The following is a 72,089-nucleotide window of genomic DNA, read 5'->3' on the forward strand; positions in this document are numbered from 1 at the left end:
TTCCTTTCTCAATAAGCCTTGCATGGGTACCTTATCAAATACCTTGCTGAAATCCATATACACTACATCTATGGCTCTACCTTCATCAATGTGTTTAGTCACATACTCAAAAAATTCAATCAGGCTCATAAGGCACGACTTGCCTTAAACAAAGCCATGCTGACTATTCCTAATCCTATTATGCCTCTCCAAATGTTCATAAATCCTGCCTCTCAGGATCTTCTCCATCAACTTACCAACCAGTGAAGTAAGGCTCACTGGTGTATAATTTCCTGGGCTATCTCTATTCCCTTTCTTGAATAAGGGAACAACATCCACAACCCTCCGATCCTCTGGAATCTCTCCCGTCCTTGTTGACGATGCACAGATCATCACCAGAGGCTCAGCGATCTCCTTCCTTGCTTCCCACAGTAGCCTGGGGTACAATCCATCAGGTCCAGGAGACTTATCCAACTTGATGATTTCCAAAAGCTCCAGCACATCCTCTTCCTTAATATCTACGTGCTTAAGCTTTTCAGTCCACTGCAAGTCATCCCTACAATCGCCAAGATCCTTTTCCGTAGTGAATACTGAAGCAACTATTCATTAAGTACCTCTGCTTTCTCTTCCAGTTCCATACCCACTTTTCCACTGTCACACTTGATTGGTCCTATTCTCTCATTCCTTATCCTTTTGCTCTTCACGTACTTGTAGAATGCCTTGGGGTTTTCATAATCCTGTCTGTAAAGTCCTCCTCATGGCCCTTTCTGGCTCTCCTAATTTTATTCTTAAGTTCCATCCTGCTAAACATAAAACCTTCTAGATCTCTTATAATCTTCGAGATCTCTATCATTACCTAATTTTTTGAACCTTTCATAAGCTCTTCTTTTCTTGACTAGATTTACAACAGCCTTTATACACCACATTTCCTGTACCCTACCATCTTTTCTCTGTCTCACTGGAACGTACCTATGCAGAACCCCACGCAAATATCCCCTGAACATTTGCTACATTTCTTCTGTATTTTTCCCTGAGAACATCTGTTTCCAATTTATGCTTCCAAATTCCTGCCTGATAGCCTCATATTTCTCTTTACTCCAATTAAACATTTCAGTAACTTGTCTGTTCCTATCCCTCTCCAATGCTATGGTAAAGGAGATAGAATTGTGATCACTGTCTCCAGAATTCTCTCCCACTGAGAGACCTGACACCTGCCCAGGTTCATTTTACAATACCAGATCAAGTACAGCCTCTCCTCTTGTAGGCTTATCTACATATTATGTCAAGAAACCTTCCTGAACACACCTAACAAACTCCACCCCATCTAAACCCTTCACTCCAGGGAGATGCCAATCAATACCGCAACAACCCTGTTATTAGTACAGCTTTGCAGAATCTGTCTCCCTACCAGCTCCTTGATGTCCCTGTTACTATTGGGTGGTCTATAAAAAACACCCAGTTGAGTTATTGACCCTTTCCTATTCCTAACTTCCGCCCCACAGAGTCTCCGTAGACAACCCCTCTATGACTTCCTCCTTTTCTGCAGCCGTGTTACTATCCCTGATCAACAGTGCCACACCCCCACCTCTTTTACCTCCCTCCTGTCCTTTCTGAAACATCTAAAGCCTGGCACTTGAAGTAGCCATTCCTGGCCCTGCACCATCCAAGTCTCTGTAATGGTCATGACATCGTAGCTCCAAGTGCTGATCCACACTCTAAGCTCATCTGCTTTGTTCGTAGTACTCCTAGCATTAAAATAGACACATCTCAAACCATCAATCTGAGTGTGTCCCTTCTCTGTCATCTGCCTATCCTCCCTTTCGCACTGTCTCCAAGCTTGTTTAAAGATACTGTATCACTTGATGAAAAAGTGAAATAGCTGAACATTTCTGATAATAATTATGCCATATAGAACTATTCTTCTCCCTATGTACAGAGATCAGGTTCTTGCATTTCCAATGCAATATACTCAGCTTAGGACACTAGTCGCACCATACTTAACCATTTGATTCCTGACTTTGTCCGAGGGATGAACAAGATCTGCCTCCACAGCCTCTCCACTAACTGTTCTGACACTCTGGTTCACATCCTGTATCTCTAGTTTGAACCCCACCATGTAGCAATGACAAACCTTCCCACCTGGATAAAAGTCCCCATCCAGATAAGGTGCAAATTGTCTCTCTTGTACAGGTCCCACCCTCCCTGGAAGAAAGCCCAATGATCCAACAATCTTATGCCCTCCCTCCTACACCAACTTCTTAGCTACGAGTTAAACTGTATAAACTTCCTTTTTCTGCCTTCACTAGCACGTGTCTCGGGGAGCAATCCAGAAATCACAACCCTGAACGTCCTGCCCATTAACTTAGCTTCCATCTCCCAGAACTCCCTATGCAGAATCTCATCATTGTCCTACTCATGTCATTGATACCTACATGGATCCTGACCTCTGGCTGTTCACCCTCCCACTTGAGAATGCTGAGGACTCAATCTGAGACATGCTGTTCCCTAGCACTCTGGGGCGGGGGGGGGGGGGGAACATAGCATCTTGGAATCTCATTCTCATCCACAGAACCTCTTTTCTGTTCCCCTAACTAACAAATCCCCTTTCACCACAGCTTGCATTTAGATTGGTCAGGGCATGAAGGGATATGGGGAGAAGGCAGAAGATTGGGGCTGAGAGGAAAATTGGATCAACGATGATGAAATGGTGGGGTGGACTCGATGGATCAATGGGCCTAATTCTGCTCCTATGTCTTGTAGTCTTATTCCCCTTTCCCTTTCGAGCCACTGTTAGAGAAATTACTCAAATAACCACTTGGACATTTTGGACTTTATGCTTGGGGTCATTGTCTACTGGAAAACAAAACTTCCCCAAGTCAAAGTTCTCTTGCAGGCTACATTACATTTTCCTCCAGGATTTTCCTGCATTTTGCTGCATTTCTTTTACTCTCTACCTTCACAAGCCTTCCAGGGCCTGCTACAGAGAAGCATGCTCACACCATGATGTAGCTATCACCATGCTTCATGGTAAGGGTGGTGTGTTTTTCATGATGTGCTGTGTTTGGCTTATGTCAAACATAGCATTTAGTTTGATGGTTGATCAACTTCTGCTTTAAATGTATGCACAGACTTGGCTTCCACCACAGTTTGTTACCACTGGGCTCTATGTTGTGAAGCGGACGTGCTAAACCTTGTCCTATCAAAGGGTCTCAGACCAAAACATCGATTGTACTTTTTTCCATAAATGCAGCCTGGTCTACTGAGTTCCTCAAAAATTTTGTGTGTATTACCTTGATTCCTAGCATCTGCAGATGTTCCATAATAGGATCTTCAGGTGGCCCATTGTCTCAAACCTCAGCCTTTGGTTTCTGGTAGCTTATTCAAGTTCTACAATCAGGATGTAAAAGAAACTTCCATGGTCAGAAAAGAAAACAATTCATACGTAGACCATGAGTTGTCAGAATCCTGGTTTCGAACACAGATTGGCTTTTCAAAAAGATATATGCAGATATAAAAAGAGAAAAGCACATTCATGGAAACTTAACTAAATTATTTAACTTTGTTCCTTCTTTTCAACAGGAAATTGCGATCTAACAGGATAAAATGAACAATAGAGCATCAAGGGTTTTCATTCAAATTGTGTTTGCCAGTGATTCATTAATCAGAAAATCATGCTGATTGAATTCAGAAATGTCCCTTTAGTGTGATTCATCCTCTTAGGGGTGTTGGGGTTTTTTCCAGCAATATTAGGCATTGCTGTATTGTTGTATTATTATTGCTGTGGCAGTAGGTAACATATTCAGAACACTTTTTAAGATTATGTTCCTTGTCATATTTTTGGTGCTGTTCATGGCATCGTATTTATGTAGACGTTTCTGACTTATTATCACATTTGTGGCAATCTCAATGTGAAGTTAAAGAGAATGAAAAGCGAAGCCAGGGCAAAATCCCCACACCCATCAGTATGTTCATCATTATAAAGTAAATATAGAAACTTCGAAAGAATTAACAGAAATCTGTTCAATAAGATCTATAGCAACATTTTCCTGGGTCTTAAAGACAGAAAAGAAATCAAGTCAGAACAGCCTGTTTTCCCATAAGCTTGTATCTAATCGAGACTTTTCTAAGATAAGATCCTCAGAAAAAATAAAGAGCGGACCAGCAGGGAGCAGTATGAAACTGTTCACCACACTCTGGTAGAGACTAACATGTATTTTGAATACATATAAATATCAAGAATTAAGTATTGTTAAGAATCTTCATAAGTTGCAAGTATGTCACTCTACATAGTTCTGAGGGTCATTGACTTATAATGTTCAGTGTCTTTCTTTCTCCACAGATGCTGCCTGATCTGCCGAATATTTCCAAAATATTATTTCATTTCCGATTACAACATTTGTAGTTAACTGAATGGAAATAAGAGAGCCGGGAATTTGAGTCTAACTTCATGTTTACTTTAAGCAAGGTGTGCACATTTCACATGATAGAGTGATGATTCATGCCACCTACGTACTTTTATAGATCACCTGCAATGCATAATGTAAATACTTAAGTAATATTATATATGGTGGCGTAGTGGCATTAGCACTGGACTTTGGAACAAAGGCTCCCAAATTCGAATCCAGCCAGGTTCCTTGCACGCTTTCCATCTGTGCTGGGTTGAGCATCAAGCTAGCAACTCGGCCTCGTAAAAACAGGAAAGCCTGCTAAAAAAAACGCCATCACGACAGTGTCCTAATGACTCCACTCAGAGTTAAGAGATTTCTTTTTCTTCTTCTTCTATATATATGTATAGTATATACAAAGTAAACTATATAATACAAAGACATCCACAGAATAGTAATTTTTTTTTAATTGTCCTATTCAGACCTAAAGATTTAATTGTTGTGGAGGCTTTCCCGACATGGAGGATCACTCTGCTTAGCAGTCGAGACTTGTGGCTGTGGAACAATCTGAGGTTCTGGGGCTTCTGTGGCGATTGTTGGAGTTGATTCTGGGACTACAGCAAGTGGATCTGACAGCTCTGGCCATCTTTCTTCTTTAACAATTGCCTTTGCTCTCCTTAATTGATCATTATGTTTTCTCCAGGTGATATCTGATGCAATCTCCTGACCTGCTGAGATCCTCCAGCTTTTTGTGTGTGTTGCTTTTGTAACGCCATATACCGCCATTTTATGCCATTTTGTAAAATTTTGTAAAGACCATGCTTTATTTTATTAATATAGTTACACTGGTGGGCATTTTATTTTCTGCAGATACTTTCAAAGTGCAAATCTGTATGAAAATGAAGTCTTCCTTTAATTACATTATACAATCAAGTATTTTATTATTTTCATTTGATTAGTGAGTCAGACTTATTTGAATTCACCAATGGTATTTGTCATTAACATTTTGGCCAATAAGATGCCCTAGAAAAGGCCATCTTTTTTCTACAGAGAGTGCAGGATTGAAGAAGTTTTGAGAAAAATGGAGAAAGATGGAAGAATGGAGACAGATAACAAGCATTAGGGAAGAACATGATGAAATGCTTTGAAAAAATTTGGAAAGGACAGATACAGATGTCAGAAAATCCTTATGCCAACTTGGTCTCATAGAGAATGTGTAGATAACTTATAGTTAGCTATTTAGCACATGACCTTTGAGAAAGTACATTGCCTTGGTCTTGGACGGAGCATGGATATTTATTACATTTCACTCAGACTGTTTTTTCAGCAATTGAATGCTTTTGGTACTGTGAGTAAATGAAGTGAAGCAAATTGGATTGATCATGTGACATAAGCACCAACTTTATATGCATGCTATAGACTAATAAATATAATCTGAAGGGCCCTTTTCTTTATTTTGTTTGTTATAGTTTAAAAAATTTTGTCAATATAAATTTCAATCTAAGTTCATACTAGCATGAGTTTAATTACTGCTTTCTGGTGAACACTAATTTTCATGAGTGTGTCAGCTTTCATACAAGTGATAGCCTTATTTTCCCTTAAAGGAACTTTCAAATTTTTATGTTTACCTGAATCATATTTATCCCAGACCAGTTTATTTATTGGAAATGGCCTCCAGGAAGGTTTGCAAAGCTATCCTCTATCCAGGGCAGAAGGTATTGATCAACTTTCAGTACTGGTTTGATGGCGACATTAAAATAAACACAGATCCTGACAAAAATATTCTTCTTCACTATTGAGACCACTGGCATCACCCATGGACTCCATTCAATCTTGGAAATAATTCTTTTAGCCATCATGTGTAAGGTGGCATGACTGCTTGGGTGTGGCATTTTCCTTTAAGAGCATTTTACCTTGAATTTTAATTTTACAATGCTTCCTTGAACACTGCTGTGGCATTATCCATTACCTTTCTTAACTCGCTTTCAGTTGACACTATTGCAGGGGATGTGACATGCAAATGGTGGTTGGATCTCCAATCATGTTATAGTTGTCTCAGTCACTCACAACATCGCAATGCTGGCTATCCTGTTTGTACTACATACAAGCCCAATGTGGCTTTTTTGTTGTTGTATTTCATTGTTACAAATATCATTCCCACAGGAGTCATGACAAAATAAGCCATGGTCAGCATGGTATCCTTAAGAGAAAATCTTGCCTGACAAACCTGTTGGAATTTTTTTAAGAAATAAAAAAAACAGGATAGACAGAGGAGAATCAGTGGATATTGTGAACTTGGATTTTCAGAAGGCCTTTGTCAAGGTGCCACTCATGTGGCTGCTTAACAACTTAAGAGTCCATGGTATTACAGGAAAGATACTAGCATGGATAAAGCAGTGGTAGATTGGCAGGAGGTGATGTGTGGGAATAAAGGGACCCCATTCTGATTGGCTGCCAGTGACTAGTGGTGTTCCACGGGGGTCTGTGTTGGGACCGATTCTTTTTACATTATATGTCAATGATTTGGATGATGGAATTGATGGCTTTATTGCAAAGTTTGTAGAGGAAACAAAGTTAGATGGAGAGGCAAGTAGTTTTGAGGAAGTAAAGAGGCCACAGAAGGACTTAGACAGATTAGGAGAATGGTCAAAGAAGCGTCAAATGGAATACAGTGTCAGGAAGTGTATGGTCATACATTTTGTTGGAAGAAATTAAAGGGTGGACCATTTTCTAAATGGGGAGAACATACATAAAGCTGAGACACAAAGCAGATTGGGATCCTTGTACAAGATTCCTGAAAGGTTAGTTTGCAGGCTGAGTCTGTGGTGAGGAAGGCAAATTTGAGCAATTACGAAGTACTGGTGAGGACTCTCTTGGAATATTGTGAGCACTTTTAGGCCCCTTATCTTAGAAAGGATGTGTTGAAACTGGACAGAGTTCAAAGGATTTTCACAAAAAAAAAATCCAAGGTGGAATGTTTCGCCATATGAAGAACATTTGATGGCTCTGGTCCTGTATTCTCTAGAATTCAGAAGAATGAGGGTAGACCTAATTGAAACCTATCGAATGTTGAAAAGCCTTGATATTGTGGATGTGGAAAGGATCAACACAAACAAAATGCTGCTGGAACACAGCAGTCCAGGCAGCATCTATAGGGAGAAGCGCTGTTGACGTTTCGGGCCGAGAACCTTGAAGGGTCTCAGCCCGAAGCATCGACAGTGCTTCTCCCAATAGATGCTGCCTGGCCTGCTGTGTTTCACCAGCATTTTGTGTGTGTTGTTCGCATTTCCAGCATCTGCAGATTTCCTCGCATGTGGAAAGGATGTTCCCTATAGTAGGAGAGTCTAAGACCAGAGGACACAGCCTCTGAATAGAGGGGTGTCCTTTTGGAAGGGAGATAAGGAGGAACTTTTTTAGATAGAGTGTGGTGTAACTGTAGAATGTGTTACCACAGCCAGCTGTGGAGACCAAATCTTTATAAATATTTAAGGCAATGCTTGATAGATTCTTGATTGGTCAGGGCAAGAAGGAATACGGTGAGATTGGGGTTGAGAGGAAAAAGGGATCAGCCATGATGAAATAGTGGAGCAGATTCGATGGGTGAAATGGTCTAATTCTGCTCCTACATATTATGGACTTAAGAAGTTATATTTTCTACAGTAGAAGATCTTATTTGGATATCTTCAATTTAATATCTTTCAAATGCCATTCAAACACATTTTGAAGAATGGATGAAACAGTCGAAACAGTGTCCAGTTTCATTTTAATTAATTTATCATTCACTTCTGGTGTAAGCCATATTGTTTGTCTATTGTTAGTTTTAACATGGTAAGCGTCAAGTCAGGAGATGGAGCATGGGCCCAAGATTGATTCCATCGAAGTGGAGAGAGTGAGCAGCTTCAAGTTCCTGGGTGTCAAGATCTCTGAGGATCTAACCTGGTCCCAACATATTGATGTAGTCATAAAGAAGGCAAGACAGCGGCTATACTTTATTAGGTGTTTGAAGAGATTTGGCATGCCAACAAATACACTCAAAAACTTCTATAGTTGTACAGTGGAGAGCATTCTGACAGGCTGCATCACTGTCTGGTATGGAGGGGTAACTGCATAGGACCGAAAGAATTTGTAGAAGGTTATAGTCAGCTCCATCTTGGGCACTAGCCTACAAAGTACCCAGGACATCTTCAGGAAGCGGTGTCTCAGAAAGGCAGCATCCATTATTAAGGACCTCCAGCACCCAGGGCATGCCCTTTTCTCACTGTTACCATCAGGTAGGAGATATAGAAGCCTGAAGGCACGCACTCAGCGATTCAGGAACAGCTTCTTCTCATCTGCCATCTAATTCCTAAATGGACATTGAAAGTTTAAACGCTACCTCACTTTTTTAATATACAGTATTTTTGTTTTTGCACATTTAAAAAAAATCTATTCAATATAGGTAATTGTTTTACTTGTCTATTTATTATCATGTTTTATTTAATTTATTATGATTTTTTATCTTTCTCTGCTAGATTATGTATTACATTGAACTGCTGCTAAGTTAACAAATTTCACGTCACATGCCAGTGATAATAAACCTGATTCTGACTCCTGCCGATTAAAGTCCGGAGGAAATCATCAAAGTGGATGCAGAAGGTAAACAACTATTCAGCACCGTCTACCAGTCTCTTGCTCACTGATGCTGGAGAAGGAGTCTGCATATGGCGGTCTCTCACTTCCTCTCACTCCTTGCTCCCAACTGTAGGTTCTTGCTTTCGAATGATCTCTCTGTCCCTTGATCCTGTCAGTAGTTGGGCCCAGAGCAAGGTATAATCAATAGGGATTGTATATTTGGACTCAAATTCAGGTTTATGATGTGTTCTAGTTTCTAGTTCTATTTCTGGTCACTCTTTTTTGTTACTACTTTTTGATGATTTTTGAATCGGGGCAGCCCACAGATAATGAACATTGAGCTGAACTGCATTGAAGTATGTCTTTTGATTTTGTGTTTCATATTCTGTGCTATTATTTTGTTGCAGTTTCTGTGATTGTTCTGCATGTGGTACGTGGGGGGGAGTTTGATGTTAGATGTTTTCTCTTGAATGAGATGGTTCCATTGTTCTTTGTTTCATGACTGTCTGTGGCGAAGACAAATCTCAAGGCTGTATACTGCATACATCAATAATAAATGTACTTTGAATATTTGAATTATCAGATTTTTCATCAACAACAGACAGTTTCTTTTTGAAACTGCAACTTGATGCTCTTTTTCTCTTCTCTGGGCAGTCCATTTATTTTTGTCTGCCCGGCATGCCCTTTGCATGTGTCCTACTGTGAAAATTTGCTGAAAATTCCACTCCTAACCCTGCATTAGTCTGTGTATGTGAGCCCCTGCCACAATGGCAACACAATTTCGTCAGCCAGGCATGTTTCTGTTTCAACGCTCTAATCTTGTTTCCTCTTATTTTCATTCCTGATCGCAACTCAAATGCGTTTTTGTCTGCTGTTTTCATTGATACAGCAATTTCAACTGCTCTTTAAAATGTAAGTTGTGCTCCAATGAGGAGTTGTTTTTGAATGCTTTCATGTAAGATTCCACAAAACAGAATGATCTTTCAATGCATCGTAAAGCCCATCACTTAACTGACAATGCTCTGACCGTCCCTTCAATTCAGCCACGAACGCTGAAAATGACTACCCTCGTTTCAATTCTACTTCTGAAATCTAAAGCATTTGGTTCTAAATGATCCTGCATTACTTTCATGGTATCAGCAAAGCTCACTTCAGCTGGTTTGGTTGGAGCAGTCAAATTTTTAAGAAAGCTGTATGCCTTTAATGCAATGCACTCAGCAAAATTGGCACTCTTCTCATTGGCTATTTCTGTTGCTTTAAAATACTGTCCAATTCACTCCACATACAATATCCAGTTACTCATGTGTAATCAAAGGAAGAAGGCTGGTATATAGCCAGCCATGCCTGCTCTTTTTAAAATAATTATTATCACTGTTTATTCTGAATTCTTTCATTTTTTGCCTCAACCATGTCTGTCTCCTTTTCTGAAGAGCACAGGCTGCACAGGTAATCATCTCGGGTTCATTTTAAAGATACATGGAGGTTGATGAGGGAACCTGGACGGAGGTTTGTTATGGAAAGGGGATGGTGGAAGAAGACGAAGAACAAGAAAAAAAAGGAGAAAGCTGTGCGAGGTCACAGGCGAGAGAAGAAAAAAAATACATCATCACCACTGTTATGTTTTGTAAGTCCAAAACATAAAAAACTAATTGAAAGGAAAACAAGAGAGCTGGGAATGCAAGTCTAACTTTGTTTTTTCTTTAAGCGAGATATGCATATATCACATGGTGGTGTGATGACATATGCAATTTACATACTTTTACAGATAACCAGTAATACATTATGTAAACGTGGGATCTGGTGACTTTTTGATAAACAGGTTCTTTTAGGAGTACAAGAATAAGTGAAAACTTGTTGGTTTGTGATTGTTTATTTGAAGTTTGAACAAAGGAACAGATACAGAGCATACAAAACTGAAACTCAGGAAAAGACAAAGACAAGATGGAGATTGTTTTGCAGAGACTGACACTTTTATACTGAGTTAAGGCAAATTCCTCAGATGAGCATAGGTCCAATTAAAAGACAAACAGTCATAGCATGTGTGTCATTTGTGAACACTTGGGCCAATGGAAAATGAAAAGGTGATAAACCGTTCTTTAACTGTTATACTTCATTGGTCATTGTAAGTTGTCCTGTTACTAGGCTAGGGTTAATCGGAGGGTTGCTGTGTGGTGTGTCTCAGTGGGCTGGAAGGGCCTGTTCCACATTGTATCTCTAAAAAAGTTAAAAAAAAATCTTAATCCACAGAGCAACATGATCATTCAGTCCCCAAACCAACACCTTTTTCATCAATTCTATCTTTTGAGAATATCATCTCCTTCGGTGCCATGCTTATGAATTGTTGTTGTGTTCTCAAAGCATTCATGAACCACCTTGCCACCTTCCTTCTGCAGTGCTCTCTAATCTGCATGGAGGTGAGGAGTTTGTGACAGCTGAGTCCTGATGAATCTCCTCAAAGACCTACCTGAATCATTCTGCTGTACAGTAAAATTTCCTGCCATTGGTATTGTCGATTCCTTGTATCCCACGGTGGTGGGCCTCCTGAGGCCACAAATTACCTCATTCCTGGCCATTCTTATGACACCATTTAGCTGATGTGATGATGTGGCATTTTCCCTGTGATAGAACAACAATTGCAACCCTGGTGCTAATCTTTAATTCACTAGATTGTACTTGTTATAATGCATAAACCCACTAGTAGGTTCAATCACATTTATTATCTCTTCTGAGCAGGCCCAGAGGTTCCCTCTCTGATGACATCTGCCTGACCTAATACTCCTTGGTTCTTTACTGATTATTATAGCTTGGTTTGGATAATTTCAAGCACTATCAAAATGCCCTATTTCTATCGTCTATTATCATGCACTTGATGTAGGGCATGTCCTGGCTGATGGGTACTGCATTTCTGAGGTATCATTCCTTGAAGGTGTCCTGGATACTATGGAAGTTAGTGCCCATATTGGAGCGGACTGTGTTTACAACTCTCTCACCCTATTTTGATCCTGTGCAGTAGGCACACCCATCCCCCGCCCCTATGTGTGGCCAGCTAGAACACTCTCCACGGTACATATATGGAAATTTGTGAGTTTCTTTGGCGACCTATCAAATCTCTTCAAACTCCTAAAGAAATATAGCCACTGTCTTTGTAGCTGCAACAATATGTTGAGCCCAGGATAGATCCTCAGAAATGTTGACATCTAGGAACATGAAATTGCTCACCCTTTCCACTTCTGATTCCTCTATGAGGACTGGTGTGTGTTCCCTCATCTGACCCTTTCTGAAGTCCACAATTAGCTCTTTGGTCTTAGTGATGTTGAATGCAAGGTTGTTGCTGTGACACAACTCAACTAGTTGATATATTTTGCTCCTGTACGCCCGCTGAGCAGAAGGACTGCTGCTGTTCAAACCTGCAACCATCTACTCAAGGAAAATTAGGGACAAGCGTTGAATGCAAGTTTTGCCAGCAAGGCTTCAAACATCAAGAGAAGTGAAGAAATGATTTTTAAAAATGTACACATCACATGTAATTCTCTCATATTTTTGGAGTTTGTTTAATTACTTTTGCCATTTGAGGACTGTTCAACATCAGTGCAGCCAGTCTGTGAACTTGAGTTGTCATGAATTAGCTGCTCTTCAGTTGTATATCTGTTTGGAAGGGGAGACAAAACAGACAGTGATGAATCAAAGATTGGTTTGACTGACTGTATTTAAACACAAAAGGTTTATTTTAGAGAGCGGAGTCAGACTAAATTTTTACCTTAACTGCATTTAATAATAATATTATAATTAACAATAATAATCCTTAACAGTGACAGGGTTCCTCTTATCCTTACCTACCACTCCATGAGTCTCTGCATCCAACACATCATTCTCCACAACTTCCACAATCTCCAAAGGGACACTACCACCAAACACATCTTTACCTCCCCCCACCCTCCAATTTCTTCATGAATCCCTCCTTCTGTGATTTCCTTTCCAATTCGTCACACCCCACTGATCTCTTTCCTGGGACTTAACCCTGCAATCAGCAGGTGTGCTACACCTGTCCATTCACCTCCTTCCTCACCTCCAATCAGGTCTCCAAATAGTCCTTCCAGGTGAGGCAACGTTTCACCTGTGAATCTGTTGGGGTTGTCCGGAGCACCTGATGCAGCTTCCTCTACATTGGCGAGACACGATGTAGATTGGGGAACTGCTTTGTTGAGCACCTCAGCTCCATCACAAAAGTAGAATTTCCTGGTGGCAAACCATTTCAATTCTTATCCACGTTCCTATCCTGACATGATGGTCCATTGCCTCCTCTTCTGCCATGATGAGGCCACTCTCAGGAGCAACACCTCACATTTTGTCTAGGTAGCCTCCAACCATGGACATCAATTTCTACATCTTCTAGCAATTATTTTCCTTTACCTCTTGCCTCTTATTTCCCCACTCTGTCCTTTTACCTCTTCTCCTCACATGCCTATCACCTCCCCCTGGTGCCCCTCCTCCTTCCCTTTTTCCCATGGTCTCCTCTTCTCTCCGCCCCTATTAAATTCCTTTTTCTCCAGCCCTTTGCCTTTTCCCCATCACCTCCCAGCTTCCTACTTCATCCCCTCTGCCCCCACCCTTCTAGCTCCACTTTTGTGTGTATTGCTCTAAATAATAACCTCCCTACATGATACATACCGTAGGTTGCTGTGGCGATAATTCAGGCATTAATCACTGCATATTATCCACGCAGAGTCTACTGAGCAAGCACCTGGCGACCTTTCTGTAGGAACCATCTCACAAGTTAAGGTTCCTTGGTTTCATGCCTTGGAGAATTGGTATATCAGCAAAGACACTTTCAAATTTCTACAAAATGCTCATGGAGAGCATTCTAACTGATTGCATTACCACCTGATATATGGAGGCCTTAAGAATGTTTGAAGTGGCTTCCCCCTCCCCCAACCTGACCCTTAAATCCTCATCCCACACGAGGCAGACACAGAAGCATAATATCTTCTAACTGTTTTGTTAAGTCATTCGGTTTTGTCCTATTGGAGATGTTGCCCCCATTCTGCCCATCCCTCCTCCATCTTCTCTGCCACTGAAAACTAACTTTTTTCCAACTCTGATAACATGCTTGTTCCTCTTTCCAAGGCTGCTGTCTGACCTGCTGAGTGTCCCAACATTTTCTGGTTTTATGTCAGATTTCCGTTGTCTACAGTTTTTTCTTTGATTTTCATATTCATATATATAATCTTTGCCCATTTAGTGGTCTACTATTTTCAATGAGCTCAGCATCTTTAGCACTAATGTTAAATAGTGCAGACAAGCATTTAGTAGTGCTAGAAAGTCGTGATACTAGGCTGCCTGCTGAGGCCTGCACCTTGTTACCAGCCCACGATTTCTGATTTCTGGCAGCGCACAAAAATTACAACACTGTTCTGACAGTACAAATGCCTGTATTGTCATGGCTTACTCATGGATCACAACTTTTGTACAGATATTCAGAGGTTAGGCAATGTAACATCGATAATATGATCATTATCAGTCAACGAGGTGTAAGTTCAGATACTTAGGATCATGGAGGAGGAAGAGTGGATGTGTAAAATGGATGCGTGTTGACTGGTCAAATCTGGAGGAGGGACTTCTCGATTCAAAGGATATCTGAAATTGTACGGAGGTAAATGAACAAGTATAGCAGGTGTTGAAAATTTGGATTGGCATTTTTATGATATCATCTGCATCAGAAATAATCTTAGTCATTTTTAATATTGTCTCTATATTGGCCCCTTGCTATATTCCGTGTACACTCTCAATCCTAACACTATCGTCCCTCTGTACTTTCAGACCTGATGCAGGGTCTCAACCTGAAACACTGACCGTTCCTTTTGCCTTGACAAATGCAATCTGAGCCACTCAGTTCACCATGTGGTTTAGTTTTTTGTCCATATTCCAGCATTTGGACTCTCTTGCATCTCCACCTCCCTATTGAGTCTACTGTTGTCATATAACATCCGGCCATGTTATATAAATGACTAAGTTAATTGAAATATTGTGGAATATTGGTTAATCTACCACAAAGAAATTGTAGCAACATACACAAAATGCTGGAGGAACTCAGCAGGCCTGGTAGCATCTATAGAAAAAAGTGCAGACGATGTGTTTCGGGTTGAAACCCTTTGGCACGACTGACTTACTGCACTTTTTTCCATAGATGCTTCCTGACCTGCTGAGTTCCTCCAGCAATTTGTCTGTGTTGCTTGGATTTCCAGCCTCTGAAGATTTTCTCCTGTTTGTGAGAAAGAAATTGTTGTGTCTGGTAAACTCAATGAAGTTAGAAAAGGGGAAATATGCCAGGTGATTTCTTAGAATGAGTTAGGGAGTATATTTTCACCAAAGCTCTCCATGGCACTGGGATTCTTTGTTTCAGATTTGGAATGGAAATGGATTTTGGAGAGGCTAAAATTGGGAAAGAGAAGAGAGCTTTTGGCCTCAATCCTTCCAGATGAAGGGTCTTAACTCAAAATACTGACTGCCCAATTATCTCTGCAGATGCTGTCTGACCTGCGAGCTCCTTCAGTAGTTTGGTTTTTGGTCCTGATTCCAACATCTGTAGTCTCATGTGTCCCTTGATTTCTATCATTTGAGTTATTGTGGTCTACAATGTTTACTCCACATAATTTCAAAGTATGTCTACTGCATATAACAATGTTTTGAGTAAACAAGGTGAGGAAGCTTATTCTGCTGGGAAATTCATACTCCTCTACTTTTTAGGACAGCTCATAATATATTCCCAAAGCTTTGAAAGAAAGAGAGAATTATTGAAAGCTGGTGAGAGGAATACAATTCATTCACTTTTTAATATATTCATTCAATTGGTATGATCTTTGGAGGCAGAGGAGCATCTAATTGCCCTAGTTGCACTTGAGAACAGGATCATGAGTTGTCGTCTTGAAATGCCAAGGTCCTTGAGGTGTGAGCAGACCCGAAATACTGTTACAGAGAGATTTCCAAGATATATTTCAAAGTTAGGGTGATGTTTGACTTAGAGGGCAGCTTCCAGTGATGGTTCTACAGGCTTATACTGACCTATCTTTCTAGCTGGAAGAGGTCATGGGTCTGGAAGGAGTAAATGGTACAGACTGCTACTAATGTATGTTTTCTTGGTAGAATATCTGTACTTGCTTCCCCCAGACCTGCACTCATGGAGGCAAGGACTCTAAATGCTCTGAGGCTGTGTTGCTAGAGCATGGCTTTAGGGAGGTGGAAGATCCAAACCCTTGCACACTTCATCACCAATTTTGAAGTCCTGAAAGAGCTGAGGTTCTACTCTGGAGTAACCATGAACATACACCAAAAAGTTGAGAGGCATGATCTATATAATTAAAAAATTGGGCTTGACTGCAGCAAAAACTCTAATGATGCAGCACCCTCAAATATTTGGTGATTATAGAGTGGTAGATTAAATGCAGTCAGAACACAAGTGCTCCACAAGCCACAGATTCCTCATACATTCGTCCCCACTGAGGTGCATGTGGAAGAGTAGCTTCCTGATTGATTTGGCTGTACCTTCCTGATGGGATCTTTTCTGTGTTTCCTCCTTTGGCTGGTAGATTGCCAGCCTTGTGCACCATTTCTGCATTCTCTTGTTCCTTCTTCACTCTTGGAAAAATGTCAGCAAAGCTTCCATGTTTGGAGCCCTGGAGTTCTGCTGAAGATTTTAGTGAATGCATATAATTCCATAACAAATCAACCTGTACACATCAGGCAAGGCCAAAGTGTGTAGCAAAAGATTAAATTCAAAGTACTTTACAAGAATACAAAAATCCTTCAAACATGTGCTTATCTTTTGAATGCTGCTACATTTGTGGCTGTATGAGGATGTCTATTGCAGTGAGTAGTAGGTTTATTTTTCTATATTAAATCCATTTTTGAGTAGTGGCCAGTCAGCAAATCGAAGCATAAGAAGACATAGCTCACTCAGGTTCGCAGACTGAGTACAGGAGGCATTGATTCATTGGAATACGCAAATTAAAATTAGGCAGGAGCAAGCAGAGCAACTTGGAGCTGGAACTGAATGAACTCTTGATCATTTGGAAGGCTGAGGTGGTGATAGCGAGGACACATAGAGAGGTATGCACACAAGGTGGAGGACACAGGAGACTGGGTGTTACTCAGGAATGGGAAAGGGGATTAAGCAGCCTGTGAAGAGTACCAATGTGGCCATCTCCCCCAACAACAGGTATACCACTTAGGGTACTGCTGCAGGGGGGAGAGGGTATAACCTAGCAGAGGAAAGTCATAGCCGTCAGATCTCTGGCTCTGTGACTAAGAAAGGAAGTGGAGAGAAGAGGCGAGCTGAGGTGGCAAGGGATTCATTACTTAGGGCAACAGTAAGGAGGTTCTGTAGATGAGACCAAAATTCTTGGATGGTATGTTACCTCTCAGGTGCCAGGTAGGAAGGGTGAGGAGGTTCTGCAAAATGAGTTCATGAAGTTAGGTGCTAAGTAAGACGGCATGATCTTCTGGGTTGTGATCTCACGATCGCTGCCTATGTCATGTGCTAGTGAGGCCAGAAATACGAAGTTCCTACAGTTTAACACATGACTAAGGAGGTGGTGTAGTGGGGTGCGGGGAGAGAGTCAGATTTTTGGGATCGTTGGGCTCTCTTCCAGGGAAGGTGGGACCTGCACAGAAGAGACGGTTTGCACCTGAGCTGAATGGGAAGGGTTACTCGTGCTACAGAAGGGCTGGGGAGGGTGGTTTAAATGAGGGTTGTGTGTGTATGGAACCAGAGTGCCAGAACAGCTAATGGAGACGTTGTAGAGACAGAAGTTGTTAGGACCTCAAACAAGGTCAGGAATTGAAAGGTTGAGCATGGTGCAAACAATCTCCTGAGCTGTGTCTGTTTCAATGCAAGAAAGATGGCAGGAAAGGCAGATGAACTTGGGGCATGGATCATCACAAGGAATTATGATATTGTAGCCATTAGTGAGACTTGTTCGCAGGAAGGGCAGGACTGGCATCAGCTCAATGTTCCAGAGTTCCATTGTTTTAGACGGACAGTGCAGGAGGGATTAAAGGGGGGAGGGGTAGTGTTACTAGTCAGGGAAAATATCAAGGCAGTGCTCAGTCATGACAGACTGGAGAACCCTTCTAGTCAGGCTTTATACTCCATAAGTATCCCATTTGTTCCCATTAGTCCAAACCTGCTATGCACCTTCTTTTTTTCCTTAACCAGGGCCTCACTGTTTAAAACCAAAGTTCCCTAAACTTGTTATCTTTACATTTTATTCTGACAGACACATATATGCTTTGTACTCTCAAAATTTCATTTATGAAGGCCTCTTGCTTTCCAAGTAAACCTTTGCCAGAAAGCAACCTGTTCCAATCCACACTTGCCAGGTCAATTCTGATACCATCAAAATTGAACTTCCTCCAATTTAGAATTTCAGCCCGTAGACCAGATCTATTTGCATATTTACGTTGAAACTAATGGTATTCTGATAACTAAAGCAAAGTGTTCAGTTCATAAACTTCTGATACCTAGCCAGTTTCAGATTCAAATAGCAGATTAAGTATCTCATTGGCACTTCTATGTGCTAATTATGGAAAGACCGGTAGCAGTACGTATTGATTACTGATTAAATAAAGAAAATACTGGGACCAATTCACTGTTACATGGCTTCTGACAATAAGCAAAATTCGTAATTTTGTAAACTGTGAGTTTTAGTTGAAAACCACTTTTTATGGGGTTCTAATGAGAGATCTTTACTTAAAACATTAATTCCACTTATTATTCAATAGATTCTACTTCACCTGCCCAGTGTTTTGATTCTTTTCTGTTTTTGATTGACCGCAATATTCTCAATTCTTTCTTGGACTTTGTGACAGTATGAAGTTCACTGACTGGCTTCAGTAGCATGATTTTATAATGGGAATTAAATTATCCATTAATTATTAAACTGAATTGATGATCATACCAAACACTTAGAACTTCCCTGGCTGATATATTATATTACAATATCCTTTCCGTCTTCTTGTCAGATAATATATGAAACTCTACGGGTTTCATTCGAGTCTCTCAATATGAACTGCAGAAAGCAGGGATGGAATAAAATATATGGTAAGAACCATAATTTGTGATTGAATTTGCTATCAGTAGAGTTATTATTTCAAATTTGAAATTAGCTGGTTCCTAGTTTCCATAAGTTAATTTCTATGCTTTTATTATGAAGGCATTTTATTTCTGAATTATTAAATTATTAAAAATCTCTAAATTAGAGTTGTGATGAAAGAAAGGAATATGTTACCACCTTTACCAATTGAATACTAATCTACCAAAGCATATTTTAATAAAATACTCAATTTCCTGTACACTGATTTCAATAGACTAAGTTACTTTTCGAGGATGTAACCAGGAAGTTAGACAAGGGAGATGTAGTGTACCTCGATTTTCAGAAGGCATTTGATAAGGTCCCACACAGGAGATTGGTGGGTAAAATCAAAGCTCATGGCATTGGGGGGAAGACATTGACATGGATAGAAAACTGGTTGGCAGATAGAAAGCAAAGGGTAGCGGTGAATGGGTGTTTCTCGGAATGGCAGGTGGTGACTAGTGGGGTGCCACAGGGCTCGGTATTGGGACCACAGCTGTTTACGATTTACATCAACGATTTAGATGAAGGCATTGAGAATAACATCAGCAAGTTTGCTGATGATACTAAGCTGGGTGGCAGTGTGACATGTGATGAGGATGTTTGGAGAATTCAGGGTGACTTGGATAGGCTGGGTGAGTGGGCAGATACTTGGCAGATGACGTTTAATGTGAATAAGTGTGAGGTTACTAACTTTGGGAGTAAGAACAGGAAGGCAGATTATTATCTGAATGGTGTAAAGTTAGGTAAGGGAGAAATACAAAGAGATCTAGGAGTCCTTGTTCATCAGTCACTGAAGGTGAATGAGCAAGTGCAGCAGGCAGTGAAGAAGGCTAATAGAATGTTGGCCTTTATTACAAAGGGAATTGAGAACAAGAGCAAGGAAATCCTCTTGCATTTGTACAGGGCTCTGGTGAGACCACACCTGGAGTATTGTGTACAGTTTTGGTCTCCAGGGTTAAGGAAGGACATCCTGGCTGTAGAGGAAGTGCAGCATAGATTCACAAGTTTAATTCCTGGGATGTCCAGACTGTTTTACGCAGAGATGTTAGAGAGACTGGGCTTGTGCACGCTGGAATTAAGGAGATTGAGAGGGGATCTGATTGCAACATATAGGATTATGAAGGGATTGGACAAGACAGAGGCAGGAAATATGTTCCAGATGCTGGGAGAGTCCAGTACCAGAGGGCATGGTTTGAGAATAAGGGGTGGGTCATTTAGGACAGAGTTAAGGAAAAACTTCTTCTCCCAGAGAGTTGTGGTGGTCTGGAATGCACTGCCTCGGAAGGCAGTGGAGGCCAATTCTCTGGATGCTTTCAAGAAGGAGCTAGATAGGTATCTTATGGATAGGGGAATCAAGGGATATGGGGACAAGGCAGGAACCGGGTATTGATAGTAGATGATCAGCCATGATCTCAAAATGGCGGTGCAGGCTCGAAGGGCCGAATGGTCTACTTCTGCACCTGTTGTCTATTGTCTAAGAATTAGCAGGCTTGACATGGGCAATCCTGTTATATACTGTTGCCTATCTTGTAAAGAGTAAAAAGTAAGTTTAGTGTATTTTGACCTTTGGCTTGGCCCGTGATTTATCATTATGGCCTATGTGTTTTAAATTTTCATAATTCAGAATTCTTTTCCTTGTATCAGTTGCCTAAACCATCATGTCAGTTTAGCACAAAATTTTACTATTTAAAAGTGAATGATGTAGAGTGAGGGCTAAGTATTCAAGATTCCAAATGTTATCTTCAAACAAAAAAGCAAAGTGGCAAATTTCAGTAAATTAGTGGATCTTTTCCAAACTGAGTGTTAAAACTATTTTGATTTTTTTTCTCCATTACACATAGTGAATAAGAATCATATATTTCTTGTGGCTGGAAATGTAAGTCACCTTAATTTAAAATTTATCCATCAATTCATGACAGTTTTAATTTTGTCCTTTCCTGTAAAAATTATAATTTATGTGTACATTTTCTCATGACTGCTGCATATTTAATGCTATGCTCCTTTGATGTTGTTGTAGTTAGGTTTTCCTTATGCCTCAGCATATACACATTTTTGCTTATGACAATAAATATGATTTTGACTTTGACTTTAAACTCATGTTAAACCTCCCACAGAGTCACATAAATTGAGGCACATTTAAACCAATCCGATAAGGTTATTGTGACTTTTGGCTGTAAGCAACCTTGCAATATTTTGTAGCAGCTTTAATAATTAATCTAAATGATGAATTAAACCATTCCATTGTTCCCTGTTGATAACAGGCACAAAGTGATTTAATTCAAAGTAAAATTATTTACTTTCTTATGCTAAATTGATTGATTTCTAATGTTATGAGGGAAATCCCCAAAATTTTCTCAAAATGAATGAGAGAAACAAGAGATAGCCATGAGGTAAGTCACAATTTTCACTTAAAGGTAAAACCTTCCTTAATTTATTATTTGAAAGTATTTCCAACAAAAGTTTCTGTAAAGTTTAGTTCATCAGCTTTATACTAAATAATTTTTTGAAATAACTTGTTTGCAGTTATTGGTGACTGAATGATTGAGTTTTCAGCTTTGTCAGATGAGCAATGATCTGCCTGAATGGGTCTTTCTCGTGAGTGCAGAGTAAATAAAATCGCTTCATTTTCGTAACTTCAAATAAAAGTTGTATTCATTTTAATGATTTTATATCTAACAAATAATGAAGGTTTAAACCTGAGATGAGAAATCACCAACTGAGACAATTACATACATTCCAGTGCATTTACACCAACCTGCTTAGGTTATTGTGACTTTTGGCTCAAAACAGCTTGCACTATTTTATAGCTGACAAGGTATGAATTACAGTGAATCCTTTACTGGAAGTGTGAATTGTTTTATACATTGAGCTGCATGATGAATCAAACCATTGTTGATCAGCTTCAGTTGTCACAGATCTTGTTAAACAGTGGATTCTGGATTCTATAAATCATTTGGCTTCTGCAATTGGTTGTTACTCCAAGTTATTGTCAAGTGAAAAAAATATTTCATATCTTATTCTGTATGTTCATCTTTAGTCTGACCAAGTGACTTTACATAAAGGACGTGTTTTGCTTTTAAAAATGATCAATAAAATCTGGTATTTATTCTAGGCGATTCATGACTTATAAATTGTTTCATTTTCTTGTAAGCAAAACAATTTTGAAGCTAATACCCAAGTTGCAAACTTGGGTAATTAATTAATAAATTGCAAACACTTCACATGTACCCAATAGGAAATGCACTAATGTTGTTTATTTTTTGACATGAACAGAAATTAAGTATTTAATATTTTTTAATTTACCTCAGTCTTTCAAATACTTTCCACTTTAGATGTCTATTGGTCATGTAAATAATGATTGCTTATGACAGAAATATAAAAATGTTAAATGATTGATTTCCAGTGACAAAAGAACTGGCTGGGATTTTTATCTGAAATCATTACAAAAGGACAACATTTTTTTTTCTCTCATCATTAATGGAGCTGTCAACAGAGTTTTGATATAACCAGGTAGTGTATAAACAATCATTTGCATTTATAATTCTGCCTTTGATAAAGTAATGATTCAAAAAAAAGGATATGTTATCTCTCTGACAATGTTATTTGTTTCCAAAAAAACTAAGAGCAGTATCTGAATCTGATAATCAATTATGAAATAACTATCATTTTGTTACATTCTCATTTTAATAACAGGCTTGAATGCTAAAAATGGGGAACAACAGTGAAGATATAGCTATTGTTGGAATAGGATGTAACTTTCCTGGAGGTAAGACCAATAAAGATTGAAAACTAAACTCTCAGCAAAATGTCTGTACAAGAATGACAAATAAGGTTAGCTTTCCTCTTTATTATGTTTGAACATAAAAGATTAATCCACTCATAGAAAACTGTAAAGAAAAATCAAATATAAATTATGTATCGACAATGAGACGTCTATTTACTGTCGCTTTAGTTTATTGCTCTGCCCATCGCTCCTGCTACATCCAAGTCTGGGCCTCGCTATATGTTGAAAATAGGATAGGCACCACAATTTTCTAATATTTCCTCACATAGAAGGAGGCCATTTGGCCTGTCAAATCCATGTTAGGAGTTAGAGCAGACCCATTCCTCCATTAATCCATATTCTCCCACTTCAACAAGGGGCAATTTATAACAGCTAATGAACTGACCACCCCACACATTTGGGACAAAAACTGGAGCATGTTGATAAAACCCACACAATCACAAGGAGAACATGCACAGGGGTCAGAAAAGCAATAATAGAATGCAGAATAAAATGTTACAGTCACGGAGACAGTACTGTGCAAGGAGACAGTGAGGTGATGGGGTAGATTGTGAGGTTAATCTCATACAAAAGGTCCGTTCAGTAATCTTAAAACAGTGGTACATGTGTCCTTCAGCCTGGTGGGATGTGTTGTCAGACTTTTATATCTTTTGCACATTGGAAGGGGAGAGGAGAGAATGTCTTCAGGTGGAAAGGATTGTTTATTCTGTTAGCTTTTGTAGGATAGCGAATAAGTTTAGACAGCATCCATGGAGGGGAGATTGTTTTTCGTGATCTACTGAGCTGTGTCCACAACTCTCTTGTGTCCTTGGGCAGAGCAGTTACCACATCGATCCCCGCTTTCACTGGAAAACTCTTGGTTGGGCTATTATTAATAAAGCTGGTGGTTTGCCATTTTCACATGAACATATGTTGAAGCAATTTTCATTCTTTTATTTATGAGGTCATGGACAGCTGGGTTTTAAATCATAATGCATTGTGGCAAGTAGCAGCACCTCCATATTCACATGCAAGATCCACATTTTGTCGCACATAATCTGTACATTCAGGAGCTCAAGAAATTCTGTAGATGCTGGAAATCCAAAGCAACACCCACAAGATGCTGGAGAAACTCAGCAGGTCAGGCAACATCTAAGGAAAAGAGTGAACAGTTGACTTTTCAGACCGAGACCCTTCATCAGTACTCGACTGTTTACGCTTTTCCTCCAGCATTTTGTGTGTGCTGCTGTACATTCAGGAAGTGGATTTGCTTCCAGAGGAGGCTGATTGAGTTCACAACAAGATCTTGAAAGACACACAAGTGTTTTTTTTTAAAGGAAATTAAAGATTTGCAGCCAACAAAATATATTTGGAAATAAATTAGCGTTTGTAATGTATGGAATAGAGTAATAAATTTGTACACAATATACTCACAACTAGTAGGATGAAGTGATCAAATCATCTGTATAAAGGGTAATGTTAAGGGAGGACACGGGTTAATTACACTATTCTTAAATTACATGATATTTTGTGGCTGATTGAGAGTTTAGCATCATATTCCAAAACAATATTCCCAGTGCCGTGACATTTCCTGGAAATGCCAGCTGAGAACATTATTCCAGTGGAATGTTAGCTGAGACCTTTGTCCTCAATAACCTGAAGTGAAACCAAAAACTGAAATCTTCAGGCAAAGACCAGACCACTATCAATGAACCCACTGCTTACGTTTCAACGTACAAAGTTCAAAGTAAATTTATTATTATGTCCAGATTACCATATATTACCTTGAGATTCATTTCCTTGCATGCATTAACAGGGGAAAAAACAAAGACTGACAAAGAGCCAATGTGCAAAAGAAGAGAATCTGTGCAAATAAAAAATACTGCGAATATGAGTTGTAAAGAGTTTTGAAAATGAGACTGTAGGTTCAGAGTGGTGGTGATTGAAGTTATCTGTGCCAGTTCATGAGCCTGATGGTTGTAGGGTAATAACTGTCAATGTAGGCCCTAAGGCTTCTGTACATCTAGCTTGATGGTAGCAGTGAGAAGAGGGCATGGACTGGATAGTGCGGGTCTTCAATGATCTTCACTGTGATCTGGGACAGCACTGCTTGAAAATATATTCAATTGTAGGGTGGGCTTTGTCTGTGATGGACTGAGCTGTGACAACTACTTTCTGCTGTCATTTCTGTTCCATACCAGGCCACGATGCAACCAGTCAGGATACTGTTCTCAGTGCATCTATAGAAGTTTTTAAATGTTTAGATGACATGCCGAATCTGCACAAACTTCTAAAATAGTAGAGGTGCTACCATGCCTTCTTTGTGAAGCTATTTCAATGTTGGTCCCACAACTGATCCTCTGATATATTAATGCCAAGGAATTTATAGCCTCTGCCCCTCTCCAACTCCATTCCCTAATGAGGACAGGTTCATGAACCTTATGCTTCCCCCTGTGGTCAACAATCCACTGTATGGTTTTGCTGACTTTAAGTGAAAGGTTAAGTGACACATTTGTCTCCCTTACCACCCTGAGATGCCCATGGTCCCATAAAAATGAACATTCCTATTTCATTGTTGCTTTGCTGTTAGGTCAAAGTGAATGAGGCAGAACATACTGCCAGCAACAAGACATACATGTCAAGTACTTGATTTACCTGTTTGGATTTGGTCCTGTAATTCAGAATGGATCTGCACATGGGCGGGGCTCTGTGTGGTAAGGGCTGCAAGTGGGCAGGCCCAGAAAACTACCCAAAATTCACAGCTGGCTGTATTATGCCCACACTTGGCTGTCCCAGTTTACAAGTTTTAGAAAGCTTTCTCACAGAAGGTTTCACATTGACTAGCATTTATGATTGAGAAAATCATGCAAGTTTAGAGAGTAGAGAGTGCATTAGGTTTAAACATAAGAAACACAGAAATGTCATGGAATTCTGAGTCCAAGTGTGATAAATTGATAATGAAAGGGTTCTCAGTGTTTATTGCCCAGACAGATAAAAGCAGAGCAATGCTACTGACTAGTCTCTCCCTGACAGAATTGTAAGACCATAGGATGTAGGAGCAGAATCAGGCCATTCAGCCCATCAAGTCTGCTCCACCATTTCATCATGGGCATGCCTCTATTCTGAGGCTGTGGCCTCTGGTCCGAGACTTTTACACTATTGAAACATCCTCTGCATAGCCACTCTATCTAGGCCCTTCAATATCCAATAGGTTCCCACCTCATTCTTATAAATTCCAGAGAGTATAGACACAGAGCTATCAAATATTCCTCATAAGTTAACCATTTTATTTCTGGATTTATTCTTATGCACTTCCTCAGGACCCTCTCCAGTGTCAGCACATCTTTTCTCAGATAAGGAGCCCAAAACTGCGTATAATACATGTGTGGTGTAACCAATGCTTGATAAATACTCAGCATTATATCCTTGGTCTTATATTCCAGTTCTCTCAAAATTAATTCTCAAAATGAATATTGTATTTGTCTTCGTTACCACCAACTCAACCTTCAAGTGAACCTTTAGGGAATCCTGCACAAGGGCTCCCTGGTCCCTTTGCACATCTAAGTTCTTGATTTTCTCTCTGCTTAGAAAAGAACCTACACCTTTATTCCTTCTACCAAAGTGCACGACCATACATTTCTGTACACTATATTCCAGTTACCATTTATTTGCCCATTTTCCCATTCTTTCTAAGTCTTTCTGCAGACTCCCTGCTTCCTACATATAGTCACAAAGTCTTCAATTCCATCATCCAAACATGATTGAATTACAACGTAATTGTTGTAATTACAACATAATTGACATACAATGTGATTAGAAGTGGTCCCAGTACTGACCCCTGCAGAATACCTCTAGTCACCGGCAGTCAATCAGTAAAATCCACTTTATTCCTACTCTGTACATGCTGTCACTCAGTCAATATTCTACCCATGCTAGTATCTTTCCTCTAATACTATGGTCTCTTATCTCGTTAATCAACCTCACGTGCGACACCTTGTCACAGACCTCCTGAAAATCAAAGTAAACAACATCCATTGACTCCTATTTGACTATACTGCCTGTTATTTCCTCAGAGAATGCCAACATATTTGTTAGACAAGATTTCTCCTCAGTGTAACCATGCTGACTCTGGCCTATTTTATCTTGTGCCTCAAAGTTCCCTGAAACCTTATCCTTAATAATGGACTCCACCTTTTTCCCAGCCACTGAAGTCAGGCTAACTGGCATATAATTTTGTTTTTATTCTGCCTCCCTCCTTCTTAAAGAGTGGAGTGATATTCAGAATTTTTCAGTACTCCAGAACCATTCCAGTATCCAGTGATTCTTGAAAGATCATTACTAATGCCTCCACAGTTACTTTAGCTATGTCGTTCAGAACCATAAAGTATAGTCAGTCTGTACCTGGTGAATTCCCTACCTTCAGATCTAACCATATAATCATATAACCATATAACAATTACAGCACTGAAACAGGCCTTCTCGGCCCTTCTAGTCCGTGCCGAACGCTTACTCTAACCTAGTTCCACCGACCTGCACTCAGCCCATAACCCTCCATTCCTTTCCTGTCCATATACCTATCCAATCTTTAAAAAAATGGCAATATTGAACCTGCCTCTACCACTTCTACTGGAAGCTTATTCCACATAGCTACCACTCTCTGAGAAAAGAAGTTCCCCCTTGTGTTACCTCTAAACTTTTGCCCCTTAACTCTCAACTCATGTCCTCCTGTTTGAATCTCCCCTACTCTCAATGGAAAAAGCCTATCCACGTCAACTCTATCTATCCCCTTCATAATTTCAAATAACTCTATCAAGTCCCCCCTCAACCTTCTACACTCCAAAGAATAAGGACCTAACTTGTTCAAACTTTCTCTGTAACTTAGGTGCTGAAACTTATTTTTGTTGACATCTTTCCAATAATTCAGTGACCAGAACTATACACAATATTCCAAATTTGGCCTCACCAATGCCTTGTTCTAGACCCACTTCTGCCCCGGATACTCTCAAATTTCTGATATGCTGTTAGGGTCTTCCACAGTAAAGTTGTTACAAAATTCTTCTTACATTTGTCTGCTGTTTCTCTGTTCCCTATTAGTACCTCTACAGTGCCATTTTCCAGCAGTCCAGTATCCACTCTTGATTATCTTTTACTCTTTATATAGCCGAATATACTTTTGGTATCCTCATTTATATTATTGGCTAGTTTACCTTCATATTTCATCTTTTTTCTCTTTTTAGTTGCTTTCTGTTGGTTTTTAAAAGCTTACCAAACCTCTTACTTCCTACTACTTCTGGCTATATTGTATGCCCTATCTTTAGCTCTTATACTGCTTTTGACAGCCCTTGTCAGCCATGGTTGCCTCACCCTCTCTTTAGAATACTTCTTCATCTTTGGGATGTAGCTAGTGTGCACCTTCCGAATTGAACCCAGAATCTCCTGCCATTACTGTTCTGCCTTCATTCCTGTTAGTGTCCCCTTCAAATCAACATTGGCTGCTCCTCTCTTATGCCTTTGTAATTCCCTGTACTGCACTGTAATTCTGATACATCTGACTTTATCTTCTCCCTCTCAAACTGTGGGGTGAATTCTATCAGATTATGGTCATTGACTCCTGAGGGTTTCTTTGCCTTAAATCTGAGTCAGTACACAACTGCCATTCCAGAATTGTCTCTAGCCAAGTGGGCTCAACCACAAACTGCTCTAAAAAGCCAGATCGTCTGTATTCAACAAATTCCCTCTCTTGGGATTCAGCACCAACCTCATTTTCCAAATCAATCTGCATATTAAAATCCCCATGACTATCATAACATTGCTCTTTTTAACAACACAGTTGAAATACTGGAGGAACTCAGCAGGTCAGGCAGCATCTGTGGAAGTGAATAAGTAGTTGATGTTTCAGTTTGAGACCATTCTTCAGGACTGAAAAGAAAGGGGTAAAACATCAGAATAAAATGCTGGTGATGTGGATGTGAGTCAAACTAGAAGGTGATAGGTGAAGCCAAGTGTCTGACTAAGGTAAAGGGCAGGAGAAGGAATCTGAGAGGAGGCAACTGTAGACCATGGGAGAAAGGGAGAAAGGAGAGGTACCAATTGGAAATGATAGGCAGGCGAGGTGAAGAGGGAAGAAGTCAGAATGGAAAACAGAAGAATGGAACTGGGAAGTGGAAGGGGAAAATAATTTCTGAAAGGAGAAATCAATGCTCATGCCATCAGTTTGGAGACTACTCAGACTGAATATGAAGGAGCCTAAGCATGACAGAGGAGAAGGCCATTGACTGACGTGTTGGAACAGCAGAGAGGATAGGAATTAAAATGGTTCACCACCTGGAAATTCTGCTTTAGGTGCATGGAGCTCGACAAAGAGGTTTCTCAATTTAGATAGGGTCTCACCAATATAGAGGAGGCCTTTTTAGAAGCTTTTTCTATTTCCCATTGTAATTTATATCCCACATGCTGGATACTGTTCAGAGGTTTGTATATAATACCGATTACCTTTGCAGTTTCTTAAATCAGCCCACATGGATTTTACATCTCCCAATCTTATATCATCTCTTCTAAGGATTTTATTTTATTTTTAATCAACAGAGTCACCACAGCGCCCAGCCTACCTGTCTGTCCTTTTTCTTTTTCAATCTTTTTATTAATATCAATATGTTAAGATTAATACATAGATAATGGGATTACAAACTTACAAAATTAAAATGAACATAAAAGGATACACAAGCTATAAGTACAATATAGTTAAGTCTTCCCAAATCACGAATGATACAAATATCATATAAATGAAACAAAAAAAACTAGGTATATCATGTTGAGAAAAAACAGAAAAGAGAAAAAGACAGAAAAAAATATTATTACCCTAAGAAAAACTAATCTAACAAACTGATCACTAACTATTAAAGAGAAAAAAAGGAAAAGAAAAAGAAGAAAAAAATGGGCTGTTTATAATATCTATAAAAAGATACAAAATCATCAGTGTCCCCAACCCCGATCCTCTCAACATATATATAATCAAAACCGGAAAAACAAACAGGATTGGAACAGGGTCAAATTACATCATGTGAAAGTATTGAATAAATGGCCTCCAAATCTTTTCAAATTTAATAGAAGGGTCATATACGACACTTCTAATTTTTTCCAAATTTAGACATAACATAATTTGAGAAAACCAATGAAATATGGTAGGGGGATTAATTTCTTTCCAATTCAACAAAATAGATCTTCTAGCCATTAATGTAGGAAATGCAATCATCCAACAAGCAGAAGAAGATAAACGAATTGACTCCATCATTGGTAAACCAAAGATTGCGGTAATAGGATGAGGTTGTAAATCAATGTTCAATACCATGGAAATAATATCGAAAATATCTTTCCAATATTTTTTCAAAAGTGGACATGACCAAAACATATGAGTTAAAGAAGCTATCTCAGAATGACATCTGTCACATATAGGATTTATATGGGAATAAAAACGAGCCAATTTATCCTTGGAGATATGAGCCCTGTGCACAACTTTAAACTGTATCAATGAATGTTTAGCACATATAGAGGATAAATTAACTAATTGAAGAATTTTATCCCAATTTTCAATAGGGATAGTAAGGTTAAGTTCTCTTTCCCAATCATTTTTAATCTTATAAAAGGCCTTTGAACGTATTTTCATAATTATATTGTAAACATTTGATATTACACCTTTCTGAAAAGGATTTAATTCTAACAATTTCTCCAAAATACCCGAAGAATCAAGATTGGGATCTCTTTACCTTTGCAGTTTCTTAAGTCAGCCCACATGGATTCTACATTTTCTAATCCTAAATCATTTCTTCTAAGGATTTTATTTTATTTTTAACCAACAGAGTAATCACAGCGCCCCGCCTACCTGTCTGTCCTTTTGATACAGTATGTATCCTTAGATGTTAAGCTCTCAGCTATGATTTTCTTACAGCCACAACTCAGTGATGCCTACATCGTTATTCCATCAATTTATAAATGCACTACAATATCATCCAGATTATTCCGCATACTGCATGCATTCAAATATAACACCTGTCCTGTATTCATCACCCTTTTCTATTTTGCCTCCATGTTATTCATCAACTCCCCTACTAACTGCAATTCTACCCTATCACCTGTCTGTCCTGCTTCACAGCATCATTACCTATGGCATCTATTTGTATGGCAACTGCCCTATCCTTCGTCCTGTCACACTAGTTCCAATCCCCTGCCAAATTTTATAACCCCTCCCCAACAGTTCTGGCAAATCTGATCAAATGGTCCTGAGAACATCCAGCTCTAGCTCGATTTTATTGACCTTGTCTGTCAGGAGCTGCAGTTGGAAGTACTTCCTGGAGATGTAATTATCAGGAGACAGTTGACTACCCTGCAATCTCACATCATACAGAAAGAGTAACCCGCTGGTTTAACTACCATCCTGCCTACAATTGTTATACTCCGGCTGTAATTTCTTAAGCTTAAGTTCTGCAATCAACCCAATGACTCCAAAAGATTAAGCACCTTTAAACGACACCTTTTCTCGCCAAAGCCTGACCACTTTATATGCTGGCTTAGCCCGCAAGGCCCACATCGCTAGATTGATTATAAGTAAAGAGTCACGTGATAGTGTTACCTTCCTCAGGGATGAATGGCAGAATTACAAACTGGTTATTATCTACAAGTTCGTTCTTTATATTCCAGGAGAAGGCATTGATAATTTCTGGAAAGTCCTTCTTGAGGGAAGAAACTGTGTGGATGATATTCCAGCAAATCGCTTCGATACAAAGTTCCGGCATGACACTGATGACAACAAAGCAGGAAAAATGATCACAAAATGAGCAAGTTTAATCGAAGGGTAATGAAGGATACAGCATTTCATAAAATGCCAAACTGAATGATCAAAATATTAATAATTACAAATCAGTATAGGGTAATGGATAATCTTGAGGTCTATTTGAATTCATGAATACATCACCATCACAATGCTATTCAAAGACTTAAATATGAACCAAAGGTGAAAGTCGTAAGTACAAGCTACAGCTAAGAAAGTAAATGACAAATTGGATAAACTTGGTTAAATCAGCACAGTTAGGGAATCAACTGTACTGGAAACAAATTTAAGTTATTTTCTGCCTGACTATAAATGACATTAAAATCAAATAGCTCTGATCTGGCATTCCCCTTTAAATTATGCCAGCCTTAGTGTATTGCTTCTCATTGATCAAACTTTTAAAAGAATGCATGACTTTACATTTCTCTATTAAAATAATTTTCAAGCAGATTAATTATTGTTGAATGAAAGTGTAAGTTTTCTAGAACATCCAAATTAGCACAAGAATCAGAATTACTGTGGAAAATTACTTTTTAAGTGAACTGAATGATTTGTTTAGAAATCGTCAGATGCATTTACAGTATGTGAGCAGGTGAGCACCTCAGAATATCACTGGCCTGCAGTTAACACAGACTTTCTGTTTAACTAACAGGTTTAATGAGTTTGATCACAAGCTCTTTAACATAAGTCAAACAGAGGCCAATAGTATGGGCCCACAGCAGAAACATCTGTTGGAGTGCATGTACAAAGTGTTTGAGAATGCAGGGATGCCCATGGAAAATATCAGTGGCAGTAAAACAGGTGTTTTTATTGGTGAGTAGACATTGCCAGACCATGTGAACCAGCGTAAGTTGTTTCCACCCTCAAACTTGTTTCATCATTTGTATATCAACTACAATAAGAATATACTGTATATAAAAATACAAATAGTGCAAAAAGTCTCAAGTTGAGTTCATGGGTTCATGGCCTCTTCAGAAATCTGATAGTAGAGGGGATGAAACTGTTCCAAAAATATTGAGTGTGAGTTTTCAGGCTCCTGAATCTCCTCATTGTTAGTAGCAATGAGAAGAGGGCATGTCCTGGATGGTGCAGGACATTCATGATGAATGATGCCTTCTTGAGGCTGCCTTTTGGAGATGTCCTTGATCGTGAGGAGGTGATTCCCATGATGGAATTGACTTGAGTTTATAACCCTGTGCAGCTTTTTCTCCTTCTATGCATTGGTGTCTCCTATGGGCAGGTCAGTGGTGTAGTGGGCAGTCAATGCTGTAGTGGCATCAACACTGGACTTTGAAGCAGAATCCAGCTGGGTCCCAATCTCGGCAGCAGCAGTGTCTGCTGAATGAAGGCCTGGCAATCTACTTCTGTGTCTTTGGATACAATAGGGTGTTTTAAGAGACTCTTAGATAGGTACAGGGAGCTTAGAAACTAGGGGGCTATGTGATAGGGAAATTCTAGGCAGTTTCTAGAGTAGGTTACAAGGTCGGCACAACATTGTGGGCTGAAGGGCCTGTAATGTGCTGTGGATTTCAATGTTCTAAGTTCTATACCAGATGATTATGTGAGTAGTCAGAAAGCTCTCCATGGTATATCTGGCAAAATTTGTTGGAGTCCTCAGTGACAAACCAAATCTCAAACTCCCCATGAAATATATAAACTGGCAGGACATCTGACCCAGCGCAGACCTTCAGAGATGTTGTTGATGTTCCTTTTGGTGCTTTGTGTTGTATTGGTGGCAACCTTGCCATTTCTTTAGCATTTGTCTGTTTTTTTTAATGAATTTGAGCTGCTGGTTCGATGCTCAACCCAGCACGCATGGAAAGTGTGCAAGGTGCTGACCACCACTGCTGGCCTCGAACTCTGGTGCAGATGTCACTACACCACCGGCCGGATTCAGAGATGTTGACATCCAGGAACTAGTACTCTGGCAGCTTGTTCCATGTACCCACCCCCATCTGTGTGGAACAACTAACATAGACGTCTGGCCCTCTAGTTTTAGACTCCAAACACTGGGAGAAAGCTGTAATCATCTGTCCTGTCAATTCCTCTCATACTTCAATGGATCTCTCCAAGGTCACCCCTTTCCATCAGGGAAAGTTGTCCCTACCTAACTCAAGCTCTCCAATTTGAGTCAACATTCCTGTGAATTCTTTTTGAAAGTCACTCGAGATGAATCACAGCCTTCCTATAACATGGTCATGCCACTTGCAATCTTTGCTGAATGATGAGCAATAAAGGACTACACTCTGATCTCTGCGGCACACCACTGATGCAGGTCTCTGATCCGGAAAATGATTCTCCACTACCATCTTCTGCCTGTACCACCAAACAAATTCTGTGTCCAATCTGCTGCTCTCCTGGTCCATGTGGAACCTCTGTCAAAGACTTTGCTAAATGAAGACAACAGCCACTGCTCTGCCCTCATCAATCCTCCAATCACCTCCACAATATTTTGATAACGGAGAGGTTATGTGGTAATTAGTATGATTAAGGGAGTATTTACATGGGTGAAAATAGAGCCTAACTATGTCTGGAAGGTTTAGTTTGTGTATATTTTGGATTTGAATCTGAAATGTTTAGATTTTATGTATCTTTTGGAGAACAGCTGCTTTATTTACATATCTAACTGTGTGCATGCAGTCACAGGAAATCGTTGTATTATTTACACAATAAAATAATGAACTACACTAATGCTTCAACAGTAAAACCTATTTAGGTCTTCTCTTTAGGTCTCATGAATCGTGATTTTGAGGGGATTTCAAACAGTGTCGCCAACAAAATCACCCATTATAACGGGACAGGGTCAGCAATGAGTATTGCGGCAAATAGGATTTCTTTTGCTTTCAACCTTACCGGACCATCACTGGCTATTGATACAGCGTGCTCTTCATCACTTGTTGCTTTACATTATGCTGCTCAGGCCATCAAGCAAGGTACAAGGATTTTTTTGTTCCATTACTTTTACTCTTGTTACCATAATGGATGAAATAAATTTAATTGTTCATACTGTAGCTTCACTTAGCTCCATCTGAAGAAATTTGAATGGAGTCTTACCAAACTGCTTCAGTCAATTGACTCCAGGCCATTGTCTCCCACACCATCACTGATCTTATTAGCTCTGGGGATCTCCCATCCACTGCCACCAACCTCCAGTCACTTTGCACCTTAGCTTTTTGTATTTTCTCTCCATTTGGAGATCGAAAGGGACTTGGGAGTCCTTGTACAGGATTCCCTAAAAGTTAATTTGCAGATTGAATCTGTGGTGAGGAAGGCAAATGCAATGTTAGCATTCATTTCACAAGGACTAGAATATAAAAGCATGGATGTAATGTTGATCTTTATAAAGCCCTGGTGGGGCCCCACCTGGAATATTCTGAGCAGGTCTGGGCCTCTTATCTTAGAAATGAAGTACTGAACTGGAAAGGGTTCAAAGGAGATTCACGAAAAAGATTCCAGAATTGAATGGCTTCTCATATGAAGAGTGTTCAATGTCTCTGGGCTTGATATCACTAGAATTCAGAAGAATGAAGGTTAACCTCATTGAAACCTATTGAATGGTGTAAAGTCTTGATAGAATGGATGTGGACAGAATATTTCCTATGTTGGTAGAGTCTCTAATGCATGAACTAAATTTGATTGTTCATACTGTAGCTTCACTTAGCTCCATCTGAAGAAAGTTGAAATGGAGTCTTACAAAACTGACTCCTCATCGTTAGGTACTCCTGCTATAATTCCTGGGCTGCTTTCCCACATTGCTAATTAAGCACAAGTAGTAATTTAGCAAGGAAATGGTGGCAAAGGATCAACACCACTTGGATCCTTATTCTAAGGATGAGATACTTCAGAGGAGGTATGCTGTACTCTGAAATATAATTAGTTAGCTGAGTAAATCTCTGAAATCTTTAGTTGTAATTTAATACCACACAAGGAAGTAACAAAACTGAGCCACGACATTCTATCTTCCTACAAGCTACATCTTGATCTTAGAACATAGAACATAGAACATAGAACAGTACAGCATAGCACAGGAACAGCCCCTACGGCCTATAATGGTGTGTCAAACCAGCGAAAAAGTATATCAAACCCCCACAAAAACTACCATCTCCTACCTCAACAATGCCCATATCCCTCAATCTTTCTCATTTACATGTGCCCATCTAAACTATCCCTTAAAAGCCTCTAATGTATTTGCCTCTGCAACCATAACAGGCATCCACTGATCTGAGTAAAAAGCTTGCCACACACATCCCCACTGAGCCTACCCCTTCTCACCTTCAATGCATGCCCTCTGATATTAGACTTGTCAACACCAGGAAACACATACTCCCTGATTACTCTATCAATGCTTCTCACAATCTTATAGAACCTCACTCTCTGGCACTCCAGAGCAAACAACCCGTTCTAAACCAGGCGGCATCCCAGTTAACCTCTTCTGCACCTCTCCAAAGCCTCAACATTCTTCCTACAGTGGGTCACCGAGAACTCTATGAAATACTCCAGATGTGGATTAACAAGAGTTATACTTATAGACAATAGGTGCAGAAGTAGACGATTCGGCCCTTCGAGCCTGCACCACCATTCTGAGATCATGGCTGATCATCTACCATCAATACCCGGTTCCTGCCTTGCCCCATATCCCTTGATTCCCCTATCCATAAGATACCTATCTAGCTCCTTCTTGAAAGCATCCAGAGAATTGGCCTCCACTGCCTTCCGAGGCAGTGCATTCCAGACCCCCACAACTCTCTGGGAGAAGAAGTTTTTCCTTAACTCTGTCCTAAATGACCCACCCCTTATTCTCAAACCATGCCCTCTGGTACTGGACTCTCCCAGCATCTGGAACATATTTCCTGCCTCTATCTTGTCCAATCCCTTCATAATCCTATATGATGCAATCAGATCCCCTCTCAATCTCCTTAATTCCAGCGTGTACAAGCCCAAGTCTCTCTAACCTCTCTGCGTAAGACAGTAGGGACATCCCAGGAATTAACCTTGTGAATCTATGCTGCACTTCCTCTACAGCCAGGATGTCCTTCCTTAACCCTGGAGACCAAAACTGTACACAATACTCCAGGTGTGGTCTCACCAGGGCCCTGTACAAATGCAAGAGGATTTCCTAAGAGGAATCCATTAGCCTTCTTCACTGCCTGCTGCACTTGCTCATTCACCTGCAGTGACTGATGAACAAGGACTCCTAGATCTCTTTGTATTTCTCCCTTACCTAACTCTACACCGTTCAGATAATAATCTGCCTTCCTGTTCTTACTCCCAAAGTGGATAACCTCACACTTATTCACATTAAACGTCATCTGCCAAGTATCTGCCCACTCACTCAGCCTATCCAAGTCACCCTGAATTCTCCTAACATCTTCATCACATGTCACACTGCCACCCAGCTTAGTATCATCAACAAAATTGCTGATGTTATTCTCAATGCCTTCATCTAAATCGTTGATGTAAATCGTAAACAGCTGTGGTCCCAATACTGAGCCTTGTGGCACCCCACTAGTCACCACCTGCCATTCCGAGAAACACCCATTCACCGTTACCCTTTGCCTTCTATCTGCCAACCAGTTTTCTATCCACGTCAATATCTTCCCCCCAATGCCATGAGCTCTGATTTTACCCACCAATCTCCTACATGGGACCTTATCAAATGCCTTCTGAAAATTGAGGTACACTACATCCACTGGATCTCCCTTGTCTAACTTCCTGGTTACATTCTCGACAAACTCCAATAGATTAGTCAAGCAACATAACCTCTTCGCTTTGGAACTCAATGCCTCAACTAATAAAAGCAAGCATTCCATTTGTCTTCTTGACCCACCCTGTCGATCTGTGTAGCCACTTTCAAGGAGATATGAACTTGGATCCCATGATCTCTCTGCTCAGCAACACAGTTAAGGGTCTGAACTGTTTCAACAATTTTGTTATCACAAATTATTTTATTCGAACCTTTCCTTGTACATTTGGATTCACATACACTTTGTATAAATTCCCATTTTCAGGTGATTGTGAGATGGCAGTTTGTGGGGGTGTGAGCTGTATTATTGAGCCGAGAGTCAATGTAGCACTCAGCAAAGCAAAAATGATATCTCCAGATGGAATGAGCAAACCATTTTCCAACAAAGCCAATGGGTACGGAAGAGGCGAAGGTTGTGGCATTTTGCTGTTAAAGCCGCTCGCAAAGATAACACATTTAATCAGATTCTTTTTACGTCTACAAAGTGTATTTAAATATTGGTGTTTATTGGAAAACTATTTCTTTAATATTGACATACTCATTAATCCTATCAACAGGCTCAGAAGGACCACGACCATATTTGGGGTGTAATAGTCCGTAGTGCAATCAATCAGGATGGCAGAGCAGTCACACCTATCACCAGACCCTCCCAAAAGCAGCAAGAAGTGTTACTGAGGGGTATTTACCCCAGAAGTGTTGACCCTTCACAGATTCAGTACGTGGAGGCTCATGGAACCGGAACACCAGCTGGTGATCCGACTGAAGCAGCCAGCATATCAAGTGTTATTGCACAATCCAGACACTCAGATTTCCCTCCACTTACAATGGGGTCAGCCAAAGGAAACATTGGTCACACAGAATCAGCCGCAGGAACTGCAGGTTTAATTAAAGTTCTCCTCATGATGCATCATGGAAAGATTGTACCATTACTCCACTACTCCAAGGAGAACTCGAGCATCAATACAAAAGATCTGAACCTACGTATTCCAACTACTGTGATAAACTGGGAAGAGAAACGGGGAGAATGGGAAGATGGCAGGGATCAATTCATTTGGATTTGGAGGGACAAATGCTCATGTAGTTGTAAGGCATTTCAAGCAAGATTCTGGTCAAAACTCTGTACAAGAACCATTTGAAATATTTGTGCTTTCCGCTGTCTCCCCGAATTCAGTGAGAATGATGATAAAGGATACAAGTAACCAAATAAGGGAAAGTGAAGATGTAATTCTTCACAACCTGGCGTACACATCTGCATGTAGAAGAAGCCATAAGAATTACAGATACAGGAAGGCATTTATTGCTTCTTCCCTTGGGCATCTCCAACAGCAGCTTAGATCAGCTGTAGATAGTGAAGTGGCTCAGACCAAAGCTGATGTTAAATTGTTATTTGTGTTTTGTGGCAACGGTGTTTTATATCAAGGTATGTGCAAACAGCTTCTACAAATAGAACCGAGGTTCAGGGCACAGATCAATGAGATAGACAGGATGCTCCAACAATACACAGACATCAGCTTAATGGAGTTAATAGAGAATGACTGTGATGACTTCACAAAACCAGATGTAGCACAGCCAATACTCTTTGGCATCCAAGTAGCAATAGTGACTCTTCTGAAGTTTTGGGGAATTGAGCCTGACATTGTCATTGGACACTCAGTTGGAGAAGTAGCTGCAGTATATTGTGCCGGAATACTTTCATTACAAGATGCTGTAAAGGTGCTTTACCACAGAAGTGCTTTACAATCAACAGTAACAGGAGGGAAAATGTTGGTGGTTAGTAATTTGCCTGTGAAAAAAGTGTCAGATAAGCTTGATACCTATTCAGGGAGACTCTGCATTGCTGCATTCAATAGTCCCTCGTCATGCACAGTGTCAGGAGATGCCGATGCAATAGACAAATTGCATACAGATTTACAGAGTTCATTTGGTGACAAGAATGTATTCCTTCACCTTCTGGATGTCCATGCAGCATATCACAGTCATTTGATGAAACCAATATTAAACCAAGTGGAAGAGAATATCAGTAATTTACAGAAACATGATACAAAAGTTAAAGTCATTTCCACTGTCACTGGAAAATTGGTTGCAGGAAATGACTGTGTGACAGGAAAGTATTGGTCCAGAAACATAGAAAAACCTGTTCTTTTTGAACAAGCCATTAGAGCTGCTGTTGCAGAGGTAAAAGATGCTATGTTTATTGAAATAGGACCTCGAAGGGCCTTACAGAGATACATTAAAGAAATTGTAGGAAATGGGGCTCAGGTTTTCCCTGCAGTGCAGCCACAAAGAGATTATGAAACCCTGCTTTCCGTTTTGTCAGGGCTTTTCCAAATGGGATACAATCCTAATTGGCAAAATATCTTTGAGGAATGTGAGATAGTTCCCACATTGTATCCGTGTTATAAGTTTGATCGCTCTAAGCTTAGCATTGACTTTGAAGATTTTAGGCATGGTGACAAAGAGGTGTCATCTATAGCTCATCCTCTTCTCAGTAGTTCAAGCAGAGATGGCAAGGAGTATGACTACAACCTCACACTAACAAAAGCACCGTACCTGTTGGAGCACAAGAACAACGGAGTGCCAATATTACCTGGCTCCATGCACGTTGAGCTTGCCTTAGCATCTACCTTGGCAAGTATTAAACCAAAGATACCCCTCAGGTTCTGCCAATTGAGTATTTCTTTCTTGAATCCCTGTATTGTGCAGCCAAACTCAACAGAGCTCAAGGTCCAACTTAACAGGGAAGACAAAGTGACTGAATTTTCTGTTGTGGCATCAGCTGTTTCTTACACAAAAGGAGAAGGTCAGCAAAACATGGAGTACATGGTTGAAGAAAGTGTTCTTTCAGTTGAGCAGATTTTGCAAAGAGACAATATAAGAATTAAGGCAGAAAATATTTATGATTCTATTTCTAAATTAGGTTTCCAGTATAGTTCAGTCTTCAGAAACCTTGGAGATGTGTTCTGCTCAGATGAACTACAGGAAGCTATAACATATGTTAAAGTACCAGATGAACTTGTCCCACAGATGCACGAGTTTTGCATTCATCCGGTTATCTTAGATTACTACATGCAAACAGCTTCTATTCTGGCAATGAAAATGTCAAATCTGAGGGCTGGGTTCCCAACTTCTATTGGGAGTTTGGTGGTATGTCAACCAATGCAACAGGAAATGATAATATACATGAGGACCTGTAAAAATACTGTGGAATTTTATGAAGTTTCTGGGGCATTTACAGATAGAAAGGGTACTGTAATTGCTGAATTAAAAAATGTCAGAATTACATTCCTTGGGCAAGGCAATTCCACAGGATTTAATGATATTTCCTATGAAAACTCCTGGGAGGAAATTGATCAGCTTGCCAGAGAAGTAGATATTCATTCTACACCAAGATCATTAGTATTTGCCAATAACATTGGGATTGCTAAAGGTCTGCAAAAGCACCTGCATAAGCAGTCATTTTACGTTCCTTACCAGGATCCAGAGACCTTGATGGATAGAGAAGTCACACAGATTTTGCGACAGTACAATGTGACTGATTTGAACAGCTTTGATGAAGTGTTGTTCTTGTGGGGCATGAAAAACATAACTGACCAGACCAGTGAAGAAGTAGTGGACCATGTCAGCAGCTGCTGTGAGGTCTATCGGCAAATACTTCTACTGGTCCAAGGAAAAAAATCCTCAAAGTCTGTTAGAACCATCACCTACAAGACATCTGAAAATGCAGTGGATCAAATCACTGCAGGTTTTGCCTTATGGGGAATGACAGATCATGCCTTCTAGAACTTCAAGAGATTGCTTTTCAGCTGAGAGACATTGGCTCTGCTAATGAGGCAGATATTGCAGTTTTAGCTAACGTAATCAGCCTGCCTCATAATTACCCTGAAGTAATGATTCGACTAGGAAAGGTACATGTTTCTTGTGTCAAACGAGCAACTTCTATAAATTTGAACAATATTTTCGGCATTGTACCTTACACTGGTTATGAAAATGTAGTTTTCCAGACAACAAATCCTTACAAAGTTGTAGATGTTCATGCAAAGTCACAAGAATGGAAAATGATGGAGCCTGTAAACCAAACAGTTTATGTTAAAATTGAAGCAATGTGCATTCATTCTACAGATTATTTTCCAGTCAGTGTCTCTGCTGTGAACTTTGGACAGACATTATACTGGAACACAACTGTAACTAAAGGATATGAGCTAATTGTTCTGGATTTCAGTGGTACAGTCACAGCAGTCAGCAAAGATGTGAAGTCCTGCAAAGTAGGAGATCATGTTGTTATGTGATACCCGGTTGCTGCATTTTCAACAGTGAGTCTTCCTGCATCTGTTTGCTTCAAAACCAGTAAAGTTCCATTTCTGAAGCAGACACCCTGTGTCTCATACTTCATACTTGCCTGGGAAATACTCCATAATATTTTACCTTCTCCTAAGCATCACAAGTGCTTGTCAATTCTCTCCTCCAGCCCAGAATCTTGTCTCAGTAAAGTGCTGTCTCTGACAGCTGAGTCATTGGGCTGGAAAGTACAGGTTCAAACAGAACCTAGTGACTTTTCATAAGCATATCCTCATTCCGATGCATTGCTTTTCTTGCCACCTGTTAAAGCAGCTCTAGTCTCAAGGATTGTTAACAACTCTTCTGCTGGCTATGTTGTTGTTCTCTTTGACAACAACCAGGCATTTGAAACTTGTCAGAACATTCTTGGTTATGAAAAGGAAAATGTCCAAATTCATTTCTTGAAGGTAGCTAACATACTGAAAAAGAGTTATCTGAAAAAATCTGCTGATGATGTTTATAAGTGGATGAGATCATTGCAGTTACAGAGGAAACGGCTTGATTTTCCAAGGATTAGTTTTCACTCAGTGACCTGTGCTGTAGGTGAACGTGGGGAAGATTCCTACTTCACCTGCAAAGCTGTCTCAGTTGTGGATCTGAATACAAATGATAAGATTTCAGAGATACCCGTGTACCACAGTCACAAACAACTTTTTCATAGAGATGCAGCATATATTGTGATGGGGGACTTTCAGGACTTGGCTTTGAGACAGTAAATTTTATTGCCAAACATGGGGGAGGATATGTCATTATTTTGTCACAAAGCATTCCAACTACTGAAAAGCAAGAAGAATTTAAAGAACTCTGGAAACAGTTTGGGACAACTGTACTTAGTATTACCTGTGATATCTCAGACTTGTCAAATGTTGAGTTAGCCATCAATCGTTTCCTTCATTCCTTCCCAAAGATCCCAATTAAAGGAGTGTTTCACAGTGCTGTTGTATTACACGATGCCCTCATGCCAGCTCTAAATAAATCATTGTTCGATAAAGTTTTGGGTCCAAAGATTGCAGGAGTTCTGAATCTTCACAGTACAACAAAATCCTTCCCACTGGATTTCTTTTTCTGCTACTCATCAATTGCATCATTCATTGGGAATTCTGCCCAGGTAAACTATTTTGCAGCAAACTCTTTTCTTGACAGTTTTGTGCATTACAGGAGAAATCAGGGACTAGTAGGGCAGTCTATCAACTGGGGTGCACTGAACCTTGGCCTATTACTCAATAAGGATAGCATCCAAAGATTTCTGGAATCAAAGGGGATAATGATTTTGGAAATTTTCAGAAATTAACCAATGCCTTGAACAGTCCCTCGTACAAAACAATCCACAGCTTGCTATCTGTAAATTTAATTTCTCCAGTTTGAATGCTAATGTTGTTTCTCAAATTCCAGCTATGAAAGCACGACTTTATTCCCTTGTGAAAGATGAAATCAGTAAATCATAAATCAATCCAATGGCAGAATTACCCAATAATTCACAAAAGACTCCCGAGGAGTATGTTATTGAATTGTTGAGTGAAGTCAGCAATGCTGATCCTACAGAGTTCACTAAAGAAACTTACCTTTCCAGCTTTGGTCTTGATTCCATGCTGAGTATGACAGTGCAAAATCGTATTTATCTGGAAGAAATATTAATTTGCTATTAGTGACATTTCTTGATCCAAAAACAACTGTAGGTACTGTCATGACTTTGCTTGAAGAACATAGTTCTAGCTAGTCTGAGTGTGTAGAAACTAATCTCATATGCACAAACAAAAATGTGTTAACCTGATGTATTAAGTCAATTATCAATGAATCACTGATGACCAAGATGATAAATTTGCATTTGAGCCTGAAATAATATATTTTTCTGTCTTCTATGATCCCCAAATAAAGTATATGTGCTTCTAATTTTGCAACAGTTTTGTGATTCTGAATAATTTAGTTTATTTGATGGCGAAAAATTAATTTGCTGTTCTTGATTAACTTTTGACATTGTCAGTTCTTGTTGCATCCATTTTACAAAATGAATTGCACTTTAAGAGCCAGGTAATCTACAAGGGGTGATTGATGAGTTCCTGGCCTAAGGTAGAAGGCGATGAGTTATTAACTTCAAACTTTCTGCATAATCACTCAAAGAGTTGAACTGCATGTGCATGTAATAAGAGCAGTATAATTCATCTCCTTCTGCTTTAGGCCACGAACCTATCAATCACCCCTGCTGTGGACACTTTTTGGAGTTCCAAGATCCGTACGCTCCATGACTACGGGACTAAGTGTGTAAATGTAGGAGGGGACTGTGTTGAAAAATAAATGTGCTAGGTTTTCTAAAATTGACTCTTTCTACCTTAGGGCATGAACTTATCAATCATCCCTTGTACTTTGAATATTAGATATTGAAATGGTAAAACAAGAGTGTCAATTATCTAACACTGATTGCTTTTCTATTTCTATCTATCTTTGCAGTGCCATTTTCAATAATAAATAAGTTTCTTGTAAATATAATTTGCTAGGTAGTCACAATTTACTTTCCTGTGGTTCCAATGTGGCCTTCTCTACATTGGTGAAACCCAAAGTCGATTGGGCAACCACTTCATCGAGCACTTTTGGGAGGATTAGGGAGGATTTCCTGGTGGCCAACCATTTCAATTCCACTGCCCATTCCCATTCTGATATGTCAGTCCATGGCAACATTTACTGCCACATGAAGCCACTGTCAGGTTGGAGGAGTGACACTATCCAGTTTCTCATTCAACTGTAATGCCTTAACTGTCCCTGCACATCTGTTAAATGGTTTTTCCTGCTTTCCTTGTTTTGGTGATAATTATTTAGTCTTTTTATATTTTCATATTTATTTAAATTTGATTATTGACATTTGCGCTAATTGTTGATTGCTCTTGGCTGTTTGCACTATTGTCTTGTAAGTTGTTGGTTGCTATTGTGTTGTCTGTCATAGTATTGTCCTGTGTTTTATGCTTGGCACCAAATCTCAATCAATTCATTATGTTTCACATACTGGCAATGAAGTGATTCCATCTGAGTAGCCTCCAACCTGACCAATGAACTTCAAATTCTCTGATGTCTGGTAATTTCTCCCCACTCCCTGCGCTCTACTTTTCCATCCCCTTCGCTGGCTCTCATCTTACCCCTTCTCAGTTTCCCATTATTGCCCTCTGATGTTCCTTCTCCTTCCCTTTACCCATGGTCAACTCTCATATAACCATATAACAATTACAGTGCAGCAACAGGCCATCTCGGCCCAAACACTTATTCTCACCTGGTCCCACCAACATGCCCTCAGCCCACAACCCTCCATTCCTTTCCTGTCCATATACCTATCCAATTTTACTTTAAAGGACAATATCAAACCTGCCTCTACCACTTCTACTGGAAGCTCATTCCACACAGCTACCACACTCTGAGTGAAGAAGTTCCCCCTCATGTTACCCCTAAACTTTTGCCCCCTAATTCTCAACTCATGTTCTCTTGTTTGAATCTCTCCTACTCTCAATGGAAAAATCCTATCCACGACAACTTTATCTATCCCCCTCATAATTTTAAATATCAAGTCCCCCCTCAACCTTCTACGCTCGAAAGTATAAAGACCTAATTTGTTCAACCTTTCTCTGTAACTTAGGTGCTGAAACCCAGGTAACATTCTAGTAAATCTTCTCTATACTCCCTCTATTTTGTTGACATCTTTCCTATAATTCAGTGACCAGAACTGTACACAACACTCCAAATTTGGCCTTACCAATGCCTTGTACAATTTTAACATTACATCCCAACTCCTATACTCAATGCTCTGATTTATAAAGGCCAGCATAACAAAAGCTTTCTTCACCACCCTATCCACATGAGATTCCACCTTCAGGGAACTATGCACCATTATTCCTAGATCACTCTTTTCTACTGCATTCTTCAATGCCCTACCATTTACCATGTATGTCCTATTTTGATTAATCCTACCAAAATGTAGCACCTCACACTTATCATCATTAAACTCCATCTACCATTTTTCAGTCCACTCTTCTAACTGGCCTAAATCTCTCTGCAAGCTTTGAAAACCTACTTCATTATCCACAACGCCACCTATTTTAGTATCATCTGCATACTTACTAATCCAATTCACCACCCCATCATCCAGATCATTAATGTATATGACAAACAACATTGGACCCAGTACAGATCCCTGAGGCACAACACTAGTCACCGACCTCCAACCTGACAACCAGTTATCCACCACTACTCTCTGGCATCTCCCATCCAGCCACTGTTGAATCCATTTTACTACTTCAATATTAATACCTAACGATTGAACCTTCCTAACTAACCTTCCATGTGGAACCTTGTCAAAGGCTTTACTGAAGTCTATATAGACAACATCCACTGCTTTACCCTCATCAACTTTCCTCGTAACCTCTTCAAAAAATTCAATGAGATTTGTCAAACATGACCTTCCATGCACAAATCCATGTTGACTGTTCCTAATCAGACCCTGTCTATCCAGATAATTAATATACCATCTCGAAGAATACTTTCCATTAATTTACCCACCACTGATGTCAAACCTACAGGCCAATAATTGCTAGATTTACTCTTAGAACCCTTTTTAAACAATGGAGCAACTTGAGCAATATGCCAATCCTCTGGCACCATCCCCGTTTCTAATGACATTTGAAATATTTCTGTCAGAGCCCCTGCTATTTCTAAACTAACTTTCGTCAAGGTCCTAGGGATATCCTGTCAGGACTTGGAGACTTATCCACTTTTATATTCTTTAAAAGCTCCAGTACCTCCTCTTCTTTAATCATCATAGTTTCCATAACTACTTTACTTGTTTCCCTTACCTTACACAATTCAATATCCTTCTTTTTAGTGAATACCAAAGAAAAGAAATTGTTCAAAATTTCCCCCATCTCTTTTGGCTCCACACTTAGCTGTCCACTCTGATTCTCTAAGGGACCAATTTTATCCCTCACTATCCTTTTGCTATTAATATAACTGTAGAAACCCTTTGGATATATTTTCACCTTACTTGCCAAAGCAACCTCATATCTTCTTTTAGCTTTTCTAATTTCTTTCTTAAGATTCTTTTAAAATTCTTTATATTCCTTGAGCACCTCATTTCCTCCATGCTGCCTATATTTATTGTAGATCTCTCTCTTTTTCTGAACCAAGTTTCCAATACCCCTTGAAAACCATGGCTCTCTCAAACTTTTAACCTTCCCTTTCAATTTAACAGGAACATAAAGATTCTGTACCCTCAAAATTTCACCTTTAAATGACCTCTATTTCTCTATTACACCCTTTCCATAAAACAATTTGTTCCAATCCACTCCTTCTAAGTACTTTCTGATCTCCTGAAAGTTAGCCTTTCTCCAATCAAAAATCTCAACCCTTGGTCCAGTCCTATCCTTCTCCATAATTATATTGAAACTAATGGCATTGTGATCACTGGACCCGAAGTGCTCCCCAACACATACCTGACCTATCTCATTCCCTAACAGGAGATCCAACACTACCCCTTCTCTAGTTGGTACCTCTATGTATTGCTGCAAAAAGTTATCTTGCACACATTTTACAAACTCCAAGCCATCCAGCCCTTTTACAGTATGGGCTTCCTGGTCTATGTGTGGAAAATTAAAATCTCCCACAATCACAGCCTTGTGCTTACTACAAATATTTGCTATCTCCTTACAAATTTGCTCCTCCAATTCTCACTCCCCATTAGGTGGTCTATAATACACACGTATAAGTGTTACTACACCTTTTCCATTCCTCAGTTCCACCCAAATAGACTCCCTAGATGAGCCCTCTAATCTATCCTGCCAGAGCACCGCTGCAATATTTTCTCTGACAAGCAATGCAACACCTCCCCCTCTTGTCCTTCTGATTCTATCACTTCTCTACTATTGAATTCCTTCTTCAGCCCTTTACCTTTTCCACCCATCTTCACCCCCTTCTCACTACCTTCCCCCTTCTCACTTCATCCCACCCCCACTTCTCACCATCTCCCTCCTCCATCCATCTACCTTCCCCCTCACACAGTTTCACTTATTATCTTCCAGCTTGTACTCCTTTTCCTCTCCTCACCTTCTTATTCTGGCTTCCTCTCCCTTCCTTTCCAATCCTGATAAAAGGTCTCAGCCTGAAAGGTTGACTCTTTATTCCTTTCCATAGATACTGCTTGACCTGTTAGTTCTTCCACCTTGTGTGTGTTGCTCAGGATTTCGAGCATCTGCAGAATCTCTGAGTTGGTAATTTTCTTTCTTGTATATAAGCATGATCACATGATGAGATGCTATTCAGATATTTCTGTTATTATTACTGTCCATTCTGAATATAACACAATATTACAAAATGCTTTAAATAGTGTTCATTGCCTAATATTTTACCAAATGTCACAGATTGGTTGAAACATTGCTCTGAAATTATTGTTAAACATTTTACAAAAGTAGTTCTCTTAATTATAAAGCAAACTCAAAATGTTTAAGCATTATGATGCATATATGTTTGTGAATATCTGTACCAATCTACAAGGGGTGATTGATAAATCTAATTCTGAATGAATTTCAAGAAATTGCTGTATACTGAAAATCCATTCCCTGATCGCCCACATTCCAGTTCATCTCAAGCACTGATTTCCTCACTGGGACACAATGATGGGGATAGACAATCGTAATCATACCATTAGACACAGGAGCACAATTAAGTCATTCAGACCATTGAGACTGTTCTGCCATTCCATCATGCTGATTTATCATCCCTCTCAACCCTATTCTCCTGCCTTTTCCCCGCAACCTTTAACAATCTTACTAATCAAGAACCTATCGACCTCCACTTTAAATATACCCAATAATTATGGCAATGAATTCCACAGATTCACCCCATTCTGAGGCTGTGCCCTCTGGTCCTCGGCTCATCCACCATAGGAAACATCCACTCCATGAGTTCAATGAGATCTGCCTTCATTCTTCTAAACTCCAGTGAGTCATACATTAACCTTTTCATTCCTGGAATCATTCCTGTGAACCTCTGCAATGCCGATACATCTTTACTCAATAAGGGACCCAAAACTGCTCACAATACTCCGAGTGCAGTTGGACCAATAGCTTATTAAGCCTCAGCATTGCATCCTTATTTTTATATTCCAGTCCTCTTGAAATGAATGATAACCTCGCATTTGGCTTCCTTACCACTGACTCAACCAGCAAGTTGACATTTAGAGAATCCTGCACAAGAACTCCCAAGTCCCTTTGCACCTCTGATTTCTGAATTTTCTCCCCATTTAAAAGAAGTCTACGACTTTATTCTTTCTATTATAGTGCATGACCATACACTGTATTCCATCTGCCACTTCCTTGCCTAATTTTCTCCTAATCTGTCTAATTCCTCCCTGCTTCCTCAACACTACCTGCCCCTCCACCTACCTTTGTATTGTCTGCAAACACAACCACAAATCCATCAATTCTGTCATCCAAATCATTGACGTATAATATGAAAAGAAGTAGTCCCAGCACTGACCCCTGCAGAATGCCTCTAGTCATCAGCAACGAACCAGAAAAGTCTCTCTTTATTTCCATTTGCCTCCTGCCAGTCAGCTAGTCTTCTGTCTCTGTTAGTACCTTTTCTGTAGCACCATGGGCTCTTATCTTGTTTAAGAGCTTCATGTGTAGCATCTTTTCAAAGGCCCAAATCAAAATAAACAACTTCCACTTATTCACCTTTGTCTATGCTGCCTGTTATTTCCTCAAAGAATTATAACAGATTTATCAGGAAAGGTCCTGCATGGGAGTTTAGTCAAGACAGTCCAGTCACTCGGCATTCAAGATGAGGCAGTGAAATGTATGAGATATTGGCTTTGTTGGAGAAGCCACAGAGTGGTAATAGATGATTGCCTCTCTGACTGGATGCCTGTGAATAGTAGAGAGTCACAGGGGTCAGTGCTGGGTCCATTGTTGTTTGTTATCTATATCAACAATCTGGATGATGATGTTGTTAAATGGATCAGCAAGTTTGCAATGGCACAAAAGATTAGGGATGTAGTGGACTGCAAGTAAGACTATCAGAGCTTGCAGCGGTATCTAGACCAGCTGGAAAATGGGATGAGAAATGGCAGATAGAACTTAATACAAACAAGTGTGAGGTGTTGCACTTTGGTAGGACCAACCAATGTAGGTCTTACATGGCGAACGGTAGGGCACTGAGAAGTGCGATTGAACAAATGGATCTCAGAATATCAGTCCATAATTCATTAAAAGTGATGTCACAGGTGGAAAGGGTGGTAAGGAAAGCTTTTGGCGCATCGGCCTTCATAAATCAAAGTATTGAGTACAGGAGATGGGATGTTATGCTGAAATTGTATAAGACATTGATGAGGCCTAATTTGGAGTATTGTGTGCTTTTTTGGTTACCTACCTACAGGAAAGATGTAAATAAAATTGAAGGAGTATAGAGAAAGTTTACAAGAATGTTGCCGGGTCTGGAGGACTTGAGTTATAGGGAAAGATTGAACAGGGAAAGTTTGGACTTTATTTCTTGGAACATAGAGGACTGAGGGGAGATTTGATGGAGGCATACAAAATTATGAGGGGTATAGATAGGATAAATGCAAGCAGGCTTTTTCCAATGAAGTTGGGTGGGACTACAAATAGAGGTCATGGGTTAAGAGTGAAAGATGAAAAGTTTAAGGAGAACATGAGGGGAAACTTCTTCATTCAGAGGTTTATGAGAGTGTGGAACGAGCTCTCAGCACAAGTAGTGCGTGGGAGCTCGATTTCAACATGTAAGAGAAGTTTCGATAGATACATGGATGGTAGGTGTACAGAGGGCTGTGGTCCTAGCACAGGTTGATGGAAGTAGGCACTTTAAATGATTTGGCATGAACTAGTTAGGCAGAAGGCCTGTTTCTGTGCTGTATATTTCTATAAATATGTCTATGACAAAATGCTGGTGGCTCTCAGCAGGTCAGGCAGCATTAATGGAAATGTTGACACTTTGGGCTGAGACCCTTCTTCAGGACTGAAAAGGAAGGGAGAAGAAAGCAGAATAAAAAGGTTAGGAGAGAGGAAGGAGAATACCGTATCTAGAAGGTTATAGGTAAAACCAGGCGGGTAGGAAAGTTAAAGGGCTAGAGAGGAAGGAATCTGATAGGAGAGGAGAGTGGACCTCAGGAAAAGGGAAGGAGGAAGGGGCCCAAGGGGAAGTGATAGGTAGGTTAGAAGAGGTTAGAGGTCAGAGTGGGGAATTGAAGAAGAGGGTGGGAGAGGGAATTTTTTTTGCTGGAAGAAGAAATTGATATTCATTAGGTTGGAGGCTACCCAGACTGAAAATAAGGTGTTGCTCCTCCACCGTGTAGGTGGCTTCAAATTGGCACAGGAGGAGGCCATGAACTGACATGTTGGAACAGGAATGGGAACCTTAATTAAAATGTTTAGCCACGAGGAAGTTTTGCTTTTGACGGATGGAGTGGAGATGTTTTACAATGGGTCTCACCAGTGTAGAGGAGACCAAATTGGGAGCACCGGACATAACAGACAACCCCAGCAGATTTGTAGGTGAAGTGTTGCCTCACCTGGTAGGACATTTTGAGGCCCTGAATGGAGGCGAGGGAGGAAGTAAAGGGGTAGGTGTAGCACCTGGGCTGCTTGTAAAGGTAAGTGCCAGAAGGGAGATCAGTGGGGACAGATGAATGGACAAGGGAATCACAGAGGGAACAATCCCTGTGGAAAGTGGAGAGAGGGGTGAGATAAAGAAATGTTTCATGGCAGGATCTCTTTGGAGATGATGGAAGTTGTGCAGGATGATAGGTGGTGGGTAAGGACAAGAGGAACTCTATCACTTTATTTCGCGGGAAGATGAGGTAAGTACGGATGTTCAAGAAATGGAATGGATGCGGGTGTGGGCTGCATCAAGAGTGGTGGAGGGTAAAACCCGTACTTTCAAGAAAGAAGACATCTCTGATGTGTTAGAAAGGAAAACCAGCTCCTGAGTGGAGGCAAAGGAACAGAAGAAAGGGAATAGCATTTTTACAGGTGATAGAGTGGGAAGAGATATAGACAAGATAACCATGAGAATTGGTATGTTTATAAAAGATTTATAGAGGTAATGTTGATGAAGTTGACTAGCTCTGCAAGGGTGCATGAGACTGCACCAATGCAGTCATCAATGTGGTGGAGGAAGAGTTAGGGAGTATTACCAGGAAGGCTTGGAACATGGGCTGTTCTACGTAGCCAACAAAGAGGCAGGCATAGCAGGGGCCCATGTGGGTGCCCATGGCTATTCCTCGAACCTGGAGAAAATGGGAAGAGCGAAAGGAAAAATTGTGGAGGGTGAAGACCAGTTCTGCCAGGCAGAGGAGGATGGTGGTGGAAGGGAACTGGCTGGTTCTTCTATTGAGAAAGAATGTATCTAATGTCTTTGTCAAAGCTATAAAAGCAAAGTATAAGTGTTGCCTTTGCTCATGGCATTTTTTCCATAATTGGCATACTGTGAAGATTATGTCTGCAGTACCTTTAGATAGATGAATGCCACACTGTGATTCAGGGAGTACTTCTTCAGATAGCAGAAGAGACGGTTGACAAGGATAGGCGCAATAACTTTTCCTGTTGTTGGCAGGTCGGAGATGCCTCTGCAATTGCCACAACCTGCCTTGTCACCCTTCATGAATATGGCCACTATTAGCACAATCCTGAATTTTGATAGAAGTTGTTCCTTTTTTCCAAACATTCAGGAGCAAGGCATGCATGTAGTGCAGGAGTGCTGGTGCACCTACCTTAAGGATCTCTTCTGGGATCACGTCATGACCAGGGGCTTTGTTGTTTTTCAGGGTCCTGATGGCATCATGGACCCCTTCCATGGACATTCTCCCACGTCTTCTCTCACAGGACTGCGGAGGAGCTGGTTAGTCACCTCTGGTTCAGCAGCGCTATCGTGGTTAAGAAGCTCTTGAAAGTACTCTCTCCATCGATCGTTGATATTCTTCTGATCCTTAAGTTAGTTCCTCCCAACCTTTGAACACAGGGAGTTTAATTCAAAGACCATAGAGTGCTTTGGTGGCATTGAAGAATCTCTCATGTCACCAGATTCTGCCAGTCTCTGGATTTCCAGGGCTTTCTCTGTCCATCAAGAATTCCTTAGTTCCCTCACCCTGCACTGGACATTTGTCTTGGCTCTGGAATAAGCTACTCGGTTGTCCTTGTTGCCAGAATCATTCTGCCAGGCACAAAAGGCTTTCCTTTTCTTGGAGATATCTCCACGTGATTATCATCAAACCAATCCTGATGTTTTCTAGACTTGTACTCAAAGATGTTTTGCAGTTATCGAGGGTGATGATTTAAACATCCTCGGTGTTCTTAAATATCCTTTGGATATTTATGTTGGAGCCTATTGTCCTCGGGGGTGCTCAACACCCAAGTACAGTGTCTAGGCAAGTGTAGAAGGCTTCTTTTTCGTACTCATGTGAGTCCAGAGTTGGTGGACAGGCATTTATGACAGTCGCCATACTGTTGCTGGCAAGCACCAAACAGATTGTCATGAGGCATTCACTGATCCACAGGGAAGTTCAGAGAGTTGACTGACAAGCTGGTTCTTAATTGTAAACCCAACACCCTGGATCCTGGGTTCGTCAGCTGCCGTATCTTTTCAGAAGAGGTGTAACCACCATTCTCCTTCAAGGCAGGCTATTTTTAGGGCATCTTTTCCAGCCCCTTCACCAAATGAGGTGAGCAGAGTGGGTCCTAAATAGGACGGCACAGTTGTGTGGGGGCAGCTGCCAATGTGCTCTATCTGCCTCAGTCCAAGAGCCCAGGGACTAAAATATCCACTTCCCAATGTAGCCAGCTGATGATTAGAGGCTTCCAGAACTCACAATCCTGCACCCTTCACCAAGTGCTTACTCTGGGATGCCAGGGTGGATTTCCTTAATGGAGAATGCCTGTGCATGACTTTGTTTAATGTAGGGAGGCTGATCAATGGGCAGCCATCACACAGTCCTTGGCAGATCAGAGTCGGGGTCCAGTGGCATGCATTGCAAGATGATTGAGGATCCTTCAATGCTGAATCCTTACTCTGCCTTCTCTCAAGTTGTGATGTGCCATTATCTTCCACCAGCACCACTGCTGAGGTTTCGGTTGAATGGCACTTTGTCTGGAACCTCGCCCTTGACTTTATCACCATGGGTGACCCTACCAGGAGCTAAACTCCAGATGACATTTCTCTCAAGATGTCACAAGTATCTCCGCCACAACAAGGTGGCGATCCTAGGAAAAGCCTTAGTAATAGCAACTTCACTCACTTCTGCCCCACAGCACTCTCAAATTTCTGGCATACAGCTGGTATATGAAGAAAGATGGAAAATACTTTCTGAGTTTTCCTGCCATTACTTGTTCCCCCGTTACTTCCGTTCACTCTGGCATCATTGTCCATTGCTCTGGTAGCCACTTTCACCTTTCTTTTACTTTTTGTATGTCTGAAAAAAAACTTTTGATATCATTTTTTATATTATTGGCTAACTTAAGTATTTCATCTTTTCTCTCCTTATTGCCTTTTTATTTGCCTTTTGTTCATTTTTAAAAGCTTCCCAATTCTCCGACTTCACATGAACTTTTCCTATATTTTATGTCCCCACTTTTGTTTTTATGCTATATTTGACTTCCCTTGTCACCCATCGTTGTCTTATCCTCTATTTAGAATTCTTCTTCTTCCTTGGGACGACTTTATCCTGTTCCTTCAAAAGAGCTCCCAGAATCTCCAGCCACAGCAGCTCTGCTGTCATCCCTGGCAATGTCTCCTTTATTGGACCCTATTCACACCAATATTTCAACCCTGTCATAGAATACTACAGCACAGATACATACCCTTTGGCCCACCTAGTCCCTGCCAACCTATTAATCTGCTTAGACCCTTCGACCTGCACCCTGAACTTCTATACTCCTCCTATCCATGTACCTATCCAAATTTCTCTTAAATGTTGAAATGTTCTGGGGGGAAAGGAGATTGTGGTTGTGGAATACAAAGAAGTATTGTGGCAAATATATTACTTGCAAGTTCAGTAGATAGACTATCAAATCTTTCTCCTTTGAGGATAGGGTTTAGATGGAGTGGAGTTTGTTGGGTGTGTTTCCTGATGCAACATATAAATAAGCCAACTGGAGGAGAGGCTGTACTTGATCTGGTATTTGGAAATGAATATGGTCAGGTGCCAGATCTCTCAGTGGGAGAGCATTTTGGAGGTAGTGATCACAACTCTTTCTCCTTTACCATAGCACTGGTGAGGGATAGGAGCAGACAATTTGGGAAAGCATTTAATTGGGGTGGGAGAAATATTATGCTATTAGGCAGGAACTTGGGAACATAAATTGGGAGCAGATGTTCTCAGGGAAATGCACAGCAGAAATGTGGCAAATGTTTAGGGAACATTTGCATAGTGTTTTGCATAGGCATGTTCCATTGAAGCAGGGAAAGGATGGTCGAGTAAAAGAACTGTAATGTACAAGAGATGTGGAAAATCTAGTTAAGAAGAAAAGAACAGCTTACGAAAGGTTCAAGAAACTAGGTACTGATAGAGTTCTAGAAAATTACAAGGTTGCCAAAAAGGAGCTTAAGAATGAAATTTGGAGAGCTTGAAGGGCCCATGAGACGTCCTTGGTGAACAGGATTAAGGAAAACCCCAAGGCATTCAACGAGTATGTGAAGAGCAAGTGGATGAGCTATGTGAGGATAGGACCAATCAGGTGTGATAGTGGAAATGTGTGCATGGAGTCAGAGGAGATACTTAATGAATAACAACACACACAAAATGCTGATGGAACACAGCAGGCGAAGCAGCATCTATAGGGAGAAGCGCTGTTGACGTCGACTTAATGAATACTTTGCTTCAGCATTCACCAGGGATAAGGACCTTGGCAGTTGTGGGGATGAATTACAATGGACTGAAAAGCTTGAGCATATAGACTTTAAGAAAGAGGATGTGCTGGAACTTTTGGAAAGCATCAAGTGGGATAAGTCACCAGGACTGGATGATATATACCCCAGGCTACTGTGGGAGGTGAGGGAGGAGATTGCTGAGCCTCTGGCAATGATCTTTGCATCATCAATAGGGACAGGAGAAGTACCGGAAGACGGGAGGGTTGCAAATGTTGTCCCCTTGTTCAAGAAAGGGAGTAGAGATAACACAGGAAATTATAGATCAGTGAGTCTGATTTCAGTGGTGGGAAAGTTGTTGCCGAAGATTGTGAGAGGCAGGATTTATGAATATTTGGAGAGACATTAGGGATAGTCAGCATGGCTTTGTCAAGGGCAGGTCATGCCTTACACGTCTGATTGAATTCTTTAAGGATATAACAAAACGCATTGATGAAGGTAGCGCTGTAGACGTAGTGTATATGGATTTCACTAAGGCATTATATAAGGTTCCCATGCAAGGTTTATGCAAAATATAAGGAGGCATGGAATCCGAGGAGCCCTTGCTTTGTGGATCCAGAATTGGCTTGCCCACAGAAGGCAAAGGGTGGTTGTAGATGGTTCGTATTCTGCATGGACATCAGTGACCAGTGGTGTTCCTCAGGGATTGGTTCTGGGACTTCTCCTCTTTGTGATTTAAAAAAATGACTTGGATGAAGAAGTAGAAAGGTGGGTCACCAAATTTGCTGATGACAAAAAGATTGGGGGTGTTGTGGATAGTCTGGATGGCTGTCAGAGATTACAGCGAGACATCAATAGGATGGAGAACTGGGATGAGAAGTGGCAGAGGGAGTTCAACCCAGGTAAGTGTGAAGTGGTTCATTTTGTTAGGTCAAATTTGAAGATAGAATATAGTATTAATAGTTAGACTGTTGGCAGCGTGGAGGATCAGAGAGATCTTGGGGTCCATGTCATAGGACACTGCATAGGTTGATAGTGTTGTTAAAAAGGCATACGGTGTGTTGGCTTTCATCAACCATGGGATTGAGTTCAAGAGCTGTGAGGTAATGTTACAGCTATGTAAGACATTGGTCAGATCCCACTTGAAGTACTGTGTTCAGTTCTGGTCACCTCACTACAGGAAGGACGTGGATACTATAGAAAGAGTGCAGAGGAGATTGATAAGTATGTTGCCTGGATTAGGGGGCATGCCTTATGAGAATAAGTTGAGTGAACTTGGCCTTTTCTCATTGCAGCTATGGAGGATGAGAGGTGACCTGATAGAGGTGTACAAGATGATGAGAGGCATTGATCGTGTGGATAGTAAGAGGGTTTTTCCCAGGGCTGGAATGTTCGCCACAAGAAGACACAGGTTTAAGGTGCTGGGGAGTAGGTACAGAGGAGATGTCAGGGGTAAGTATTTTACTCAGAGAGTGGTGAGTACATGGAATGGGCTGTTGGCAATGGTGGTGGAGGCAGATACGATAGGGTCTTTTAAGAGGCTTTTAGATAGGTGCATAGAGCTTAGTAAAATAGAGAACTACAGGTAAGCCTAGTAATTTCTAAGGTAGGGACATGTTCGTCACAACTTTGTGGGACAAAGGGCCTGTATTGTGCTATAGGTTTCTACGTTTCTACATTTCTATGCTTCTAATTCCTTCCACTTCCATTTGTGAGAAATATGAATCTCCTTTTCTTCACATAAGTCATTCATTAACTGTGTAATCTCTTTTTTTATACTGAGACTTCATCATTTCAATGAAACTTCTCAATTCCGTTACTTGTGCTTTCACTTCTTGCGTATACTGTGCCCACTGCGTGCGTTCTTGCTCCAGACGGTGATTAGACTGAATCTCATATTCTCTGTGTCTCTTTCATTATCGCTTGCATTGAAGCAACCTCTTCCTGCTATTGCTTTTTCACATCATCAATTGCCTCCTGTTTGGTCGTCTCAAACACTGCAGCTACTGCTTTTATATTCTCCATGTCAGGCATTTTCATAAAGCGCATCGATATAAAATTCCTCATGTTCATCTTCAATCACTGCATTTACTTGTTTCATTTCATTTTCCTTCTTTCTACTTCTACAACAGTGCGTAAAAGGATTAATCTTATCACAGTTAGAGCAAATTTTGCCGTATGTGAAACACTGATTTGGATTATGTTCCCGCGCACAGCAATCACGTGACTTTTTTTCAAATGCCGTAGTGCTGTCTGTTGGTTTTGTTGACATATTATTATATTTCTTGATATATTTGTGCTTGTTTACAGCATTTACATTGCAGCTTTCAACAAAAAACTCTCCAGCCTGCAACATTATGGTCTCAGAAACTTTGCAGAGTGCTAAAGCTTGTTCAAAATTAAATCTTGCTCACGCAAAAGCCTTTGTTTCAGAGCATTATCCCAAATGCCACAATCCAGTCTATCATTAATAAGAGAGTCTGTGAGCAATCCAAACTCACACGTTCTACTATGCTTTCTTAACTCAGTCACATATCGATCAACTGTTTCAGTAGCCCTCTGTGCACATGTGAAGAATTTGTATCGCTCATACGTTAAATTATGCTTAGGTATACAAAATACTTCAAATCTGTCCATTATCGACTTTAAATTGAAATTATCTCCATCTTCAAAGACAAAATTATTGTATACCTCTACTGCGTCATTTCCAATTACATGGAGCAGGATTGCGGCTTTGGTTTTGTCCGCTTTTCTATCAGCTCCGATGGCCGATGAATATATCTCAAACTGTTGCTTGAATATCCTCCAATTATCAGCTACATTCCCAGTCAGCTGCAATTTTTGTGGGGGTTGTAAACCTTCCATTTCACCGACTACCGTTCAAATCTTTCTTTCTTCTTTTTTTCGATTATCTTCGATTCTCCATTCTCCCGTATTATTCTTCCAAAAGCATTTCTGACACCATGTTATGTTACTTCTACTTAAGTGTACCGTGGGTTAACAATTAAGAATCATATTCTGGAAGAATTAGAGAACTTCTATTTATAGAAATAAACAAACTCATCTTAACCCCCGCCACATGATGCTACATTCTGGCAAACCCCATGTATTCTCAGTGCTCTTCAATCAGGAACTGACACATCATTACACGTGATATCACCACAGAGGCATTCTGGGATGCATCAGCCAAATTTAGGACAATGATTCCCTGCAAGGCTACAACCCAGACCATTATTTTGCTCCCTATGCGCTCACGGTTGGGTGGCAAGATTCTGCTCTAATGCTATTTACCAGGTGCAGATGACACCACCGTAGTGGTCCAAATGTCAAATAACAATGAACTGGAGTAGAGCAATGAGATAGAGAGTCTAGTGACATGGTGTGAAGACAACAACCTATCCTTCAAAGTCAGTAGGAAAAAAGGCTGGGCATTGATTTCAGGAAGTGGGGCAAAGTACGCAGCCCTGTATTTATCAATGGTGCTGATTTGAAGATGTTTGAATGTTCCAAGTTCCTCGGTGTAAGTACCATTAATAACTTATCCTGTTCCAGCCACGAAGGTGCCACGACCAAGGAGCTGAAGATAAATTCTTGATTTCTCAGTCTACCTCATCATGGCCCTTGCACTTTACTTTTCTACCTGAACTGCACTTTCTTTGTCACTGTAACTCCATACCCTACATTCTCTTCTTGCTTTTAAGTTGTAATTACCTCAATCTGTTGATGTGATGAACTGATCTGTATGGATGGAATGCAAAATGAAGTTTTATACTATGCCTTCATACATTTGACGATAAAAAATAATTTAATTAACCAATTACCAATTATTTCTCATTAAGTAGGCTGGAATAAAGAAGGCTGCATTTATTTTGAGTCATTGAATGACTAAGGAATCATAGTCTTTAGCCTCCCAAGTGTAAATAATTCTCTATAATAATCAGTGAACCTAATTTTCATTCCAGGAAATATCCTTTCAAAATTGTGTTGATAACCTTTGTCATTTATACAATGGTAAAATCCAGGAAATTATAACTCAGTAGATAATTATAATTCAATCAATAAAACAGGTGATTTATCACTCAACCGTTTGGAATTGCTACAGTGTGATAGTCTTGTTGGTATTTTAGTTTCCTTGTCAACTCTGTTGGAGAAATTATTACAATATATTCAAAAGACATCAATATGGCAAAAATAAAACATAATTTCTGATACATAAAAAGATCTCAACCATTTACAACCTGTTCAGCACCTTAAATTAGTCACTGCAGATTGAAGATGGTAAATGTAAAAGGTCTTTATTCAGCACATGGATAGATTTTGAAGGAGACCTGATTTAAGACCCTCTACTAGGAGGAACTTAGTAAAATCTGCCCATATTCAAAAGAAATTGTTTTTATACTCTTAAGAACAAACAGCAAGTAAGGGGATATAATTTCAATAGCTGCAATCAGAGTCTGGATCAGAATCAGGTTTAATATCACCAGTGTATGTTGTGAAATTTGTTAACTTTACAGCAGCAATAAAGTGAAATACATGATAAATAAATACAGAGAAGAACTGAATTGCAGTGTTTGTGCATGTCTATTGAATAGTTAAGTTAAAATAAATAGTGCAAATAAAAAATTAGTAAGGTGGTGTTCAGGGGTTCAATGTCCAATAAAAATTGGCTGGCGGAGTGGAAGTAGCCCTATTATACCCCTCCATCATACCAGATGGCGATGCAGTTAGTCAGAACTGCATGGTACATTTGAAGTAGTTTTGAGTGATTTAGTTGACAAATAAAATCTCCTCAAACTTTTAAGGAAATGCTGTATAGCAACTATCTTGCCTCGGTTTTGGCTACATCAATATGTTGCATCCAAGTTCGGTCCTCAGAGATATTGACATCCAGGAACTTGAAATTGCTCACTCTCTCCACTTCTAATCTCTCTATGAGGATTGGTTTGTTTTCTCTCATCCCACTCTTTCTAAAGTCCACAAGCAGCTCTTTGGTCTTGTTAATGTTGCGTAAAAGGTTGTGCTATGACACCACTCATCTAACTGTATAACTCACTCCTATACTCCCTTTTGTCACCATATGAAATTCTTCTAACATTGTTTGCATTATTAACTAATTTATGGATAGTACTTGATCTATACCTAGCCAAACAGTTACTCTGAGTGTAAGCAAATGGTTCCCCCGGGTTACATATTTACAATGAGAGCACAATGTAACTGACAAGATATCTTTCAATATTTAAACAACTTTGCTAGTGCCAAGTAATTTACTTGGATGGCCTAAAAGCTTCTTGAAGACAGAGACCACAGAGACCCACAATTAATGCTGTGAAGGCTGACTCTCTAGGTACACAAATATCAGAATTATTGAAAGACATCACAAATATGATATGAATGTTTGATATTCTATGTGACAAAATCACTCTGGCCTGGGATCCTTCCATGATCTCTGTCACAACGGTACAAAATAACATAGTTGAAGGTATCTGATTCCTAGTTTGATGTTGACGAATTGTTTACAGAGCAATATCTTCATGCTGTAATCATGGATCGAGAAACAATGAAATTCATCTCAGTGAGTTAAATAAAAATAATCAACTAATTTAACATAGGAATAGGAGATAGAACTTAGGGAGTAGGTCATAAGAGTTGCTGGTGTAGCTATTGAATTGCATTTGATGTGGGTTCTACCCTCTTACAAATCACAAGGAAGCTCAAGACTAATCTATAAACTTTATTTTATTGCTATATCTGGGAAGCAAGCAAGATCTCCAGCAACATATGGAATGAGAACTTCCAGATGTGTAAACTGGTTTTAGAAGAAGCAGAGGCATCAGAGACCAAATTTCTACCCTTTGCTGGACGATGGAGAGATCGAGGGAATTCTACAGAAGTATTTATTTATGTTTTATTAACTACTCTAAAGCCGTTGACAGTGTGGACCATAATAAACTATGGAAAACCCTTAAAGAAATGGAGATAATTAGACATCTGATCTGCCTTAAGTGGAACGTATGAACATCAAGAAGCAACTGTTAGAACTAAACATAGAGCAACAAGCTGGTTCAGAGTTGGGAAAGGAGTAGGACAAGGCTGCACACTGTCACCCTACTTGTTTAATCTATATGCTGAACACATCATGAGGAATGCTGGTCTAGAGGACTCAAATGCTGGAATCAAAATTGCTGGATGAATTATTAACAACCTCAGATATTCAGATGATACTATTCTTTTTTTTGTAATTTATTTTTTATTGAAGTTCATCATCAAACAAACATTTCCATAAGATCATATATATAATCATATATAATATATAATATTATATAATAATATAATATATATAATATTATATAATATATCATATATAATCATATATATCACAAATCTCCTCAAAGTATTTATCTGAGGTATACACTTATAGAAAAGAGTGGAAAAAAAACAAGCAAAAGGAAACAACTATGTACAAGTAAGGAGTGATCTTTTTTTTACAACAGATTCATTGATTTGTGAGAATAAAATCAGGCCTATGAGGCATTATGCAGTTAAACCATTTTTCCCAGTATGAATCAAATTGTTCCAGCTTATGGTTAACAGATGCTGTTATCTTCTCCATTTTGTAAATGTCCATTGTAATTTCCATCCATGTATTTAAAGTTGGGCTATCCTGTGATAACCATTTCCTAGTAAGAGTCTTTTTACCAGCCACCAACAGTATATTCATTAAATATTTATCTCTTTTCAACCATTCTTGAAGTATATATCCAAAATATATGCTCTTACTCTCCAAGGGTATTTCACATTGAAAGATGTCTTGTAGGGCATTGTGTATCCCCTTCCAATAGTGTTAGATAACAGGGCAGTCCCAAAAATATGATAATGATTTGCATTTTGATTTCCACAATTTCTCCAGCAAACAGGGAGGTTACTATCATAATGGGATTTCTGAGAGGGTGTAATAAAATATCTTATCACGTTTTTCCATCCAAACTCCCTCCATTTCTGTGAACTGGTACACTTCCATTGATATCTCCATATTGTTGTCCATTCTTCCTCAGATATAATTATCCCTCCTTCCTTCTCCCATTTTGTTTTAATGTATGAAGTCAAATATGTTTTAAGATTTGATAACCCCTTATATATGCTTGAAATGATTCTACTAGCATTATCTGAATTATATGCTTTTCTAAAGAGCTCTATCAAGCATGTATTTGCCTTGGTTACATTTTTAAGTGTCTTATTAACATATTGTCGCATCTGTAAATACCAATAAAAATCTTGTTTTTCTAATAAGTGTTTCTCTTTAAGCATTTCAAAACTGAACAGTGTTCCTTCTTTCATTATGTTGCAAAGAACTGTTATTCCTTTAGCTGACCAGTCCTTAAATCGAGCATTCAGTTTATTTGGTGTAAAATCTGAGTCATATGCACACCATTTAAGAATTGCAATATCTCCCTCTAGATTATATTCTTTTATAGTAGTTTTCCATATTTTAAGAGTCAATTTCACCCATGGGTTATCAATAGTATTTATGTACCTTTGCAGGTTGTTATCAGCCAAAATTGCTTGTATGGGGATGGGAAGTACCCGCTCCTCAATGTTCTTCCATTAAGCATCATATGATTGGTTACACCAACATATCACAGCTCTCAACTGTGCTGCAAGATAGTAATCTCTGAGAAGGTAGGCCCCATCCCCCCTTTTCCTTTGCTAATTGCAAAGTTTTGAGATGAACTCTAGGCCTTTTACCCTGCCAAATATACCTTGATAGCATCTTGTTCCATTCATTGAATTGATTTTGATTAATCTCTATTGGTGGGGTCTGAAAGAGATATAACAGTCTGGGCAGTATATTCATTTTAATAGACTCAATCCTTGAACTGAGACTGAAAAAAGGAATCAGGTTCCATCTTGCCACATCTTCCTTAATTTTTTATATAAAGGCTGATAATTACATTCTGATAATTTTGCCAAATCTTTTGGCATAATGATGCCCAAATATTTGAAAGACTCTGTGTGCCATGCCCAGGGGTATTGACTTTCAATTTCTCTTGGTGGGCTATAGTAATATGAAAGTAATTGGGTTTTATCTATGTTGATCTTGTATCCTGATAATTGACCATATTGTTCAAAGGATTGCATCAGTTTAGGTAAAGAGTATGTTGGTTGCCGTAGATAGATCAAAATGTCATCCGCATAACAAGCCAATTTATGCTCTGTCCCTTTAATAGTAATTCCCCTGATATCTTCATTTTGTCTGATGTATTGCGCTAATGGTTCCAGATATAACGCGAAGAGTAGTGGTGACCATGCACAACCCTGTCTCATGCCCCTTTCTAGGGTAAGACTATTTGATAAATATCCATTGATTTTAATCCTAGCAGTAGGATTGTCATACAGTGTCTGTACAGTTTTAATAATTCTGTCTTGGAAACCAAATCTATGTAAAACTCTGTAAAGAAAATTCCAATTAACCGAATCAAATGTCTTTTCAGCGTCCACGCTTATCACTACTGCTTCAATTTTATTTTTTTGTATATGATCCATAATGTGAAGTGTCCTTCATATATTGTCTTGAGTCTGGCATTGTTGTATAAAACCTGTCTGATCATTATGTATCAGTATGGGTAGAAACTCCTCTAATCGTTTGGCCATGATGGAGGTAAATAACCTTTAATCTACATTAAGAACGGATATTGGTCTAAATGACCTGCATTCCATTTTATCCTTGCCTTCTTTCGGTATAGCTGAGATTATCGCTTCCTTCCAACTGGGTGGCAGTTGTGCCTTTTTTAGAGCCCAGTTCAGTGTGGGGAGTAAAACAGGAATTAACTCATTTTTAAATTCTTTGTACCACTCTGCCGTATACCCATCTGATCCTGGAGACTTGCTTAATTTAAGCCTGCTAATTGCAGCTTTTAATTCAACTTCAGTTATGTCAGCAGTCATCCTTCTATTTTGTTCTTTGCTTAAAGTGGGTAAATCTAGAGAATTCAAGAATGTGTCAATTTGGGTTATGCTTCCCCCGGAACTTTGGAATATAGAGTTTTGTAAAACACTTCAAAAGCTTCTTGAATTTCTCTTAGCTTATTTTTTTTTTATCATTTTTGTTCTTGGTTCCCTAATTCTATGAATTGTATTTTCTGCTATCTTTTTTTTGCAGTTTCCACGCCAGTATTTTCATAGATTTCGATCCACTTTCATAATGTCTCTGTTTCAGAAACATTAAGTTTTTCCTGATTTCTTGCTTTGCCAAATTATTTATTTAATTCCTAATTCTTTTAATTTCCCCTAATGTATCCTGTGCCAAATTCAATTTGTGTTTATTCTCTAGTTCCTTCAGCCTATTTTGTAATTCCTCTAATGTCTTATTCCTTATTTTTTTCTTATATGAAGATATCGCTATAATTTTCCCTCTTAAGACCACCTTCAGAGTATCCCATAAAATGGGAGGTGAAACCTCTCCATTATTATTAAATTCTAAGTAGAGACCAATTTCTTTTTTAATTTGTTCCGTAAAGTACGGATCATTGAGTAGACTTGAATTTAGTTTCCAAATAGTATTCTTTGGTTGTAGGTCAAAATCAACAGATAAATATATAGGTGCATGGTCACTTACATCTATTGTCCCAATTCCACAGGTGTTTATTTTGTCTTTGTCTTTTCCAAATGTTATGAAATAGTCTATTCTTGTATATACAGAATGTGGAGCAGAATAATGAGTGTAATCCCTTCTGTCAGGGAAAAGGTCCCTCCATATATCAATTAAACCAACATCCTCAAAAAGTGTATTAACTTTCTTATGTAAAGATTTTGTTTCATAGGTTTTTCTATTGGAAGAGTCTAAGTTTGGTTGTAATTGTAAATTTAAGTCTCCCCCACATATCAGGAGACCTTCTGTTTCCGTTACCATAATATCAGTAATTTTCTGAAAGAAACCAATATCACTTCTCGGGGGTGTGTATATATTGAATAGAGTAACTGAATTGTCACCTATATTCCCCCTTACCAGAATATATCTGCCCTCTTTATCTCCCATTTCGTATACTGGCCTTCATGTCTGTAGTCGCCTCTTCCACTATCTGGTACAACCGTGTCCAGTTGTCATAAAACACTCGAAGTTTAGCAGGGTACGGAGTTTGAAATTTAATCTTATTTTGCTTTAGTACTCGCTTTACTTCAGAATATTCTTTGCATTTCTGGAGGACCGTGGGGGGGGGGGGGATAATCTTGTTCGAAATATATTAATTTATCCTCTAAAAACACTCTCTTCTTACCCCAGGACCTTTGTAGAATCTCCACCTTGGTGCTGTACCGAAGGAATTTAATTATTATTGAGCGTGGCTTTCTATCCTGGGTAGGTTTTTGGACTAACGCATGGTGGGCTCTTTCAACTTCCAGCTTCATAGCCGGGGGAAGATCCAGCACGTCCCGCAGTAACTTTTCGACAAACTCCGTCATAGATGAGCCCTCTGCTCTTTCGGGAACATCGTAGATTCTGATATTTTTCTGCCGTGATCTTCCCTCCAGGTCAAGCAGTTTACCTTCTTGGTGATGTATTACTTTTATTGTCTTACTCAGTATCCGTTCCACATTTTGAACGCGATCTTTCACCTTCTCAATTCGAGTCTCTGACACCGCTATTTTTTGATTAATGCTGGCGAGTTCTGCCTTAATATCACAGAGCTGCTGCTCTATTTCTTTCCGGAACTTTCTTATGTCTTTCAGGATTTCGAACATATTCGCCGCTTCACCTGAATGAGGCCCAGCAGCCGCCTCGCTAGCACGCGGTCGGGTAGGAGAGCCGCTCGCTGCACTCCTCTCGGATGCAGCCTCCGCTGTGTCACTTTTTTTATTTCCATTTCTTTTCCCCATTCTTGCCCCTCTTTTCAGTTCAAATATTTTTTGAAAATTATTATATTTGATGGGTTAACGGGGCTTAATATGCATTTTTCAGGAGGAGCTAGTGACTTGAGCTGCCATTCTCGATGATGACATCACCGGAAACCCTCAGATGATACTATTCTAATGGCTGAAAGTGAGGAGGATCTGAGAAAGTTTCTAATCAAAGTGAAAGAAGAAATTGCAACAGCTGGCTTGTTGCTGAATATTAAGAAAACCAAGATTATGTAGACCAACCCCATTAACTCAGTGGTAATAAATGGAAAGGAAGTGGGGCCAGTGATGGATTTTGTCTTCCTCAGTTCAAAGGTTTCTATAGATGGTAACTGCAGTCAAGAAATTAAATGGTGCTTACTTCTGGGGAGGGCAGCAATGGCAAATTTAGATAAAATATTGAAGAGCAGAGAGATAACATTGTCAATGAAGATCCATATAGTCAAATCTATGGTATTTCCAGTTATGATGTATGGCTGTGAGAGCTGTAAGGCTGAATACAAAAGAATCAAGACCTTTGAACTTGGATGCTGGAGGAAAGTGGTAAGAAAATCCAACAAGTAAGTATTTGAAGAAATACAGCCAGACTACCCAATAGGAGGTTTGATTATGAAACAAAAGCTCAAATATTTTGGCCACACCAGGAGAAGACAGTCATGTTAAGTAAAACAGAAGGTAAAGGAAGGAGAGGACGCAGAGGCTACGATAGATAATATTACTCAGACAATGTGTATGACCTTCGGGGATCTTAGAGAGGCAGTTTCCAACAAGAAGGTCGTGAGGTCACAAACAGTTTAAATCGACTTAATGACTGAACAACAACTATACCTGGGAAACTTGATAAGGCATAAAACACTGTTGCTGTTTATCAGAATACATCAAGTCCAAACTCAAGTTTCAGTTCAATTCGAGTGTAATTATCACTTAACCATACACAAATACTCATGAATACAGCCAAACGAGACAGTGCTATTATGGGGTCAAGGTGCAAAGACACATTACCAACAGTCACACACAGTAAGCACACACAAGGTCACAGTCACGTAATAAGATCCTGGCGGCCAGCCAACCCCACGACGCTGTTCCTTGATGCCCAGTCCTTAGACACACAAGTCAACAAACCCTTATAGAATATCAGTAAAAACACAGCACCACAGAATAGGCAGAATATGCATATATTTCAGAACCCCAGCCCACTGATATCATCTGTCAACCGGCCCCCAAAGCCCGCTAGGTGACATCGCAGCTTAAAGCTCAGTCCTCGCCCCCATGCCCGACTCCTGCTAGGCGAATCTGCGGCTTTGAGGCACAGTCCTCATACGCACAAGCGCATATAAGATATTGGTGAATGCACAACCACACTACTATATATATGTATCTAGTCCACCTGAAATCTTCAGTCACCACAGCTGTACTACGCCATCTCAGACGACTCTTTCTCCAGTGGCTGAAAAGCAGTGACCCCATAACTTGAGGCCTCGACTCCACCTAGTGCAGCCAAAAAAGAAAAATCAGCAGTTGGCAATGCACAGATCTTGTTTTCTCCCACGGGTATCCCTGTGACGGCAGCTCCTACTCCCTTCTGGAGTCTGCACCACACGGCCACCTAGTGAAGTGCAATGGCTTCATTCCTGCACTCCAGCCTGCTGCAAACCGTGGCTTCAGGCTTAGACCTCGCTATGACCGAGGACCTGGCTCCCTCCATCTGCCCCTGCTGTCATCCAATAAATCGAACTTCCAGCACACCAGATTAACAATGTCCAAATGGGGTCTTGCAATCACAAGAAGAGCGATCATGGTGGACACTCGCTATTTGACTGTAAGTCCCTTTCGACTCAGGCACCAACATGTTGCACAGCTCCTTCATTATCTCTGCCAGCGAGCAACTTGTTGATGGTGTAGACCTGCAGTACTATAAGTTCTTAATGTACATCAGGATCTTGCAATCATTCGAAGTAGGTTTAAGTAGAATGGTATACCACCTAATGAAGGAACATTCCTCTGGACCCAGTTGCACAACATGGTACATATAACTCACACACAACACATGATAATATTACTTACTTATGGCATGTTCCACTGCTGGCAGATAGGGCATCTCTATCAGTCCTTGACCATCTTCTCTATTGTGGCCCAGGTGTGGTTCTGGGTCATCATTTCTCCCTCCGTGTAACAGCACCAAGTAGTCTTTGGTCTCCCGCATTTCCTCCACCTTGCAGTGGTCCAATGGAGTGCTGTCTTGATGATGGAGTTGGCCTCTCTTCTCATCATGTGCTCAATCCATCTTCAGCATTCCCTCATGTTTATTGTGGCCACGTTCTCTTGGTGACACTGAACTATTAGGATATGGTTGGAGATCTTTCTTGGCCAGAATATATGGAGGATCTTCCAGAGGATCATGGTGAGGAATGACGACAGCTTGGCAAGGTTGTTCTCTGTCCTTTGTCCACATTTTGCCCCGAACAAGAGTGTGGACAGAACACAGCTCTGGTATAGCTGGACCTTGATCTGGGTGCTGTACCTGAGCCTAATGTAATATTACCACAAATAAATTAGCAAATAATAAGACATACTGTGTTCCTGAAGGTTGACATTTAGCAGAAAGTGCGTTTATGAGCCAAAAAGTAAATAGCATAACTGTACTGGTGCTTCCTAAGTGATAATACCTGGATAGTTCAGTAGTCTCATGGCCTGGTGAAAAAGCTGCTTCCCATTTTAACCTTCCTTGCCTGATGCTATGCTACGTCCTGACTGATGGTAGGAGGTGAAAGAGATTGTGGAACGGATGGGAGGGATCCTTGACAATGCTAAGGGCCCTGTGTACACACACTCCTTATAGATACCTCAGATGGGTGGAAGAGAGACTGCAATGATTTTGATCATCTTTTCAATCCTTTGCAGGGCCATGAGGTCAGATGCTTTGCAATTCCAGTGACAGACGGTGGTGCAACTGGTCAGGACACTCTCAATGGTGCTGCTGTAGAAATTGGTTACAATTATTGGGTGGGTCACTCATCTCCATCTCCTCAGGGATTGGAGATGCTGCTGTGCTTTCTTGACTAAAGAGGTGGTGTTGAGGGACCAGGTGAGATTGTTTGTTATGTGGAGTAGCCGTTTATGTGCACTGAGGAGCAGTTAGCCTGCACCTTCCTAATGTGCACCATCATCTCTTTAGTCTTGTCCATGTTGAGACTCAAGTTGTTGTACTCACTCCATTCTAAAAGCTACCCTACCTCCTTGTCTCATTGTTGCTGCTGATGAGGCAGCCACTGTTTTGTCATCAGCCAGTTTGATGATCAAATTTGATCTGGATCTAGCGGCACATTCAAGCATCAGCATCGGCACAGCAACCCTGCAGGGTACAAATGCTCGGCCTGATGGAGCTGGTGATGTTGCTGCCAACACGGACTGACTGTCACCTTTCTGTAAAGAAATCCAAGATCCAGTTAAAGAGAGAGGTGTTGAGACCCATTGAGGACAGTTTACCCAGTAGCTTCTGAGGGATGATTATATCAAGTACCAAGCTTCTTCTTATCATGTCCACGGACAGTCTATGCATGGCCCAGCCAGAACTGGACACATTTTTACACCTTATTGTTGAATTTGGCAAGATCTGCAACAGTACAGGGTTCCTCTAGCAATGGCCACTGCTCCTTGGATACTCTGCATGTCTGTACCCAAGATTACAAAGAGTACAACGGACGTGGCATGTGTGCAACCAAAATTTTACCTTCATTTATTTTATGGAAAAAAAATGTAATGCCTTTGTTATGCTGTTATACTGTAAGAATTTCATTTTAGCAGTTTCTGTAAAAGCAGTGTGTCCTGCTGGTGGAATGTTTTGGTTTTGACTAAAGATAAGGAGCCATGTTGCTCAACTTAGGAATGTTGCGTTAGCCAATCAGGATGGTGAGGTCAGGAGACGGCTCTAGAGAGAGCTGGGCAGAAAGAGATTTGTCATGGACAGTGGTCGAGTTCATGGTCTTTTGACAGGAGAGGACGACTAGAGAATTCGATCTGAAGGGGAGACCCTAATGCAAGGAGTGATTGTGAGGTGAAGGAATCCATGAAGTGAAGTTCTGCCTGTGATTGGTCTTGAGAATTCAGCACCATGAGTAATGACCATTGCAATATGACATGAACTCCAATGTTTGTTCGTACCTTTAGACTGGTATAATTGCAATGGGCCATTTTATTTTTATCCCTTTACTTTTTATTCTATTAACTGTTTGACAAATCTGAAGATGGTAAATATACTTTTTTTTATAATTTTGTACAGTGTGAGATCTGTTATCTCTTGTTGATAGATTATTGTGTATAGGCAGTACTTACACAACATTTGATGAAGTCGAGGTTCCTTTAATCAGAATTCCCAATGCTCACGATTGTTAAACATCAAATCATACTGAACCTAGATATGTATTTTTTACGAAAAGTGGCTTTCTCACAGCTGAGTAACGTGGATGTTATCAGAGTTTGCATATGAGCCTTGATGAGAAGATTACACACAGTTTTCCTTATTACTTCTGAGAACCTGCTGACACGGACTTTCCCAGAAGTAATAAGGAAAACCCCATAGCTGCACTTATAGACCTTCATTATGGTATTCAGAAAGCAAAGAATTTTAAACCTTACGAGAATACATAATTGAAATCGATTATATGCAATTATCAGTTATAAATTTCCGTTTCTCGTTTGCTTTTCCTAAATTAATTCATGAAATATATTTGGAAATGAAATTGTCTCAAATTTTCTTCACATTACATGCCAAAGAGTCCCCATTCACATCTTTGTAAACGTAGGTTTTTGTAGATTAGCCATTTACCAGGATGAGGTAGGAAGCAGTTTTCCTGATTTTCCTGTGGCTGGGCAGTTAAACTTAATATTCTTCCTTGAGCATTACTGTCTGGGCATTCCAGAAAATATGTGAGCAACTCACAAACACGAAGTCATGCAGGCTCCTGTAAAACAGTGGAGGAAACACTGCATATTGTTACTGAAGAAACATTCATGATAGTCATGCTAAAGCACTGTTATGTTATTCTACAGCATATTAAAGATACAGGGGCAGCTGTCCGAATATCATAAATTTTAAGGAGCATATTAAAATTTCAATAGAGCTCTTTTTTGATGCAACTGAAGTACTGATAAGTGGCACTTCTTTGGAATTAGAGATCCAAAAAGCCAGTTCCACCATTGGCATCTTGGTCAAAATGAATAGTGACGAACTGACAAACCAACATAATGAAACACGTATTGCAGAGGAAAAATCAGAAAGATGTTGTAACAGTCATCCTCCACATTCATCGGTTGCAAATTGCTTCATAGCACCAGCAATCAGTGATCAGCATTCAATTCCTCCCTCTGTCTATAAGGAGTTTGTACGTTCTCCTGTAACTGTGTGAGTTTCCTCCGGGTGCTCTGTTTTCCTCTCCCATTCCAAAGGAAAGTGGATTAGGATTAGTACATTGTGGGCTCGTTATGTGAAGAAAACTGAGTGGTGGCAATGGATATTGGACAGGTGACTTCTTAGACACCTGCTTCACTCAGAGGACACACAGATGGTTTGTTTGAGAGGCTGTTG

At 40.0% G+C, this 72,089-nt stretch overlaps 1 protein-coding gene and 1 pseudogene across 1 annotated transcript in view; both read left to right on the forward strand.

The window, feature by feature from the left end:
* The first annotated feature begins 22,813 nt into the window (after positions 1 to 22,813).
* On the forward strand, positions 22,814 to 43,594 carry LOC140732293 (uncharacterized; annotated as a pseudogene).
* Positions 43,595 to 68,851: 25,257 nt separating this feature from the next.
* Positions 68,852 to 72,089, forward strand: part of LOC140732542 (patched domain-containing protein 3-like) — a 16,228-nt gene continuing 12,990 nt past the window's right edge. Inside the window, 1 exon segment of the mRNA XM_073055310.1 lies at positions 68,852 to 68,906. Within this exon segment, the coding sequence (XP_072911411.1) occupies positions 68,852 to 68,906 (55 nt within the window).

Source organism: Hemitrygon akajei, chromosome 8 (genome assembly GCF_048418815.1).
Source record: "Hemitrygon akajei chromosome 8, sHemAka1.3, whole genome shotgun sequence".
NCBI lineage: Eukaryota > Metazoa > Chordata > Chondrichthyes > Myliobatiformes > Dasyatidae > Hemitrygon > Hemitrygon akajei.